Source organism: Tenrec ecaudatus, chromosome 6 (assembly GCF_050624435.1).
Source record: "Tenrec ecaudatus isolate mTenEca1 chromosome 6, mTenEca1.hap1, whole genome shotgun sequence".
Taxonomy (NCBI): domain Eukaryota; kingdom Metazoa; phylum Chordata; class Mammalia; order Afrosoricida; family Tenrecidae; genus Tenrec; species Tenrec ecaudatus.
In genome coordinates, this window is record NC_134535.1 from 7306751 (window position 1) to 7376488 (window position 69738).

Sequence of the window (69738 nt, forward strand, 5' to 3'; positions counted from 1 at the left end):
TCCCTCCGGCACTGCCATCGTCAATTCAGACTCCTAACGCCCCCAGTGGACAGTGTAGAACTGTTCCCGAGGGCTTCCCAGATGGAATCTTTCACAAGTAGAAAGCCTCATTTCTCCTGCAGATGGGCTGGTGGCTTAGAACTGCTGACCTTGGGGTGAACAGCCCAACATGTAGCCCATGACACCACGAGGGTTCTTTTACCATAAAGATCTACAGTTTTGGAAGCTCGACGGGGACAGTTTTTTCGTGTCCCATCCAGTCACCATGAGCAGAAATGTGATTCCACAGCATCAGGTTTGGTTTGAGGTTTTAGCTAGGGCAGGGGTGGCCCACTGGTAAAATGTTCTCGTCTTCCACCTGGGAGGCATCCTTTCCGTTTTGGGCCAGTGTATCTCAGTGCATCTGCCACCACCATGTGTCAGTGAAGGCTTGCATGTTGATGCCATGCAGAATGGGTTTCAGCAGCAGAGCTTCCAGACTACCATAGGCCAGGAAGAACGGCCTGGCTTCTGAAAATCAACGAAACCAGATTAAGGCAGTCTGGCCTATCTGTGCATGCACAGGGTCATGGGGGAGCTGAAGGGACTCCATCAGGGCTGACCATTAGAAATGTGAGCCCAAGGCCAGCACCCATGGGGGTTCACAATCAAGCCTCCTCTGCTGTTCTCCTGGCTCGGCTCTGAGATTCCTTTGCTTCGGCGGAGCCTGCTCTTTCTACAACATTCGATGCAGTCAGCAAACTCTCAAGAAAACCAGTGTTCCCGGGGTTCGGCCAGGGCCACTGAGGTCTGTCGGATGAATAGCGGCCCCGCCTGAAGTGCCATCTGTACAGCCAGCGCTGTCTCAGTGGCAGCAGCTGGTGGATTCGAGCTGGTGATCCCAGGTGAGCGGTCGAGTGTGGGCAGGAAAACAAGGCGGCTAGCGAAAATCCAGACGGTCTGGGTCTGGGCGGCGAGAGGGCCTCAGTTTCCTCCTTCGGCATGTGAAGTGCTGTCCTCGCGGGAAGGACGTGGGACACCTTGGCCACGGAGGCCCTCCGTCGGTGCAAAGCACCCGCTTTCGTGGTTCTCTACTCCGGCCGGGCGCCCAGCGACCGGACTACGAAGCCGGCCAGCGCGCCAAAGCGCGAGCAGGCGCACGAGCCCCGCACGCATGCGCACAGGAGATCGGAGGGGCGGGGCTTCAGAGGGCGGGGCCAGCGGCCCTCAGTGGGCGCGCGCCAGGGAAGAGAGCGGCGCATGCGCCTCCCCTGTGGGCGGGGCCGAGGGCGCGGCTTGCCGGGGGCGGGTCCTGGCCGTCACGCGCAGCCCCGCCCCCGGCCGTCGTCGGTGTCCGGGAGGCGGCAACCGCTCCTCCCCGGCGGTTCTAGGTTGGTAGAGCCCGCTGCGCCTTGGCTCTTTGGTGACCATGGGGGACCCCAGCAAGCAGGACATTCTGACCATCTTCAAGCGCCTCCGCTCAGTGCCCACCAACAAGGTAACGGCCCGCCAGGCGCGTCTTGGCCTGCTAGGCATCCGGGCCGGACCCCGCCGGCCCCCGCGGGGAGGAGGAGCCGCCCGGCTGTGACACGTCGCACTGTGGGGCCGCGGCGGCCTAGCCTCGCCTGCCCCGAACGAGGGGGGCCTGGCGGGGACGCACACCCGTGGGGCTCGGGGGGATTCCGGGGCTCGGGGCAGCCACCTGTGCGGTCCTGCCACCGGGAATGGGGGCTCAGGAGGGCTCGGGGTAGGGGGTACACGTGTGGGTTCTTCAGGGAACTGGAGGAGGTGGACACTGGGGGTGAGCTCGGGGCTCCTGGGAGTGGGGCGGGGACGCTCCCCAGAGAGGGCTGGGGAGGATGTCACAGGACACCTGTCACCCAGCGAGCTCCCCCTACTCCCCATAGCTCTCCCGCTGGTGACCCGAGCCTCAGAAACCCAGATGGTCAGACTGGCAGCTTGATCAGGACAGCTGCCCTTACCTACCCAGCCCCACCCCTACTCCCCGCCCCGCAGGTCCTGAGGAGGGTCCCTGAGACATTTTTCCTAACTGACAAAGCTGCCCAGTGGTCAGGGCCATGGCTGCCGGAGAAAGTTTATCACAAACCCTACCCGCCCCTTTCTCTGATCGGAGGCGTTGGGGCTGTTTCTCCGGACAACTTTCTGCCCCTAGCGGGAGGTGTGAGGTGTGTCGAGGACAGGATGTCGCATCATCTGGAGAGTGACACCGTCATCTGAGTGTCACAGGTCGGAGTGCAAAGGGAGAGTGGACTCTCCCCACCCCTCCAGGCTGTCCCTCTGTCCCGGACTGGCCCTGCCCCCCTCTCCCCTTCCCCAAGTGAACAGCTGTTAGCAAGCATGGCCTGAGCCTGGGAAAACCGGAGTGAACCAAGTTTGGGTGGTTTTGTGTCTTTCTGGTGGCGGTGATGGTGGTGGCTGGGTGCCGTCAGGTCAGCTCACGTGACCTCATGTGTAGCAGGAGTTTCCTCAGTGGTCATCTCCCCGGAAGCTGGTGGCCAGGAGCCATCTCCTTGGAGCCACTGCTGGGCGTCCCAACCACCAGCCTTGGGGGAAGGGGTTCCGTGCTCTTTCTCTGGACTACCAGGGCGACTTGCCGGTGGGGGACACCCATCCTTTCACAGGCTTAGCCGGGCAGTTGGAGACTGTGTCTTGGGGGTGATGCTCGGTGGCCGGAAGCAGAGAAGAGAGCGCTTGGGCACCTGCCTGGTGCTTTCCTTTGGCATCGTCTTGGTTTTCCGATTTCGATTGATCGAGATTAGAGAGTGATGGGCTGTGGAGCTTGCCAGGTTAGGCTCTGCCTTACACTCGGAGGCAGGGAGACTTTGTTCTGCGGTCGTTATCACAGGATCTGATCCCCGTGTGTTGTTTGATTACACTCACCTCAGGAAGGGTGCCCTCTCTAAGTGTGACATCAGTGTCTTCACACCAACTCCTTTTTTCCCCCTCTGGTGTGAACATTTTATTGTGATTTGAGTGGATGTTTACACAGTACATTCGTTTCAGCAGATTGTCTAAATTTTGTTTGGGGACAGTGGTTGTGGTCCCCTCGAGGTAACAGCCCTCTCCCCACTTTGTCTCTGGGTGTCCATCCACCCCTCTCCCTGCCCCTTCCTGGGCCTTGAGCTCAGTTTTTGGACAAGGACTTCCCTCTGGGTCTCGGAGGGGCAACTGTTCTGTGGGGTGCATTCCAGGTGATGTTACTTTATAGGCCTGTCTGCCCCTTCCTGAAAGGTGGCCCCCAGCGGTGGGTTCAGCTTCAGATTTGAAGGGTGTCTACGGGCCATCGTGTTGGGGGCTCCATCAGCCAAGAGAAACACTTTTGAGGGGCATGTGTGGGCTTGCTTGTATGTCCCTCCCACCCACTTTCTAGCCCTGCCCCCCGCGAGCCCCCCTCAAGGGTCACCACTTTGCACCGTATGTCCCTATCTGAAAGTGGGACTCAGCGTTCCTGTGAGCATTCGATGACGTGAGTTCATCTAGGAGTGGCCCTCTACTGGTGCTGACTGCCTCCGAACGGCAGACAGGCTCCTTGGGGTCCAGTGGGGTCAGACGCCCCAAAGAGCTTTCTCCACTGTCATCTTTACGTCAGCAGACAGCCAGGCCTTTCTCCCGTGGTGCCACTGTGGGGTGTGGCCCGCCCTCCTTGAGGTTGGTTACCTGTCAAATGCAGCTGCTATGCCCTCCTGGGGCCTCCCTGTACATTTTAGCCACCAGTAAGCATGAGCTGTGATTTGCATTATGAGGCTTAAAACTCACAAGCCAAACAGTGTCATGGGGTCCCTGGGGACTCACCGCCACCCTCCAGGGCAGGGTAGAACGGCCCCTGTGGGTGTCTGAGACTGCCACTCTTTGCGGGGGCAGAAGGGCATGCTCCTAGGCAGATGAACTTTTACAGTCGAACGAATAGAAGCAGGGCAGGAAGCCCGGCTGCTAATGTTCTACACCGTCTGCTCCACGTCTCGGTAAAAGGTGAGTTCATTTGGTCCTGGGTCGGAGGCTCCTGCCTAGAGAGAGATGAAGGCTCGTTTTAGACCTCGGACAGCCGCCTGATGCGGGATGGTTTGTGGCACCGAGAAGATGGATGAGGGTGGATCACTTTCAGACCACAAGAGCAGCTCCTCCCTCCGGCGGTGCGTCCGTTGTACGCATTGACTCTGGGTCTGGAATCCCCACTCCCACCTGTCAGGCTTTTGCTTGGTGTGGTTTCCATGCGTCCATCTGTTTCTGCACCCCTCTTGTTGCCATAGTGTTTCGCCGATTGCATGGGTTCTTCATCCAGCAAATCCTCCTGGGGGTGGTGCGTGTGCTGGGCACCATGGGAAGCACTGGTGAGGAAAACAATGTGGTTCTCACCTGCAGGGGAGCCGATGGTCTAGAGCTGGGTGTCCCCCAAGTGGGTGAGACCACCCCCTGGAGCTCCCAGAACCAGCCAAACCCAAACCAAACGCATCGCCATTGAGTCAGTTCTGATTCATGGTGAACCTGTAGGACAGGGTAGAACTGCCCCTGTGGGTTTCTGAGACTGGAACACTGTACAGGAGTAGACAGCCCTGTCTTTCTCCCGAGGGGTGGCTGGTGGTTTTGAACTGCTGACCTTAAGGTTAGCAGTTCCATATGTAACTGTTATACCACCAGGGTTCCTTTGGAACCATCCAGGGGCCTGCAGAATCAGATGCCTACACTGTATCCTGGAGGAGGGGCCCTACTTCAAAAGGTTTTAATTTCGAAGGGGGCGCTGAGTTGTTTTTTTTTTTTAATAAGAAAAGTTTGGCAGTAAGGCCTAACGGGTGTGGAAACCTGTGGCCTGGAAGGTGAAGCACACGCAGGTGGCATGTGAGGGGCGGTGTGGTGGGGATAGAGCACTCTGGAGGAACTGCTTAGCTGTGTCACCATGTCCACCATTTCTTCTCTAACATGGGGGTCAGACTGGATGTGCATTTTATGGGGCCCAGTGCAAAATGAAAGCGCGGGGGCCGCTTGTGAACAAACTCTTGAGGCTCGAGTGCCGGCCGCTGTGTGACTGCTTGGGCCCCACACCTGCCCGGGCTGCTGGCCCTGCCAGGGAGAAACACCTGTCGCCAAGACGATAGTGGTGAGTGCGCCTGACTGAAGCCCTGCTCCGTGTCACGTCGTCCTCCTTGGTGCCGTCTGGTCACCAGCCCTTTCTCCTGGAGCTGGTAGGTGACTTCCAAAAACCTACCTTTTAATCACTGCTTAAATGCCCATGTGTTAACCCCAAGGCCAGGAGTTTGAAACCACCAGCTGCTCCGGGGGCGAAAGATGAGGCTTTCTACTCCCCTTGGAAACCCACAGGGGCAACTCGACCCTGTGCACTAGTGTCTCTAGGCGTTGGCATCCACCTGGCAGTGAGTTTGTTGTTGTAATTTCTACAGTACTGTGCTCCCAAGTCGCAAAACAAATAGCCCGGAGGGAGGGAAGGAGGGAGGGAGGGATTTCTGTTCCACCCTGGAGGCTGTTGCCCTGCTCCCTCCTGGGAAGGCAGAGCTGGACTCTGGTCTGGGATCCATCTCAAAGGGAGGTGCCGACCCTGCTCCCACCCGGACAGGACAGTCCAGGCAGGTACGCTGCAAGTGAGACTTCCAGTTCCTGGACCCTGCTGGCTCTCCCACCCTGACCGTCGACCCCACCTGTATTGGCATTTAGTGATAGACTCAGGTGGCCAACCATCAAGCCGTGTGGTGAAAGCCCTCGGCCTAGTCGGTGGTTCGGGAGAGACCCCACTGCTCTGGTCCCACCCGACCTCCACTGTGGCTCCCTCTGTTTCCAGGACCTTTGTCCCTCCAGGCACCCTGCCTCCTAACTCCCTTTGTAGGCTCTGTCCTTAAGGGCTTAGATGCCTCCTAGTGCAGCCTGCTCCCTTAGGAGCTGCCTGTGTGGGAGCCAAGTGACAACAGCAACTGGAAAGATTCGATGGGAGACTGAGGGCTGTGAGTTTATGTTGATGGAGGCGGATGGGATTGGGCGGGGGGAGGAGAGCAGTTGCCCATCTGGAAGTGTGTCCCCGGTGACCGAAGGGTACGTGTAGCAGCTGTTGAATTGGGGTGTGTGTGTGTGTGTGTGCCTGTGTATCTTCTCCATAACAACAACAACAAAAATGAGACGCATGACAAAAAAGGAAATCGCATGAGGTGAATGGAATGGCACCATCGTGCCCTGTCGCCCCAGGGCCCACACCTGCTCGTCCATGCTGCCCTCCAGCCAGCCTGGGGAGAGGGCAGGCTTTCTGAGTCCACCCAGTCTTCTCCCGCCTGCTGCTGCCCTCAGTAGGTTCCAAGCCAGATCTTTCTAGAATGGACAGGTTTCCCCCAGGTGTGTCTGCTGATAAAGGGCTTCCAAAGCATTCTTTTTTGGGGGGTGGGGTGGGGCAGGGAGAAGAAGAAAAACAATTCTTCCATGAGCAGAACTTCACTGCTTTGCGGTTCAGAACTTGATGAAGGGAAATGTTCTTTCCAGGAGAGGCCCCGTGTTATTCAAGGGCCAGTCAGGGGAGGCCGGGGGGCCCTGGGTTTCAATGGGGCAGGAGGGGCCGGGGATCCCCACTGAGCTGGCTGGAGTGGTGGGCACCCTGTGCTGGGTGACTGTGGTGGGAGGGCTTGGCCTTCTAGGCTTGGTGGGGGCTGGAAAAAGACAACAATCCTGTCTGCAAACATTTGCTGCGCTTCCTGACCCTGGGCAGACCCCCAGTACCCCCACCTGGGCAGTGAGCTGTGTGACTAAGCATCTTGAAGTGGCCCCGGGCAGAATGGGGCACCCAGCACCTCTCCAAGGAGCTTTCTTCGTTGTGTGTGTCAGTCACACCACAGCAAGACACCCTGTCTTTGACAACAACTGTTGTCTCAGCCAGAGGGCTGAGGGTCAGGCCTGTGGGGCGGCTCAGTGGGATGGTAACTTTGGGGTCAAGTTGTAAGTCAGGTTGGGGTCTGAGAGCTCACACAGGCCTCGCCTCCTTGCTACTGGGGGCCCCTCCACGAGGAGCGCCACGTGTCCTGGCGACGTGGCCTGTGGCTTGGCCCAGAGCTAGGGAGCCAAGGGGGAGAGAACAAGATAGAGATGATCTCCCCAGTGTCTCTTACAGCTTAATTTCAGGAGGGATGTCCTGGCACAGACGCCCTGGAACAGCCAGGGAGGGGGAAACACAGGGTGGGTTCCCAGGAGGTGGGCCGGGGGGCCTCGTCTTGGAGACCGACTACTCTGCCCTCCTCCTCTGGCTGGGAGAGAAGCACTGGGTTCCCTAGTCTAGAGTGTCTGTCCAAGGTGGGCGGAAGGCCATGCGGGAGCCTTCGGAGCAGGGGAGACCAGGGGGCGGCACGGCTAGTTCATCTGTGTGGCCAGTGGGACCCTGCTGATGCCACAGGAGCCAGCCAGCCTGAGGAGCTCGGTGAGCCCACATGCCCTTCGCTCCACACCTAGTAGGAGCAGTTGACATTTGAGGACTTCTAGCCCCCCTCTCTAGGTGAGATATTTTCTAAGACCCGTAGATAGTTCAAAAGGTCAACTTTAGGTGGCTTTTGAGCAAAGTCGTGTACTGTAATGCACAGGAGGACTCATTGGACTACTAGAAATGACAGGTTCGGGTTATAGTAAACCATACTTAAAGGCCGTACTTTAAAAATGATTTGTGATGATTTTCTAATGCTTTTTTTAAACATATGGAGGTATTTAAGTATATCTGAAAATAGTTTATGTGTAATGCTTCCAACTCCAAAGACAGGTGTAAGGGGCTGCCCAGTGGGGTACCAGCCCCCACGATAGGTGGGTTTAAGGGGCAGTTGTGTGATGGAGGGAGGGGTAAGATTAAAGAGATGTCAGGGAAGATAAAGCTTGCCAGTGCTCACCTCTAGGACGGCCATGCTCCCAACAGCCAACAGGGAGAGAATCTGTTTCCAATCAAGACTTACATACACTTAGGGGGTGTGGAAGGCCCCCTGATTACATCATAACAGGAAGGGGCTGTACAATAGGCAGATGTGCAACAGGAGGGGATGAGCTAGGGGAGGCACTCAGTAGGAAGGGGAGGCACCAGGGCTACACACGTGACAAGATGGGCGGACTTTAAATTCAAGATGACAGCCTATTCTTGGTCGTCCCTGAGTTGGCTTGACCTTGTCTTTGAGCTCTCCTTCAGGGGAACAATCCATATCCTTATCAGCAGGGAATGGGCCCCGTCCAGGATGGGACAGACTACAGGTCTGAGTGCTCTAGATGGCTGATAACCCCCAGGGAGATAGCCTTTAAGCAGCTGACCTCCAAGCGTAGTCCATGGACCATGTGTGAGCAAGCAGCACCTTAGGCTTGGCATATCACATGGGGGGACAGCCTGAGGAATAACTTTTCTGTATCCCACACTGCACAAGTCTGTGGGAAAATAGGCGGAAAAGATGATGGAATGGTTCCCACAAACTTTTTGAAGCCCTCCTTGGTAAAAATCAGATTTATCAAGGCAATGAAAATGAAAACTAAAAGAAAAAAGTTAGGAAACTGTGGAGTCCTTGGGAGCCATCACGGAATTGTTTTTCCTTCAGATATGTTTCGACTGTGGCGCTAAGAACCCCAGCTGGGCCAGCATCACGTATGGGGTGTTTCTCTGCATCGACTGCTCAGGGTCCCATCGATCCCTCGGTGTCCACTTGAGTTTCATCCGGTGAGTGCAGCTCTCTTCATGGTCAGGCATGGGGTGGGGGCAGGGGTAGAGGTGGGAGTTGGTGGTGTTGGTTCCTGGGCCTCTCCCCTCCCTTTTCCCCCTGCAGGTTGTCTTGACATTAAACAGGATGAGAGGTGAATTGTGAGTTATGGAGACAGAATGACATAAGCTGGGCTGAAGGATGATTTTTCTGTTCAGTTACTGACTTATACTGGGTTTTCCAGAGGAGCAAAACCAGCGACATTGCCATGTGCGTAGATACAGAGAAATGGCACACAATTGTAGCAGCCGGCAAATCCCAAGTCCATGGCTCAGATCTCAGGCTGGAGGGTGTTCCTGGCTCCGTAGCTGTGGGCCCATGGACTGAAGACCGGCAGGCAGCGGACTACAGAGGAGGCAGAACCCTAGGTCAGTAGGTCTGATGGAGGCTGCTGATGCCTCCTAGAACCAGCAGGCAATATGTCAGGCCGCTGGTTCAAGTCAACAAGACATAGGTCAGATGACAATCCAGTTGCAGCATCCAGACCCAGCAAGAAGCAAACAAGCTCTTCCACAGTGCCCACATATATTGGAAGCAGGCCACACCCTCAAACTCATGACAGCGCCTGCCAGCAAGAGCCTGGTGATGATTACATTACATTAGATCTCATCATGAGGGATTACAATGCCGTCTTACCTGCCACTGAGAATCCTGGCCCAGCTGAGTTGATATCAACACTTGACTGTTATCTGCTGTGATGTAGAGCTGTGTCTCTGACCGAGGCAGTGATTTTGAAAATCCTATATGGAGTCAGAATGGAGAATTTGAACACGATTCTTTCCCCTTTGGTATTGTGTAATAGTCGACTCCCATAGAGAGTGACAGTCTCAGAAACTCACAGGAGCAGTTCTGCCCTGTCCTACAGCGCCACTATGAGTCCGAACCGACTCAGCGACCGTAGGCTTGAGATGGGTCGGTGGGAGGGGGCGAGGAATCCAAGCAAATAAAGTGAAAAGTGGAAGTCTGCCCTGTAGAACCTGCCCCCCACCCCGACGGACATGTGGCCCCTTTTCTTCCCCAGGAATAAACACTGTTGACAATTTCACATGAATGAGCTGCTTATTTAAATGGAGGGGCTTTTTCTTTTTAAAAAGAATTTCATGTGGAAGATTTTGCAAAGGAAAAATGCATACGGTGCTTTTGCCCTGCCCACAGAGGAAGTCTCTGGAAGTGGCAAACTGCCCTGGGGGCTGACTGCCAGCCTGTACCTCTGCCCAGTGCTCCCCCCCTGCCCTGCCCTGTGGTGTCCGTTTCTCAGGGTTCCTCTCCCTCCGGCTCCGGTTCTTCTCAGGTTTACTGTAAGTATTTCATGAGCTGCTTCAAGGCGGACGAGACCTAGCCCTGCCTTTGTTAGGCCAGGGTGGGGCGTCATCGCCATCGAATCCAAGCTGAGCCTTAGCGCCCCCGTAGGTCAGGGTAGAACTGCCCTGTGGGTTCTGGGACTGGGACTCCTCATGGGCATGAAAAGCCCCGACAGGACGGGCTAACTTTGTGCCCGTGCGAGCGAGGCTGTGAAGGGCTGTTCAGGAGGTGCAGACAGCTCTCTGGGGAGCTCTGCACCGACTTCTGGTTGGGAAGCTCAGTCATGTTTCCAGGACAAGAAGAAATGACTGACCCACGTGATCCCCGCCGTCCTCACAGCTGTCCTTCTGTTTGAGACCCTGTCTCTATGCCGTGCCTGCGGTTACAGGCGCCGATTCCTTCTTCACAGTCTGCTCTTCGTCCCGAAGCTCCAGGAAAGCCTGTTCGCTTTGGGTGACCGTGCTGCCATTTGAAATGCCCACGACATAGCCGCCAGCACCGTGCCAGCCGCCCACAGTAGAACAGACAGACAGGGGTGGGAAGGGAGACTCACAAGTGTGAATGCTGGTGGCCTCGATTCAAGGACATACTTAAACTCAGCTCCTGTCGGCCCCGTGCTAGGCATTTCACAGGAAACTGGCACAGCCCTTGCCCCTCTGCCCTTGCACTTAGTGGAGGACACCAAGGGGAGCGGTGTGCTAGGGACGGTGACAGGTGCAGTGTGTCATGAGCCAGACACTGCCCTAAGTGCTTTCAGGGATTCATTTGCTCATTTTCTTTCCACAAGAGCGAAACTGGTGGTCCCACGCGACCCCTGCTTCACCGACGAGGAGAGAAAACGCAGAGAGATGAAAGGCCTCTCCCAGGATCCCGCCAGACGGAGGAGGTCAAGGGGCAGGGTTGAGATTTGCACTCTCAGCTCTCTCTGGAGCCGCTTGCTAACCTCGGCCCCCTTGCAGGGGATTGGTGGGGCACAGGACTCAGCCTGAGAGCTCATGGGAAGTGGCGCCAGGCCAGTTCTTCCAGAGAAAGAACAATTGAGTAGCTACTCAATGAAGGAGCGTGGGATCAGGATGCCCCAGTCGTCAGAAATTCTAAGTTTCAAAGGAGGAAATTCAAGCTGGATTCAAAATTAGCCATGGAACTAGGGATATCATTGCTGACATGGGATGCATCTGGGCTGAAAGCAGAGAACGCTATCGATGAAGCAAAGGCATTTGACTCCGTGAGTCCTGGTGCCTGATAGCATGGGGAAGGATGGGAGTGCCAAACACTTTCTTTGCTCACACAGAACCTGAACACAGGCCAAGAGGCCGTGGTTTGAACAGAACCAGGGCATGCTGAGTGATTGGAGACGAGGAAAGGCGTGCGGCAGGCCTGTGGGCTTTCACCACCCTCGTTCCACGTATGCTGAACGAGTCAGCCGAGAAGCGAGGCTATAGGGAGAGGCATGTGACATCAGGATTAGACAGAGCTCCAGAGGAAGTGACAGCTGGTGGCCGGAGCAGTGCTTGGCTCCCCCCTCTTGGGTAGCTCCGAGGGCCTGGTCCCCTCTGCATGACTAGTCAGGCCACGCCATGCCACGCCAGCACTCCTGCTGCCCTGACTCCAGCCAGCCATCTTAGCCAGGGCACAGGACGCAGCCCACAGCCCGGTGGGGCTACTGGAGTGGCTGCCTACTCCTCGCCTCTCACTCTCAGTGGCTTACGTGCAACTTGGTGACATTTCTCCACGTGAGATCAGTGTGCTGTTGGGGGTTGCCTCGGTCAATCTGGAGGGAGCCTGGAGGGAACCCACCTGGGGTCCTCGCATCTAGCAGCCTGCATCCCGGTCACACAAACTTGGCATCCTCCAGGGTCCTGCAGACCCAGGAACTCTGAAGGAAGCTGGGGTGTGATCCCTTGCTCCCAGGGAAGCAGCCCACTAACACGTAGCCATCCACTTTCCACTTAGATCGACAGAGCTGGATTCAAACTGGTCTTGGTTTCAGCTGAGGTGCATGCAAGTTGGAGGAAATGCGAACGCGGTAAGTTCTCCTGCACCCATCCTTGTCTCCGTGCCCTGAGACACACACTGCGGTTGGTGGCACTGGTCGAGAAGCCCAGCGCATGTCTGCAACCTTTTGATTGCATTGTGTCCGCAGTTTCTAGCCCAGGAATCTCATCCAGGAGGCCAGGCCTCCAGGCATGTTGGAGGTGGGACAAAAGAGCTTGGTGGGCTTTGAACTGACATACTCAGCTGTTTGGTACTCACCCTGGACAAGTGTGGGCTTGGGGCTGGGTGATAAGCACTTTGAGAAAAAGGAGCAGGCTGTGGTGATGTGGGGGAACCAGGAGCTGCTTTCCAACAACAGACTGTCCCCACAGTGTTGTAAAGATGCGAATCAGTGTGTGACCATCACCACAGTCTGGGACCCATGACTATTCGCTCCCTGCTGCCCACCAGCCCCCCACCCCCTTAACCCTGAAGAGCGATTAATCTAGTTACTGTCCCCGTGGATTACCTGTCTTAGGTTTTATATAAAGAAATCATACAAACACCCCCAGCAATAGCAGCAAAGTAATACACAGAAATATCTTAACCCAAAAAGAAAGCAGAAGATCATAGAACAAATTAAATTAGAACAAATTAAAAATAGGTCATAAGGGAAAATAATAATATGTAAATTTTTTAAAAGTTATTTATTTAAAATGTTAAATTTTAACCTAACTGTATCTGCAGTTATAGTGATCCTCTAAGACAGGGTATAACTGCCTCTGTGTTCCCCAGGGGAACTGGAAATCTTTATATTAGAAAGCCTTGCCTTTCTCTTTCAGAGCAGCTGGTGGTTTCGAACTGCTGACCTTGTGATTAGCAGCCCAGCTTGTAACCACTACCCCACGAGAGCCACCTCTGGGAACACTTTGAGTCGGAAATGGCTTGATGGCAGGGAGTTTGGAGTTTGAGTTGCAGCTACACTAATCCACTTTGCAGAGCACTCCAAGGCAAGCCTATTCACACCCTGGTCAGTGGCCTGAGGGAGTGCAGTGGAGACTGAATCTGCATGGGGACTCTGCAAATGGGGGTTGAACTTTCACTGTCACCCTTAGCCTTCTGCAAACTGGACGCTCAGAGTTTACAACGGACAAAGTTCAAATATAATTCCCACCTCTGATCTTGGATTTTATTATTTACAATCCTTGGATCACCTAGGCTGATGTGCTCCTTCCATGTGGACTTAGATAACACTTGCTCTAGGGTACAAAAGAGACCCCAATCTCGAATATAATTTAAGGAAGGCATTTATTAAGGGACAAAGACAGAGACCTATCACCCAGATGAGGGAGGCCATTAGCATGTGGTCAGAGTGGTGTCTGAGGAGCCACAGGGAGGATGCTAGTTAAATACGTCACGGACTGGAAGGAACTGTCAGCGTGACAGGTGGGACGAGGAAGCAGAATGCACTGTTGGGATGCATACATTGTTAGCTGGAGGAGCTTTCAAGATTGGTCCAAGGTCTCTTGACCAAGGCAGTCAGGGAGCTACTAAGAGGACATGACTCATGACTGTGTGACCTCCTGCCCTGCCCCCAGTGTGGTGATCTCCATCAAGGACACACCCAGGCAAGCCCCTCAGAGAGACTGCCCCTCCCAGGGCGGGCTGGAAAGAGGGGGGGCTGACCCACGGTGCCCTGCTTTCCCTCGGAGGCCAGGATTGTCTGCGCCCTTGCTCAGCGACCAGAGGAAACTCGATGGAGGCTGACTCTGAACATGGATTTTGGGTTGTCACTGTCATCCATAGCCTTCTGCAAACCGGGGTGCTCAGAATTTAAGTTCTGATCCAAGACGGCTGCTTGTTTTAAGACAAGCCTTTAAGACCCTGGAGCTTTTCTTCCCGAAAGCTGGCCCCCATCTGATTTCTCCAGCCCGCTGCTGCGGCGCCCACACCTGCAGCCATCTCCTTATGAGGGCCAGTCGTAAGAACTGATTGTTCTTAGTTTAGGGCTCACGTTCAAGCGCGAACGCAAAGCCCCTTCATGTTGGCGTGTGTCCCTGGCCCACTTCAGGGACGTCATTATCAGCTTGTTAGGAGCACTTGACCTAACTCCACGAGACAGTTGGTCGTGCTGTAGTACTGTCAGCCTGGCCAGTGGTAGAGTTGAAGAGCTGTCGAGCAAAGGGCAGCATGCAGCTACAGGAGAGCTTTTCAGAGTGAGCCATGTGGGGGGTTCACGACGAGAGGCCTCTGAGCCTGCTTTCAGGAAGCAGTGAGGTTAGACACAGGGAACCGCAGGACTCAGACGTCACAAACAGACGCAAAACCCAGGTCCCCTGACTCCCAGACCCGGAGAGCAGGCATCTGCAACAGATTAGGGGTGTTAAAAGTAAAGCCCGCGTCCCTCAAGTGAGGTTTCCAAACCACCCAGTTCTGCTGTGGCCTCTGAAGAATGCCGCGCACCTGCTAAAGACGAAATCTAACCACACAGGTGGCCGGCAGTATGTGGCTAGTCACCGAGGGCTACAAAGAAACTCAGTCCAAAGGCGGGACTCACAAGCTAATACTGGACAGATTCTCCCACTGGGAGTCGATCTGAGTCACGTGCAGTGCTTTCCCCAGGGCGGGCTACTCTCCTTGGTTTGCCCTCCTTCTCGCCGCTCCGGTTACGAACTCCCAACTCCCATTGAAATTCACTGAGCAGCAGTACACGAGTCCTATGGGTGTGGGGTGACCATGGGGCAGTGCTATATGGCAGGACCTCTTTGTTCGTGCCCCTCTCCCCTGAATAAATCAACTGACCTCAGCCGAGGGGAGGCTTCCTCTGAAGAAGTGGTTTAAGACGCACAAATAAGGGCATGCGGAATGGACCGTAAGTTTTAGACAGACACACCACCAGGCTGTTTGGTAGATCACATGACCCGAGAGGGTGACTCTTCTGCGTGGAGATTGGAAGGCTGCCAGCTGCTTGCTTTTGAATCAGTATCTAAATCTGCAAATTAACAACCCCCAACCCCACACCCACCTCTTCTGTAGATCTTCAAATACAGTAACAAACTTGTCAGTGGTCAACTTGGTGATCAGTGTTAAAATTCAGATTTTGAATGTGCAGCTAATTGATCATTTCCAGAGACCAGATGCTCCCAGCCTCATGAGCACTAATGGGGCACTCTCACATGCCGTAGATGGTTGTAAGCAGGTTGTTGAATAAACAGAATGCACAGAGACCAGGAACAGCTTTAAGAGGGTTATGGGGTATCGAGCAGACTCGGCTCTGAAGAGCCACTCCAGGACTGAGTGTGGACCCCGAGCTTCGACCTGGGACAAGCATTTATAGGCACGACACACACAGGTGTCTTTTTCCCAAAAAGGCAAACTTAGCACTATCTTTAGTTTGCAGCTTTCCCCAACAAGCTGCTTGCACCAGCACGTGGTTTTCCTAAAGGCTGCAGGGAACAAAGCGGAGTAGCTGCAAGAGGGCTGACATTTGTGCAGTCAGACCCCAACTCAGTGTAACCCCCGTACCACACAGACGGCTTTCCACACTCACTAGATCTGCGCGCGCCGGGCTGCCAGCTCCATGGGTCTGGCCCAGAGAACCCTCTGGAGAAGTCAGGGTTGCGTGTTGAAAGGAAGCCGATGTCGCCTGGAGAAAAGCTAGCAAGTGTCTGCCGCGTGGGCTGTCAGCACAGCAGCAGAGGACCCACACACACAAGGAGGCAGCACAAGACGATATGACTAGGCCGGAAGCAGAGCAGAGACTTGATAAGCATAGTGCGCATCAGTCACAAAGTGGGTCTCCTCGTGATTTGAAGACGACAATGTCTAGGGCAGCGGTTCTCAGCCTGTGGGTCGTGACCCCTTTGGGGGTCGAACGACACTTTCACAGGGTCGCCTGATTCATCAAAGTAGCAAAATGACAGTGATGAAGTAGCAATAAAAATAATTTTATGGTTCGGGGTCACCACCACATGAACTGTATTAAAGGGCCAGGCATGAGGAAGGTTGAGAACCATTGGTCTAGGGAGATGACATTGGGTTTTTTAGGGGTTGGGTGGCAGGACCCCATTGGGTCACCTCAGCCCCTATTCTGCTTTCCCATTGGCCCTTATCCTTGCATCCTGATAAGGACCACCTTATTCCAGATTGGTTTTGTCAGCCTCAGCTTGTGTATCTCATTATCCTGGGCCATTTGGAACAGATGGTCCGAATTTTCCACGGTTGAAAAGCAGTCTAACTTGTGTTGAGTCCCTCAGAGGAAAGGGCCTGTGGTCCCACGGCCTTCAGATGGCTGGTTCTCAGCCACTTCCTGCTCTTGCTCCTGCGTTGGCCAAATTCAGGAGTGAAATTCTTTGCAGTGTAATTTTCATTTCCCCTAATGAGAGAAGACAAATCCTAAGGAGTAAGGTTTGTCACAGTCCAGCTGCAGCAAGGTCCGGGGGTCCTTCAAGGTGGGCTACGGCGTCAGCAAGTGGGAGACAGAAACCACACGGCTCAAAGGTTGCAGGTGACTGTTCCAATTTTGTTCATGCAAAGCTTCAACTTATATATTCTTTTCCTTGGCTTAAAGCTTATGGTCTGAGGTCATACATCAGGAAATAATTCTCAGGCCACAAGACCATGACAAGTTACATCAATCACATCATGATTCTTGGTTAAAAATTAGTACATCTTGAAACTAAAACTTTCTCAACTACAAGGGTGATAGACATAAACCTTCTAACAATAACTGAGCACACTTCATCCAACTAGAGCGCATTGTTCTAACTACGAAATCAATACAGCATCAATACATTTCATTATCAAACATTACTTGACAGACTTTGGCTGTTCTTTCTTAAGCTGTTCCTCTAGGGCTTTCATTTCTTGTTCTTTCTTTTCCACTTAGTTCCCATAAATTAAACTCCCAGAAGTCTTTCTGTACCAAGTGTGAGTTGCCTCACAATAGGTAGCTTTGCTTCAGTGGATTTCAAACATGACGGAGGCCCTCCTCTTGTTAACCTTTCCATAAAACTTAAACTACTAAAAAGAACTTGTACACCTTCTTTGTTAACCATTCTTATGCCATTTTCATTACAAGCCCCTGTGTAATGTAAATCAGGGCCAGGAACTCTATTTCTCTTTGGGTTATTTCCTGGAGGGGGATGCCATATTCTACCCCCTGTGCAGTAACCAATATAAGGAAAGGGAAAAACCGTGGGAAGAGGATGATAAACTTTTTTAGGGTCTTGCACAAAAGCTTCCAAACGAGCCTCTGAGATTTCCATGGGTTTCGGTTGCAATAGCTCAGCCTGCTCAAGATCTAACATAAATTCCTTAAGGGGGTTTTCTAGTTTTATTATACAATACACTTTGCACACAGTCAGGACATGGATCTTTCAAAACCATAGGAAGGGAAGTAACCTCAACTTGTGGGGAATATTCCTCAGTTGACATCAGTTGTTTCCAACTGTTTCAAAATGATCAGGAACCAGAGAGCAGCTACAATGATCAATAATGATATCAGGCCAATAATTGCAAAGGGTTCATGGGAGAGACTTCCTTGGTGGAGCCTTTGACTGCTCCTCCTCTATGTGCTGACTTTGTCAAGGCCCATGGTTGGAAGTGGTCTCGGCAAAGGTTTGATTGGGCAAGGATGTATTTCAGAGGGCCACAATCAATCAATCAACCGTAATATCTGACTGTGTGCATGTGTCCACATCCCCTCTGTGAAGGGTACACGTCTTAGGTGTCTCAAGCATCCCTCTCCCATTATGGTGGTAGGCATAAACTTGCTCCTAGACCCACTCCTCTGACCCCACAGCTAAGTCTTCCCAGGGTGGGGAGCCCCCTCCCCAACCTGAGAGAGCAGATTTCTCCTCTCAAACCAGTGGAGTGGTTTGCAGGCTAGGCCAGGCCAGTGGCCAGGCGTTTGCTGAGCAGTGGTGGGTGTGAGAATGGGGCCTCTGCTTGGGTGACCCCGGCCCACCCCCACACTCACGCTGTGTCCTTTGGCAAGTGGTTCAGTCTCCCTGTGCTCCGGGTTCTCTGGTGTAAAGTAGGGACAGTGACAGTGACTAAGGACCTGGCAGTGAGGATTTGAGCAGAACTGGCTCTCCAAGAACTTCCTGCTCAGTGCACAGCGCCTGTGGCCGGCCAGTTGGCAAGGATAGCAGAGATTCCGAGCCAGTCGGCTTTAATTCTGTGCCGAGACCCCAATGAGGAGCTTGGGGCCCATCCTTCTCCTGGTTTGACACTTTGCTTCCTTGTCGTCCCTCTGTTGTGGTTAGTCAGGAACAGGGCCAGCGTGAGGGTGTCCAAAATCCCGAGTCCACAGACTCAGTGACAACGAGCCGGTGGTGTCCCTTGCCCCGTCTTAACCAATTACTGTTTTCGCCTCTATGGAGAGAGTCCCCTTTCTGCAAGGAAATGTTGATTTGTTTCCAAGGAGTGAGCCTTCACTTGCTCATCACAACCAAGCTCACTGCTGACTCACAGTGGAGAACTGCCCCGTGGGTTCCTGCGACGGCCTCATCTTTCTCCCACAGAGGGGGCCGTGACTTGGAACTGCTGACCTTGCGGCTAGCAGCCCAACGCTTGCCCGCTGTGCCACCCGGGCTCCTGAGTGCTCCCTGGGTAGTAATTTGCAAATGTCCCCTGAGGTCATGAGGGAGCCGTTCCCGTTGCCCGGTTGGAGTCCACATACCCTTTCTCTCCCTTGGCACTGTCCTTCCAGTCTTCCTTCTTCCACCAACACGGCTGCTCCACCAGCGACACCAATGCCAAGTACAACAGCCGGGCCGCCCAGCTCTACAGGGAGAAAGTCAAGTCTCTGGCCTCGCAGGCCACACGGAAGCATGGCACGGACGTGAGTCTTGGGTGTGGTGGACGGTCTTGTCCAGTTGGGAAAGTGGTGTTTACCTTGAAGCTGCACTTAGTCAGGAAGCCTCGGTCCTCCCTGTACAGCAGCGGTTTGTGGCTCTGGGCTAGCAGACTTTGAGAAGGCTGGGGGCCTCCATTTCCTGGGCGGATACCTGGTTCAGTGTACTCAGAGGCCCTCTGCAGGCATGGGACCGACTCCGGAAGAGTGGAGCTGCCATCCTGGGCTGGCAGATCTCCAGGAGGGGAGTGAGGGACGGGAGAGAAAGCCCCTGGGAGCCAGCTGCCAGGCTAACACTGTTTGTTTTCCTTCCAGCTGTGGCTTGACAGCTGTGTGGTTCCGTCCTTGTCCCCTCCACCAAAAGAGGAGGATTTTTTTGCCTCTCATGTTCTTCCCGAGGTATGTCCTCTGCTTGATGTCCTGTTGAGATGCATTTTCTCTGGCGCGCATGGTGGGTCCGTGCTCTGAATGTGTCAGCTGGGGTCCTGGGGAAGCGGCTGTAACAAACATCCCCCTAATAAGGGTACAAGAACAAGATGGGCATCAATGGATTGTCAGACTGGAGGCGGGCCGCCCAGAGCTGGCTGAGGGCCTTTTCTGCTTCTCCACATGGTGGTCTTCCTCTCGGTTCAGTGGCTGCTCCAGGCCAGGATCGACCCCAGCCAGTAGGACTGGGACAGAGCGCCAGGGAGCAGAGTTCCCAGGAGTTTGCCGAAGAAGTCTCGGGAGAACATGCATCACAGCCACTTGTGTGTCCCGCTGGCCGGCTCCTGGTCACACGCCTCTCCTGAGCCACTGAGGGCTGCTGGGAAGTGGAACCTTCCTCCAGCTTTAGGCATGGCTGTCTGTCCTAGTCCAGGAGCGGACAGACCATGCGGACAGGGCTTCTCAAAGCCACAGTTGGATGGAGATTTGAGCCTCAGGCTGGGCGCCTAGCTGTGCAGGTCAACCACGCGTCAGGGAGAGAGTGAGAAGGTCAGAGGGCAGCCAGTTCAAGGGGCAGCAGTGTCAACGTCACCTCCTGGCAATCCCTGCGCAAGTCTAGTCGGCTGGAGCTCCACAGGGTTTCCAGACTGGGATTTTGGATGTCCCTCTCCAAGGCTCTCCTCCGAGGTGCCTCAGGGTGCCCGTCTCACGTCTCAGTATCATCCCCGGGGCCCAGGAGCCTCTGTGACGGCCATCTGCAGTCTTGCCTGTGTCAGCGAGGGGCGAGTCATGGAAAGCGCGCTGAACAAGGTCGATGTCGGTGGACCTCCCGACATAGCCACTTCCTTTTGTAAATGCGCTGCTGTCACAGCGGCTCCTGCAGCAGGTGGCAGACAGGGAGTCCCGACGGAATGTATGACTCCCAGAGCTGGCAGTGTTTATGGTTGAGCCCTCGAGAAAGTGTGTCCATGGCTGGCAGGAGCCTGGGCTGTCCTGCCAGCTGCCCGCATGCCCCAAAGGCTGCCCCTTCCCCGCAGCTCCTCTGTCTGCCTCACAATTTTCAAGTTAAAATTGCACAAAACGGCTAAACCTGAATTCTTTTTTTCTTACTTGGATAGCTTCACATACATGTTTCCTTGAGCTTCATAACTTGCACCAGAAATAGCCACCCAAAAAGCAAGGGGCAGGAAAGGGTGTGTGGGGCTCATGAGGAAGGGGTGCTTCCTGTCTGCTGCAGCCAGCACTGCCCCCGTGTGGACAGGAATGGTGAGCACAGCAAACAGCCCCTGTCCTGGGAGGCGTGGCCCCCAGGAGGCCGGTGTGTTGGTGGGCTCCATCCAGTTGGTGCTGCCTCCACGGGGCCTGGAGGCAGACAGAGAACAGCAGCCTCTCGGGGAGCAGCACAAACGCAGTTCTTTCCAAAACACCTCTTCAGAGTCGATTCGAGCTATAACAAGCCCCCTCGGGTCAGAGAAGAAGTGGGGTGGGGTGCTGTGTACCCTAGGGCTCTCAGGGACTGGTTTTCAGATGACTCCAGAGCCTGCCTGCCAAGAAGCCTCTGGGTGGTCTCGAACCGCCAGCCTTTAATGAGCCGCCACCTGTGTTAACGGTGGGGACGCCCACTCTGCTGGGAACCGGCAAGGATATCAGCTTTGCTGGTCTGCTTTTTCCAATAAAGAAGCAGCGTAACACAGGTCAGCTCCTGGTGAGAGCTCCAAACCTTAGAGTTTTCTTTTCCAACTATTTGGAACCAGTGAGACCAAATTCCACAAATTCCTTTAGTGCCTCTGCTGTTTAAGCATGCTGCTGCTTCAAACAGCCCCATTCTCTCGCCCTCCCCAGCTCATCTGCATGCCCCCAGGGTGGGGGGCACCAGGGGCTGGTCACCTGCATGGTCAACAAGTCAGCTCCTTGCAGGGTGGAGGGGCAAAGGGGGCCACTGACCCAGATTTTGACTGGAGCTCCCAGGTTTGCGCCCCCAGACCAAGGAGAGAGACCCTGGCTTGTTAAACCCTCAGTGGAAGGGGCTTTATCATGCGATGGTCTGAGTTCTTCCCTTTGGGGTCCAAGCCACAAACTGGAGCCTTGGGCGCCACTGTGGTGCCTGCCCACCCTCTGGGAGCCGCAGCATGGTCCAGTCGGAGCTGCTCCTAGAAGCAGCTGTCAGCACTTACTGAGCTCACTGCTCCTTAGGAGAGACCTCCCCGTAACAGCCTCGGTGGGGTTGGGGTGGAGGTGGAGCAGGCAGAGTTCAGAGCCCAGGTTTCCCCCTCGTTCTGACTCCTTCCACAGTGGGCGCGGGGCCCATTTAGCATCTGCTCCTCAAGTGTTAGGCAGCACCTTCAGGGCAGAGGGACAGGTAGTCGCACTGAGCACGCAGCTGCAGGTGCAGGTACCCAGAGTGGGTTGCCCTCCCTGCTCTACAGGGGTCTTATGGGAAATAGAGAAATAGGAGCGTGGTGGTATGGCTTCGAGTTGCAAATTCCGGTTTGGATTGATGTTTACTTTAGGATATTTACATGTACACAGAACGCATGATAGGTATTTGTGTAGGCACGGTTTTGGCACACCCGCCTGCACACACATGTAAATTTATGTAAGTATAACACTAGCTCGGCCCTCTGAGAGCTGAGACGCAGTGGGGCCCCAGTACAGCAAGCACACACAGCACCCTGACCTTGGTGCCTACATCCCCAGCTCTAGGAAAGACAGACAGGAAACATGGCGGGTTCTCAGGTTGGAGCAGGGGTTGTTGGTGGGGGAGCATTTTCCAGTGCTGTTGTGGAAGGGAGTGCTTTTAAGTGAAGAAGGGGACAGGACGTGGCAAAGGGCCTCCAGGCAGCCTAGAAGAGCAGGAACAACTTGAACCACAAAACAAATCATGTTGGCGTCCGATTGTGACGCCCAGGATGAGATCCGTATTTCCGCATGCGTGCCGATGTCACAGATGGTCGAATGGAGGGCCGGCTTGGGTTGCCATGCCCTTGCGCAGGGAGGGGGCGTGGTGATGCTCACCGAGAGGTGGGAGGTCCAGACCCACCCGTGACTGCAGGAGAAGGAAAGACCCCACGACCTGCTCCCATAACGACCGTAACCGCCCGCTCTTCACGTGGGCCGTGCCAGCCTCCATCACACGGCTGTGCATAGATATCCCCGCCTGCCGCCCACCCGCCCTGCCCTCCCATACAGCCCTGGTAACGGGGACTTAGAACGTAATATTGTCCCTCCTTCCCACTGAGGCAGGTAGTGGGGAGGCAGCTATCCCCACCTCCAGCTCTGACCTGGTCTCTTGCCTTGTTTCAGGGGAGCGACGTGACGAGGCTCCCCACCCAGCCAGCACAGCTGCTTCTGACGCCCAGGCCTGCGGAAGCCCCTCCAGAGGCCCACGAAGGTAGAGTCCTCGGGCCAGCTGGGGGACGCCGGGTGGGACTCCGGGGGTGGATGAGCCGGTAGGGAGGAGGACGTCTGGGCACAGACACCGTCAGAAGCAACCGACTCCCTAAGAAGGAGCGACTCGGAGGTATCGCGCCAGAGTACCGCCTGCAGAATGCGGTGGGAGGGTTTCCGCATGGCAAGCCTGGAGCGGCTGCCTTTTTGTGATGAGTGTGTGCTGCTCCTACACTCAGAAGAGCAAGAGCTCCGTGGCAGACACGCAGGGAAAGCACCCATTCTAGATGACTTGACACCTCGTAATGATTCACAGTGGTACTCGCCTACGTATAAGAAAGAACTTTATTTCAAGAAGTAATAACTTATCAAGAAGGCAGCCCGGCCCAGCGCAGCGCAAGCCCCTAAGTCCAGTACTGGTCCATAAGTCGCTCTCCAGACTCACACAGCCACGTGCAGTGACAGACTGCAGGGAGGTCACGGGCCGGTGGGTGCAGAGGCGTGTGGGTCCAAGGTCCGTGAAGACTTGGCAGGGCTCTGGTGGTTCTCAGAGTCAGTGGCAGAGTCCCAGCAGGCAGGGCGGCAAGGGGGCAGAGAGAGAGGAGGAGGTTACCGGGGTCCTCCTCCTGAGAGGGCCATGCTCTGTAACCTGGGCACTTCCAGACTTCGAGTTGACACAAAATCATCTCACTGCTACAGGGACTTAATTCTCTGTGTTTCATCGACATATATCTGTTGGCAAAGCTTCAGAACTCACCTGTATGATACGCGTAACATGGACCAGGAAGCTAAGGCTTTCTGCCTAAGACTCGAACACCTCTGGTAAGCCAGAGTGAGAATGCGATTGGAAACGGGCAGCAGCAAGGGGACGTTTGACAGGTGTACACCAACCCCCATCATCTCAGTGCACCTCGCTGCCATCGAGTCAGTCCTGACCCTTAGTGACCCAGTGGGACAGAGTAGAACTTCCCCTGTGGCTTCCGAGATGGGCAATGTTTACAGGAGCAGGACGTCTCATCTTCCACCCCAAAAGTGGCTGGTGGGTTTGAACCGCTGACTTTGCAGCGGGCAGCCCATCGTGTAGCCCACCATACCACCAGGGGTTCTGTGACCGATCTAAACTGGGCCCAGAACTCCCTCAAGGAACTTAGAGGAACAGAGAAGGCGAGGTAGTCTCCCAGCCTCGGGACTGTGTGATGTTGAGATAATTCCTCGCAGAGATATTGCCAGCACGTTGGCAGTAAAAGATTCTTAGCAGAGGTTGCCTTTAAGCTCCGTCCGACTGTGGAGTCACAGAGAATGGAGTAAGAAGAGAAGTCGCTTCTTTTGTCTTGGATTGCGGCCACCAGGGTGGGGGTTGAGCCCCAGATTTCCAGGAGGCCTGCTGCTCATGGCTCTGCGCAGGAGCGCCCGCGCCCAGGGGAGCCTCGGGGTGCTTCACATCGTGGGGGATTCAGTCACTGGAGTTGGGACACTGGCTCGCACTGTGGGGAAAGCAGTCGAAAACCAAGCAGGACACACTCCTTACTCCTTGCACCAATTGAGACAGGTACAGGTGGACCAAAGACAGCCCGAGACGGGAAAATCTGATGGTGCCAGCCAGGAGGAGCCACTGTGAAGTTTCCTATTAGTCAAGGCCCTTGTGTCCATTCCGGGGCCTCAGGGAAGGGCCAGAGGACTACGTCTGACTCTCTACCAATGTAGCATTTCTGTTTGCTAACCCTTGACTTCAAAGTCAAGACAAAGGACACACCAGGGCTGCATGCTCCACTCACCCAACAGAAGCCCGGCTCCCTTGATATGCAGCCTCTCCTGACGAGCCTGGTTTTTACTTGTGTATTCTTTGTGATTCGATCACCTTTGGTTTGATACGTGCAGGACCAAGCAGACCCATACAAACCTCTCTAGCTCAGGGGTCCTCAAGCTTTTTAAACAGGGGGCCAGTTCACTGTCCCTTAGACCGTTGGAGGGCCAGACTATAGTTTAAAAAATATATATGAACAAATTCCTATGCACACTGGACAAGTCGGCTGCTAAGCAGGACAGGCAGCAGTGGCAAAAGCACCCAGTAGGCTGGATAAATGTCCTAGGTGGGCCGCATGTGGCCCGCGGGCCATAGTTTGAGGACCCCTGCTCTAGCTGGTCTTTCGCAGTTGGCTTCCCTAGACCCCGACCTGCACTGACAGCAGGAGCTTATGAAAACACAGAGGACGCTTGACTCTTGTCACGGTGACGACGCAGTCGCGTCAGGTCTGTCACCCATGTCACGGGAGAGGCAGGTGACCTTTCAGGGCCAGCTGTCTCCTGCAGCTGGAGTAGCAGAAACCGAAGATAATGGAACCCACAGGATGCTCTTTCCTGCCAAAGTGCGTAGCTGCAGTTTCTTCTCAAAGGCCTTCATCTTGAAAAGCCCCTGTCCCCTCCACTCCCCTCTCCGCACTTGTCTTGTCCCCTTGCCTTTCAGTATGTCCCTTGCACAGCTGCTAGCCAGGGCCACCTTGGGCCTCCAGGCTTGCCCCGGAGCGCCCTGTCAGCACTGGGTGACAAGGAGACTTCACACCCCAGACCCACTGCCACCCAGTTGATGCCGCAGGGCAGAACTGCCCCTCGTGTTTCTGAGACTAACTCTTTAGGGGAGTAGAAAGTTCATCTTCCTCTCACAGAGCGGCTGGTGGTTTCAAACTGCTGACCTTGTAGCTAGTAGCACCTCGTGGAGCCACTATGTGCCTCATCAGTGGAGGTAAATTATGCCTTAAAAGTACAGCGGCCTCATGAGGGAGGGGGAGCGGGGAGGGAGGGGAAAAAAAGAGGACCTGATGCAAAGGGCTTAAGTGGAGAGCAAATGCTTTGAAAATGATGAGGGCAAAGAATGTACGGATGTGCTTTATACAATTGATGTATGTATGGATTGTGATAAGAGTTGTGTGAGCCCCCAATAAAATGTATTAAAAAAAAGTACAGCGGCATTAGAAGTAGCATGATGTTTAATTGGTTTTAAACGAAGGCTAAGTCAAGTCGCTAACCAGCATCATGTTTCAGGTGAACTAGAAAGCACCTGGGTCTCTGTCCTTGCTGTGGCGGAGTGGTCTTACACTGGGCGGCTAACCGCAGGGTCAGCAGCTTGAAACCAACGGCCGCTCCACAAGAGAAGGACGAGGCTTTCCGCTCCCATAAAGCTCTCCCTGTCCTGTCGGCTGGCTGTGAGTTGGATTGACTTGGTGGTGTGGACGCCCAGCTCCTAAGGGAGCACTCCAGGTGATGGCCATGAGAGCGCCCACTAGCGAGTTTACTCTCACTCACTCAATCCACTGCCGTGCGTGGACGCTGACTCAGAGCGACCCTCTCGGATGGGGCAGGACTAACCCTGTGGTGCCCCAGATTGCAACTCTATCTCCCTCGGAGCCACTGGTGGTTTTGAACTGTTGACCTTGCAGATCACAGCCCGACTTGTAACCACTACGCCAGCAGAGGCGCTGTCGTTCTGCGAAGCGAAGCACCTGGATGAAATGGAGATTTGCTTGTGCTTTGCTGAGCGTTTACACGGACGCCGTCTGTTCCGTGTTGCTGAGCGTCCACTCAGCACAGCCCACGCCCGCGGGCCGTCCCTTAGTGTAAGCGGCGGAGCGACGTCCACAACAGTCTCCGAGTTGTCAATGAGTTGAACAGCCTCTCAGATCAGACTTCTAGCAAAGGGCGCTACACAGAAAACGGACCCTCGTCAGAATCGGCCAAGAGATTTGTGCTGCATTTCCCGTCTTCAGAGGCAGCTGGCGCGTCTCTTGGCTTCAGTGACACCGTATGCGTCTCTTGCAGGTGGATCCGAAGGACCAAGTGTGGACGGCCTCAACGCACCGCCAAGGGCAGCTTTAGGTAAGGAAGCCGTGGGGCTGCTTCTCATTCCTAGGCCCCGAGACTTCGGTCAATGAAAGGTGCAGGAGGCAGCCCCCTGCATTCTTTGCTGTGACTGCGGTCCATGTCGGCGCTGGCCTGGCCCGGGCTGTAGGCTGGTCTCTGTGCCCGGCATCAAAGCCCAGACCGGATCCTCCACCCAACTCCCACTGACTCGGGCTGACCTATCAGCAGCGAGCTTCCTCCAGCTGTGCTGTCCCACGTGAGCGGATGACTGACCAGGTTGCATGCAGCTGGAAGCATCTGCTGGTGGAAGACCACCAAGCACGTCGATCGCGTGTCCGGTCTGGAGGCGGGGGTTGCGGTGAGGCCTCCGTGTGAAGGGGAGGCAGGCGCTCGGCCGTCTTGCTTTCCTTTGGGGTGCTAAGGTGCGCCTCCCTCGCGGCCGAAAGAGCCGGTGCTCTTACTAGACAGGGCTTGACGCTGGCTTTCCCCTCAAGACACCTTCTTTTCTTTGTGTAAACAACAAAAAAAAGGTGTACAGCAAGATTTTATTTCTAAGTTTTACAAACAGTTTTAAAATGGACTCCACATTGATTTATTTCAGGATCAAGCGGGTTAGTTAGGGAAGTTAATGCTTCATCCACGTCAGCGTTGGTCAGCAGAGAGGAGGCCGTCTTTGGTCCGCAGCACCCCCTCTCCCCAGATTTGTAAGGTAGAATTGGGGGGGGCCCCCGAGGAAGCATTTAGGAACTAGAGGAAAGTTGTGTTTCATCGGTGCTGCACTGCACCCTGACTGGCTCATCTCCTCCCCGTGACCCTTCTGTAAGGGGATATTCCAGTTGCCTACAGATGGGCGTTGGGTCCCCAATCTGTACTCCCCTCATTCACAATGATTTGATTTTTTGTTCTTTGATGCCTGATACCTGATCCCTTCAACACTCCATGATCACACAGGCTGGTGGGCTTCTTCCATGTGAGCTTTGTTGCTTCTGAGCTAGATGGCCGCTTGTTTACCTGGCTTTTTATTTCTTACTGGTTCATGTGACAGGAGCCCCCTGGGGGCAGAGTGGTTACACATGGGCTGCTAATCACAAGGTCAGCAGTTCAAAACCACCAGCTGTTCCTCAGGAGAAAGATGAGGCTTTGTACTCCCGTGAAGAGTTCCAGGCTTGGAAACCCACAGGGGCAGTTCTACCCCATCCTGTAGGGGAGTCGGTCCCGCTGGAGGGCAGTGAGGATGGGAGAGGATTCCCGTCCCTCCCTGCTCCCCTGCACACACGCTAACATTTCAATGCACCAAACGCTCCTGAGGAAAATGCCAACACAGGAACTCTGGGCCCCTTCCTCTCTCTGGGCTGGGCTGCCCCAAGCTGTCATCCGCACCAGGGCTGGGTACTGCGTGAGGGGCCTGTGCACGCTTATCTTGTCATCTCAGGGGCTCCCCAGAGCCGGTGGGAAAATGGAAAGAAAAAATCAGGGACTTTCCTCATGGATGTTTGGAAAGCTATCCCCAGCCCCCTCCCCTCCCCTGCCCTTGAGTCTTCTGGATCACAACCCAGGTGTGGACAATGTGACCATCCTTCCCTCATAGGGAATGGGGCCGGGGGCAGAATCCTCGTAAGACCATGCTGATGACAGAGCTACTTACTTATGAGTGCTGCCGGCCTGATAGCTGTTCTCCTTTTTATCAGAGGTCTCCTCGATCATGAAGAAGAAGCCAGCTCAAGCGAAGAAAGGCGTGAGTACTGTGCGTCGTGGAAGACCAGCTCTGCGCTGGCTCGGGCTCCGGCAGCCGGGGGCCACCCTCTTTGGACCCAGTTCTCTTTCTGTTTTGCTTTCGTCCCTGAAGCCCTAAGATGACCAGTGTGACCTTGCTTTGTTCCCTGCGGTGACTGTCCTACTTAGTACCTTTTCCAGAAGGGAGACTCCCATTTCCCCTGTCTGGCAAGCCACTAAACAAAACAAGGAGCCGGAGATGAACAAGGGCTTCCTGGGGGGCGGGGTCCATTGCCTGTCAGCACAGTGATGAGGGTTTGAATCCTGGCTTGGCCACTTAGCGGCCGTGTGAGCGTGGCCGAGTCACTTCTCTTGCCCGGACCGTGAGCCAGGGTAAGCTCCAGCACCCCAGAGCTGTGAGGCCCATGCCACACGCTCGCCGCCGTCTGCCTGGCACGCTGCAGTGCACCCCTGTACGTGCCAGCCCTGTTACCGACATTTTCAGAGAGATTCTCCTTGTCTTCCAGCTTGGGGCCAAAAAGGGCAGTTTGGGAGCCCAGAAACTGGCGAATAAAAGCTTTAATGAAATTGAAAAGCAAGCCCAAGCCGTGGATAAGCTGAAGAAGGAGCAGGAGGACCTTCTGGCCCGGGCAGCGCCTAAGGAGGAGCTGAGGTGAGTGTCATGCCGTTGAAGTCGTAGGTTTGCAGTGGCTGCTTCCAGGCACCAAACCCCAGTGGGGCTTGCCTTCCCAGCTCCAGTTGGGTTGCAGTGCGTGTGCAGGCACAGTGGTTTCTGGCTGGGGTGGTGGAGCAGGCCCGGATGATGTCCCTGAGAAGGGAAAGGGAGAGCTCTAGCCTGCGATGTTGGATCAGGACGAGACCTGCCACCCTCGGTCACCTGGGAAGGGCAAGTCAGGGCTCCAAGGAGATGCCACTTGATGCCCCTCCCTGCTGACTGCGATCACCTCTGTCGGGCGCCCCCGGCGGTCATCTTGACCGAGCAGCGGAGTGCGTACGCACTGCTCCACCAGGACTCCTTGGCCAGTGGTCTCGCCTCACATGGAGGGCACGCACGCCGCGACATAGACCGGCCTGCGCCACCGGCATGACTGCCCGGACGCTCGAGCCTACAGGTGCAGCCACCGTGCCAATACAGCTTGCCGAGGGCCTTCCTCTCTCACTGCACTGCTGCTGTGACGAGCAGGATGTCCTTGTCCAGGGACTGGTCCCTCTGACCACATGTCCAAGGTATGTGAGAAGAAGTCTCACCATCCTGCTTCCAAGAAGTGATGCTTCTTCCGAGACCAATCTCTGTCTGTGTGGCCGTCCTGGGTGCTTCCAGAGTTCTTCACCAGCACCCCAATTCAGAGGCACCTGTCTGTCTTCAGTCTCCCCTATTGACCGGAGCAGGTGGTGTCGGGGATGCTACTGTGGGTGAGGATATAAACCGTACGGGACGTCCCTCGAACTGTTAGCCAGGGCACCCCCGTTCGCCCTGCACTTCTGCTCCTAGGGAAGGACGTCCACAGACAGACGTGTGCGTGGGTGTTTACAGCAGCGTGACTCCTTCTAGCTATGCAGTAGCAACAACCCAAACGTCACCCGTAAGCGAAGGTGCTCTGTCCATGTGGGGGAATAGGACTTGGCCATCAGAAGGAGCCCATGTCCCTCTGCTGCACCGTGGAGGACCCCTGAGAACCATGCTGGGCAGAGAAGACAGACCCCCGGTGCAGGCTCCCCGGTGCACAAAAGGCCCAGAAGAGGCCTCCACAGAGAGAGACTGCAGGCCCGAAGTGCTCGGTAGCTAGCTCACAAGGCAGTGGTTCTAGCCCACCCGCCGAGCCATCTGCTGCTGTAAAGATGGCTTTGGAGGGGAAATACGGGACAGAATTTGGAATTCTTAACGATCCCAACCTTTCTGGAGCCGTGGAGGCTAGATGAACCCTTGAAACTACTGCTCTGAGATAATCTTTAGCACTTAAACCCCAAGTCTCCCCTGACGTCTTCTTACGGCCACACAGTACGCCAGCCTTGCTCATCTCAAAATGCCTGCAGGGAGAACTCTCTCTTTAAGAACTGTTATCCCGGGGGAGGCAGACTAGCCTGTCCCTCACAACAATGTAGATGATTTGAGAGCCCTTGTGTATTTTTGCAAACAAATGGGATCAACACCCTCTGAATAATATCCTTAAACGGTCTCAGTTTCACTTCAGTGCCCACCGACAGAGACGCGTATGGCATGTGAGCTGCAGTTTGCTGCCAACCCCTGGTCTCAGCGGGTCAGAGGGACACCAGCAATGGGGGAGGGCCCACGGGAGCAGAGCGGGCATTGGGTGGGGTAGGCAAGGAGAACTCAGAAAAGCAGGCTGAGCAAGGCCTTGCAGCTCAGTGTGATCAACCTCACAGAGTCACGCGTGTAGAAATGGTCTTAAATAAAGGCTTACTGTGTGTGGACACCCTGTGGAGCAGTCCCTGGGCTGGCCTGAGTGGGATCCGACTCAGGGACCTGGGTTTCTAGCGACAGCAGGCGAGGAGAGGTGGCCTTGGGAGGGGTGGGCCACGAGGATGGGGTTTGTGCTTTGGTTGATGAAAGGTACACACCCCAGAACTGTGCGTGGTGAACAGGTACATCGGAGCAGGTGAGCTGTAACTGTTACATGACCCACTGGCCTCGGGGACTAAATTCTCGTGTGGGTTTGGAGTCCACTCCTCACAGGGTCTTGAAGTCTGACTTAGAGATGGGGGCTGGTGGGGACGGGGGAGAGTTGAGGGGAGGGCAGAGGAGGGCCTGCTGGGTTTGCCCTGGGGGCCTTCCCAGATGACGTGTGGAGGTTCATCGAGTCCACCTGGGGGTTCTCCATATTACCAGAGAAGCAGAGGCAGCTCCTTGGGGGGGTCGGGGGATGAGGGGGTGGGGAGGGACACTACGGGATGAAGAAAAGGAGTCTGGGAAGATGTGGGAAGCCAGGGCCCAGGTCAGATCAGAGGCTGGCTCCACACACGGTCAGTTCTCGCTATTCCTGGTAACGCAGACCTGCACTGACCATGGACCAGGTCCCTAGGTGCTCCTGGCCACAGTGTTTCCATGAACCGGCCAGCACCCAGCTTTGATGAGGCCGTGTCTGGAGTCACCTTTTTGTCGCATGCACTGTGGCCCACAGCAGGCCAGCTCGTGCTGGAGGGCAGCTTTGCTGACCCACGGGTGTCCCTGGGAGGCGCCTCACAGCCAGCACCTGCTGAGGGACAGGAGGCCGCACTCTCATGAGCACCATGTCTGGGGGTCATTTTAAGTGTCCCACCCCCAATCCAAAGCACAAACCTGCCCCCGTGTGGCCCTACATAGACCAGCGCGTGGAGGGACACTGTCTGTCCTGGGAGCTGAGACTGCAAGGCAGAGCGTCCCCCTCAGTGGGTGGCGTCAGTTGTCCCTCATCTGCCCTCAGCTGTGCCCAACCCCAGAAGCACCAGGGGGTCGAATTGTGGTGGTGGTTGTTTTTGGTGGTGGTGGTGGGGTCACAAGGAACCTGGGTGGGTGAATGGCAGAGACGCGCAGAAGCTGAGGGTGCTGTTGGGTGCCATCGAATGGGTGCCAACCAGGTGACCGTTGTACAATAGAAGGGGACACTGCAGGTCCCCGGGCCGCCTTTCCCACCCATTGTCCTCATATTGGAGCCCGTCGTTACAGCCACGGTGTCTGTCCATCTTGTCAAGGGCCTTCCTCTCATTCGCTGCCCCTCCACTGGACCAAGCCGGCAATAAGGAGGCTCCACAGGCCCTGCTGAGTCTCTGGAGACACTTTTATGTGTGCTGGGGACGTGGAACCATGGCCCCTGGAGATGGCATGTGCCTGGGTAGAGAGGAGAATGCCACAGGGCTAGACCCGTGCTCCACCTGTGTTTGCTTTGCCCTAGTCCTCCAGCAGTTCTACCAAGTTCAGGTGCATCTTCTCAGAGCTGTACAGCCTGTCAGAAGAGGGGAGCGGTGGGCGTTCTTGTCTGTGGCCCTTCTGAGGATGGATACCTGGGATGCCCTGCCCTCTGCTCCACACCTGTTGACTTGGGGAGCGTCTCCATGGTCGTTCAGGTCACGGCCCATAGGGGGCAGCACAGAGCTGTCTTTAGGGGAAAGGATGCTGGTTGTCAGCTGGCCTTGGCACAGACCTGACCTGACTTCCTCTTGCTGATTAGCTTTTAGGAGCCCTGGAAAGAGGGAACAGCTGGGCAGCTTCTTGAAGCTGGTGGAGGGGAGGGGGTGGGGATTCTCCATGGGGGCTTTTCCAGGCAGCGTGTAAAATCAGCTGCCTGATTGGAACAGAGATAGGCGCTGGGGCACAGGAGCCGTGGATCCTTCCTGCGGGCCGTGTGGGCAGCGGGGGATGGAAACATGCGGGGCCCGCAGATGTGACGCACTATGAGGCAAGGGTGCAGGCTAGGCGTTCGTAGGGAGGGGATGTGGGGCCCAACGTGGTGCCTCCCTCAGCGGACTGGCCTGTCCCTCTGGGGCTGACCCAGCTCACCTCTGGGTCTCAGGCTCTGTCCCCACCTTTCAGGCCACCACACTGGTGCTGGGATGGCTAGCACAAGCTGTCCTTAGATGTGAGATCCTGGCGCTTCCGCACGTCGGTTCTCCCCGGGCCAGGAAGGGAAGCTACTGTCAGTAGCAGGAGACAGGAAGCTGCACTCCCGTTAGGGGGACGGTCTCGGACCCCCAGAGAGCTGTCCACCCGTCCCGTAGGACCACTGGGTGTGGCAGTCAACTTGAGGGCGCTTCACTCTCAGCGACAGCACTGCTTCTTGTGCTTATACCGTCCCGGCAGCACATTCTGCCTGGCCTTCTGCCAGTTCCTCAGAGCAGGAGAACTTTCTGGTAGGAGCACCAATGGGTGGGCTCAGCTCAAGTGCTCTGAGCGCCCTGCAGCCCGCCCTGGGGGCTGCAGGGGGAGGGCTTCTGTGGCCCCAGGCCGGCCATCTGACCACTTCAGGCTGGCCCATCTCTGAGCAGCGTGGAGACACCCCCTGCGTTTACCGAGTGGTCTCAGCTCAGGCATCCTAGAAAGTGAGACTCTTGCCTGTTAGGTCTTTTGAAAGAACTCACCTTCTCCAGGTGTCTGCCATTTTTCCCCCTTCGACTAAGACACCGCTGGCATGCTGACTTTTCTTTTTGAGACTTTGTGTTGTGCTCTGAGTGAACGTGCCCCCTTTGGGTTTCCGCTTGCCAGTTCACGTGCCTCATTCGCTCTTAGGGCCCACAGCGTTCACGTCTTGTGTGTGTTTGGACATTGGGAAGCCAGCGCATACCATCATAACTGGGCGGGGGGGGGGGGGGGGGGGGAGTGGGGAGGGGGAGCATGGCTGATGCTGCTGTCGGGCTGCAGGGGGCGCCGGAGAGCCTGCCACTGTAGCCCAGGTGGCCTGGAGACAGTCTAAGTCCCTCCCTGCCAGCGGCACCGAAGGAGAGCAGCCAGGTTTCCACTTCCCCAGCTGTTTTCAAATATCCAAACAAGTTACGCACTCCAGACTTTGTGGCGGGTCGTGGGGTCAGGCAGTTAACAAGCTTCAAGCAATGGGGCCAGGGGAGCGAGGCTCCCAGGAAACGGTTCACATCCGCCCCGGGGACGGTCAGACCATCAGTGAGATCGTCATTGGTTTGAGGCCCCACTGCTTTTCTAGACGGTCCTGCTTCCCCTTCCCCTTCCGGAAATAGGAGCATCCTGAATAGTTAAACAGGGGTTTCAACAGGCCCAGACCTCGGATGCATAGGTTTAAAAGGCATTTACTCTAGGGTTGGGAGCTGTTCCATCCTGGGTCCCGCTCAACAAGCTACAACTCAGCGCACTGAGTTACATTTCCAGTTGTTAACAGCAGGCGAACTCTGGTGGCCAGTGTTATGTAGGAGGCTGTTCACTGCAGAGTCAGCGGTTTGAAACCGCCAGCTGCTCCTTGGGAGAAAGAAAGACGGGGCTCTCAGGGCCAATTCTGCCCTGCCCTGTAGGGGTCACTAAGAGTCGGTGTGGGCTGGCTGGCAGTGAGTTGGGTTTGGTGTAACACACAGACACGTGTTTGGGGTTGGGGTGGGCAGCCTGGCGCCCTAGAGAGCCCCTGTGGGCAGCCTTTTGTAAGCAGAAGAGCCCTTTGCCAACCAAGTAGCCTCTCCTTGCCTGGAGCTCCCGTTGATCTACAACTGTGCAAAGTCGATGTAAAAGTGTGCATTATCTGAAAGTTCACTTGAAGCAAGTCAGGCCCAGGAGGCCCACCTCGCTTCCTTGGCGTGTCACGTGGCAGGGAAGGGTAGGGGTCAGGGCGGTTTGGGAATGGCGCACCCAGAAACAGGCTAGGTAGGTGTGACACTGTGATCGAGGGGGAGGTGATTCACAGAGTCGACTCACTGAAAGTGACCCTCAATGCGGGCGCGCCAGCAGCAGCAACCCCCAAGTGGCCAAAAGCCCGTCCCAGTTGTCAGAGTGGGTGCTAGGGCCTCGCCCGCCAGCCTCCGTCGTCGGTCTTTACCACAGAGCCAGAGGCAGGTTTAATTTCCCACCGCATTATCACTTAAGAACCCCCGGGAGGCAAGGATGGCAAGACTTCATCTCACGCAATTTAGACGTGTGGTCAGGAGAGCCCTGTCCCTGGAGGAGGACATCACGCTTGGTAAAGCGGAGGGGCAGCGACAAAGAGGAAGGTCCTCGACCAGGTGGAGGACACAGGCTGCATCCAGGGGCTCAGGCAGAGGAACAGTGGCGAGGATGGGGCAGGACTGGGCACAGGGCCGCCCTGGGCCGGAACCGTGACCACAACCAAGGCACCTTTGGTGTGCCCCGCAGCATGTCCTCATTACGACTGGCCTATAAGGACCTGGACATTGAGATGAAGAAGGATGCAAAGGTGGACAGCAGCGGCAAAAGGAAAGTGGAGTCTGAGAGGCTGGGCATGGGGTTCGGGAGCTGCAGGAGGTATGTACGTGCGTGCACGCGCACCCCCCACCGCCCTCGGGGAATAGGTTTATTTTCTTCCCATCCCGGCCGGCCTTCTCACTGCCTCTTTTTACTTTCCACTTGACCCTGGACAGAGTGAGACACAATCCAAACTCAGCTCTGGGGAGCAGAGACACCCCCCCAAATCTGACTCCGCCTGTGCCTGAGGAGGCAGGGCTGTCAGCATCCCTGTACCCCTGCCTTGTCTTATCTAATCCATTCACACGACTCAAGGGGTTTTGTGCTTTAAAAAAGCTATCATTAATCATTTTCTTGGGAGCTCTTACAGATATTATAACAATCCAACATTCAGTCAGATCAAGCATAATTTTACAATTACTACCACAATCAGTTTCCAAACATTCTCTTTCTTTAACTCTTTGATCTCAGCTCCCCTGTACCCCGCCCTCCCCACCCTGCTCCCCAGGAGCCCTTATTAGTATGTGTCATGATTATTTGCCACGTTGAACACCACCCAGTGTGTGCGTTCACCTGCAGCTCTGCCACTCACTCCCCTCGGTGGCGTCGTACACCCACCACTGCTGTCGCTCCGCTGCCTGTCTCCGCGTCCCCGCACGGAGTCATCACGCCCATGACTCTCTGTGCAGGGCTACCTGTCTTGCCTCTCATGCGTCAAACAAACACGGCAGGTCTAACAAGATTAATGAGTTGAAACAAAGACCATAATAGTTTGGTGCTTTTAAGGACATCCACTCTCCTCCCCAGATGATGCTTTGGTCGTTTGTGTTTGAAGCTCCTCGCTGGGCTCTGTCTGGGGTCTAGGTTGTAAGCCGCCTTGTTCTTGGGTGAGGGCAGGGTCTGACTCGAGCTGTGTTCTCTTCCGGCTCTCCCCAGCGGCATTTCACACTCTGTGACCTCGGACCTGCAGACCATCGAGCAGGAAACGCCTGTCCTGGCAAAGCCGAGGAAGAAGTACTCGGAGGACCATGAGGACCGCTATTTCATGGCCAGCCCCAGGTACTCTGTCCCCATCACCTTGTGGGTCCAGGAGGACTGCTACTTCACGGCCAGCCCCAGGTACTCTGTCCCCATCACCTTGTGGGCCTGGGAGGAGCCCGCACAGCCATTTGACTTCACTGCCCTGCCAAGCTTGGGCAGGAGCTCCGGCTGTGCTGGAGTAGAATGAAAGTGGGGACGGGGACAGGGACTGCATTCAGCAGGAAAGGTTTGGGGAGACAATGAGTTGAAAGAGGTAGAAGGAGAGCTGCTTGTCTGGCTTGTGAAATGGCTGTGTGAGCCAGAAGCCCAAGCAGTCTGGTTTGGACAGCGGCCGGCCTCCCACTAGAATGTGCCACAGCTGTGCCGCGGGGCTTCTGTAGCTCCTTCAGGTCAGCATCCCAGCTCCAGGGATGCCTAGTCGGCAGTGGGGAGATTGTGTGTGTGTGTGTGTGTGTGCGCGCGCGTGCGTGCGTGTGCAGGGTGATAGTGCACTTTGAGTGGTTCGAGGATGAAGCCTGGGCTTCCGTGTGGGTTTTGTGTTGTGTTTACTTTCTACTCAAATAGGATGAAGTGCAAGTCCGTTTTCCATCCAGCAATTCATACCCATTTAGTTTCACGTCACTGATTGCAGCCCCCGGAATGAACCCCCTGCTTCACTCACCCCTGGCCACTCTGCTCCCTGCTTCCCACCCGCCTCCCTCCCTGACCCTGAGGAACTTGAGCGGCCCAGCGGCCCTTTTGATGTGGGTGTTTGGAGTGTGGGGTGTGCACCTCCCTCAGGTGTCTGTTCACATCACAGACAGTCTGCTGTGCGCCTGGGCATCCTGTTCTTCCCACTCCCTGGAGAGCGCCTTGAAACGGCGCACACAGCCTCAGGGCCCGGCCAGCGTCAGCTCGGCTCAGGGCTCCTGTTTAGCGCCAGGGAACTCCGGGGCTTGACTGGAGATGGAGGGCAGCTGAGAGCGGAAGGAGGCTCAGGGATGGGGAGGCCTGGATTCGAATCCCAGCTCTGCCACTTCCTGGCTGTCTGGCCTCAGAGGAGTGGCTTAGCCTCCCTGGGCTGCACAGGTGGCTGCCGGCAGTCGTGGGAAGGGAGCAAGGGGCCACTGTGTAGGTCAGGACTGGAGCAGGCGTGGGCAGGGTGTTTCCCTGCACCTGGTTTATTAAACTGGTGACACCCAGACATAAGGGGAACAGACATCCTCAACGGGAATGACAGGCACCATCCTGGTAAATGGAGGGAAAAACGAGGCCTTCCGGGATCTCGGCCTACCTGAATCAGCAGTTAGCACCTGTGAGCAGCCTTCAGACACACGTTGGGGGACAAAGAGCCTCTTTTAAGCAATAAAAGGCAAGGACGTCACTTTGATGGCTAAGGTGTGCCCGACCCAAGCCATGGTTTGTTCGCTTGTCTCATGAGAATGCTGGACAACGAAGAAAAGAAGGGGGAAGAGTTGGTGCATTTGTACGTTGCTCTTGGACGAGCATGTTGAATAGACCTGGGACCATCAGAAGGCTCCGAGCCTTGGTTGGTGAAATGGGTTCCGTGTCGGGGTTGCTAACTGGCAGGTCAGCAGTTCAAAACTACCAGCTGCTTCAAGGGTGAAAGAGGAGACTTTCTCCAGGTGTGCCGAGTTAGCAGCTTACGGACCCACGGGGGCAGCTCTCCCGTCCTGTGGGCTCAGAACGGCCTGGATGGTAGGGAATTGAGTCAGAAGAAGGCGAGTCGGTGTCTTGCTTACTGTCAACATGTCTTCAGGGAGGACCCTGAGCTGGAAAAGAACATCATGGTGGGTGCCACGGAGCATCCGTGAAGAAGAGGGGAACCTTCAGGGAAGTGGGACACAGTGGCCTCACCAGTGGGTCCAACACGAAGGTATCTTAAAGGTGGCCTGGGCCATGCCGCACTCCTTCTCTTCAGAAGGGGGGGGCGAGAGACAGGCCAGCAGCACCCCACTGTTCTGTCCTATTAGCTGCTGTCGTAGGAGCTTGGCTCAAGGGACCCCGTGTCACTGGAGTGACCACCCCGGGCCTGCCTCCTGGTATGGCCTGTGGGGAAGGAGAGGGCGCTGGAGCTGGCTGGCAGCTACTCAGGCGCCAAGCTTTTTCTTGTCAAAGGGAAATACTTGCTGACAATGATCTGAAGCTGAAACTACACAGGTGCCTCTCTTACAGGGCTCAGTTTCAGTTCCTCCAGGGACTTGGTGATCTAGTGGTCCACCCTGTGTAACCGTTGTCTTGGACCAGGTTTAACTTCACTTAGAGGTTTTACCTAACTTGATCTTTGTAGACTATAAAAAATCTATTTTATTGAGGATAACAAAGTTACACTTTGATTCAAAATCTGCGTACATGTCAAATTATCTCAACCCGGCATTTGAACTTCAAGCCCGAGGGCACTCTGGGAGATGTTGGCTCTGCGTGCATGAGCCTGGTCTGCTCCACAGCACTGCACCAGGCTAGCTCCTCTGTCAGGATCAGCTCCTGCCCACGACGGGGAGGGGAGGGGAGGGGGAAGCTGCAGCTCCAGTGGAGTCAGTGGTACTGCTTGCAGTGGGACTGGTCCAGAGAGCTGGTAAAGACAGCACTGACCCCAGGACAGAGGTCAGAGGGTGAGGACCGAAGGGACAATGGAAACTGGAAACACAGGGAGGAGAAGGGACAGGCTGTGCAACGGATGAGTGGGGACAAAAGGTGGGTGGGCTGTTGAATGTGAACCCACAGTCTGCTCTGTCAGCCTCCGTCCACTTTGTGATAACAGGGTGGAAATCAAAGGGAAGGGCTCTCCCCGTAGCCTTCCAGGAGGGCTCCCTGCTCTATCTGCTCGCACCATTGCAGGGGCCCTGGGGGCTGCTGCACCCAAGGGTCAGTTCACAGTTGGCCTCAGGCTCTGTTCCTAAGCAACGGGTCCTTATGGTGGGGGACCTGGGAGCAGACGGTGTTGTCATCGCTACAACTCTCTGGGTTCTCACCAGAGACACCTTGCAGAGATGCTTTTCCCGACCTGCAGGCTGACCAGCAGGACCTCGGCCGCCTTCCTGGTCCTCGGTGAGCAGCACCTGGGCTCATCGGGTACTTTGGCCACGGAGGTAAAATACACCAGCGTGCTCTGCAAGCACGGACCTCAGACCACGAGCACTTACTGCCCCCAAATTATTCATGAGCCGCTGAGAACTGGGATCTCATAAATTATGAAGGAACCGCGGCCGTTTCTGTCAACAACAAGACCCACCCAGTCTTGGGGGATTTGCCATTTTCTATCAAGTTCCATGATTTCCAGGCTGTAAACGATGCGAACAGACATTGCGCACAAACGTGGGAGAGCAGAGCAGTGGGCTCAGCCATCGGAAGCGGGTGGGGCCTGAGACTGGAGCGCTAAGGCAGAGACTGACGTTGTGAGGTGCCTCTGGGTCAGTTCTGACTCATGGCGACCCTATGTGCCACAGGACAAAACACTGCCTGGCCATGTGCTGTCTCCCTTTGCATTCGCAAAGTCTCCAGGGACCGGCCCTTCCTGATGACACGTCCGTCCGACGTAAGCAAGACAAAGCCTCGCCATCCTGACTTCTAAGGAGCATTCTGTTCATCCTCCTCCCGAGCCGGAGCTGCTGATTCTTCTGCCGCTGTGGCACGCTCAGTGTTCTCTGCCAACATGGTAATTCACGTGCATGACTCATGTATGCCCAGCTGTTGCATGCCACGAGGTGACGGGAAGCATCAGTGGCTCAGGGCAGGCAATCCGTCGTCTTCCAAGTGACATCGTGCGCGTCTCCTGTCCGCTTGAAGGGTCTGGTGCGGCGATTTGCCCAATGCAAAGCCTTTCTTGGTGGCTGCTTTCGCGAGCACCGACTGTGGATCCAATAAATGGGCATTTTTGACAACTGCCGCTCTTCCTCCCCGTTTCTATGACGATGCCTCTTGGTCCGAATGTGAGATTCCTCGTCTCCTTCCTGCTGAGGGCTGATCCACTGAAAGCCTCTGATCTTGAGCAGCAGCAGGCCGCGTGCTCTGTGCATCCCACGGGACTCTTCCTGTACGGGCTCCTGATGCAAGCCTGGCCTGCGCGTAGTCCAGTTTCTCGGACTCTGCGCTCAGCCCGCACATGCACCGAGTGTGGCGAACGGATGCCACCCCGGCACACTCGTCCGGATTTCAAACCAAGCATCGTCCCCTCACTCGGTTTGAACAACTGCCTCTTGGTCTGGGTACAGGCTTTGCATGAGCGGTTAAGTGCTATGGAATTCCAATTCTTTCCAGTGTTACCATAGTTATGTGTGTTTGTTTATTTTTAACCCACAGTTCATTGCTTTTGCATGGTCAAAAAAAACCCACAAGTAAACATCTTTCTGATATTTTCTACTTTCACCCCAAATCCATCTGATATCGGCAACGACATCCTTTGTTCCACACTTCTTTCTGAATCTGGCCTGAGTTTCTGGCAGTTTAATTATCTTAAAAATTGTACTCGCGTGTGATGTTAATGACATTGTTTGATAATTTCCTCATTCTGTGGGGGCATCTTTCTTCGGAAGGGGCTCGAATACAAATGCCGTCTGGTCAGTTTGCCGGAGAGCTGGCCTCCACGTGCCCTGGCAAAGGCTAACACGTGTGTGCAGTGTTGCAGCAGTTTGTCCAGGATTTCTACTGGATCCCACCCACGCGCGGCCGTGTTTCTCCCGGTGCCTTCGGTGCCGCTTGGACTGCTGGTCAATGTCTCTTGATCACAGACAACGGCCTCGTGAAATGGTAGGACAGCAGCCGTGCCTCTGCGGATTCCTCCATCTTCTCTGGATGCTTCCTGCATCATTCGGGTATTTTGCCCAAAGATTCCTTCAATATCGAAGTCAAGGCCTGGTTCTTTCTCCAGTTCTTTCTTTTTTTCCATGAGAGAATGCATCAAACGTGTTTGCATTTTTAATTTTTAAGCAAATGTCAAAGACCCATTTTACTACTTCTGCTTTTAAACCTAAGCTCAATATTCCACATCTAAACAACTTCCAAGACTTGCTAAGTTTCTAACATTCGAGCACAACTAGAAGACACCCTTCATTCAGACGAAGCCAGAAATCTACTGCCAGTGAAGTTTTGATATCTTCCACTACTCAATATTGAAGAGGGAAAAAGGAAATTCTGTTTTCCAGAGATTCCCTCCTGCAGTGTTCACTTCACAACAGACTGATGCCACTTGGCTGGCACTTCACACACAACGGAGCCACAGCCCCTCGCTGGAGCTCGCACGCGGCGTCTCCCGGCTCTTCCAAAGAGTAGTTCGCCTGGGATTAAGCTGAATGGAAACAAAACAAACAAGGTGCGTGCATAGGTTCGCAATAATTTTTAAAGCGCTCTTGTCCTTCATGGAGTCCCAAGAATAAACTCAAAGTCTGTGGCGAATAAGTGCTCCACCGAGCTGCTTGTCGGGTTGGGAGCGTGTGACTGGAGGGAGCTTGCTCAAAACCTTCAGGAACGGACCTTCCGATGGTGCTGGTGAGAGCTCAGCGCCCTGTGCCGTGTGCGTGGAGAGTTACTGGGTTCCCCTCCTTAGTGTTCATTCAAGGCTTCAGCTGCCCGGCCTCTTCCGATGGAGCAGACTGCAAGTCGCCGCCGCCGCCACCACCGCCGCCACCACCACCGCCGCCACCACCACCACCACCACGCAATGTGGAGGAGATGAAGACGCCCATGACGCAATGAGCCAAATAAAACAAATCCTGGACCAGAAGTAGAACACCCCACCTCCCCAAGGCGGGGACCCACTGAGGGCAGGGAAACAGGACCGTGTGCCCCTCCCCAGACTCCACAAGAGCCTCTGCCCCTCCCTCCCCCCAAATTCTCAGATGGGTCTTCAGAGAGGTCAAATGAAAATTGGGTCCCTTCCACCAAACACTCCCTGAGGACCTCATCTGGATCACGGAACCGGAAGCCATGCTCACCTGGTCTGTCCACGTGACTTTTGCCCCACCTTTGCCAGATCTGCCATAGATCGCCCATTGTTCAGCATCTGAGGGCGCCTCACGGGCCCCGCTACTTGTCCGAATTGCCTCCTTCCTCTCAGGGTTTTGCTCAGGATGCTGCTTCGGTGCCAACTTAGCCTATGTTGGCTTTTCAATAATGGCCTCGGGCGCGGCTTGCCTCTGCACAGCGAGACCTGCTGGTGCACCAGGTCTTACCCCGGGAGGTTGGCAGCGTGCTGCAGGGACAAGGGGTTTGAGGGTGGGCCGGGGCCGGGGCCCGTCTCAGGTGCGGCACGGTGGTGCCGCAGACGCAGCGGTGTGGACGCCCGTACCTCCTCTCTCCCTTCCTCCAGCCACTGACAACACCTCCCTTCTCGCCCGGAGAAATGCTGCGCGCATTCTTCCTGGCTGGCTTCCCATCTTCAGGTGTTCGCACGTTGCGTTGTCAGACTTGCTCTGCCTTCGTGAGCAGCCCCTTGAGCTGGTCTTCTCAGCTCCTGTTCCTCATTCTCTCAGTCGTGTAGCCACTCTGTGTCAGGAGCAAGTTTCAGAGCCGCGTCTGCCGTCCACGGTGGGTCTTTTCTGCCCTGTCTTCCTCGTGATGTTTGCTCTCGTCATGTGTCACGGCCTTGGTGCCAGCCCACCGCTTGCCTGGCCTTTGGTCATCAGCGTGCCCACCCTGTCCTTGAGATGGCCTCTCAGTTCCGCTGAGCTCGGCTTATGGTCCCATGTGGACTCTCGTGGATTGGTTGGAGTTCTCGTCAGCTTCGGCCTGAGTTGGGACCTGTTCCACAGCCGGCCGAGGCCTGGTTTGGACCGCCGATGCTGGGCTTCCCCGTCACCTCTCTCCTTAGACATGCAGTCTGTCGGACGACCTCGGTGTGCTCCATCTGGTGAGCGCCACGTGTAGACTTGCCTTTGGTGTTGTTAAATAATGTGTATTTGCCATGAAGGCGTTGGTTTAAACACTGCTGCCATGTTGTATCCAGCTGTATTTCTACCACTGGGATTGTATTTTCCCGCTCTGGAGACAGACTCTTGCATAGCAATGACCAGTGACTATCAGTGCACCTCGATTGCACGTTTGATCCTTGGCTTTAGTGGGTGGTGCATAAATTTGAACTAGAGTTGGATTATCAAGTCTTGCTTGTAGACACGTGGACAGGATCCGGTCACACAGAGTTCTAACTTTTAAAAAATAATTTTATCGGGATATCATTCACAAAGCGTGCAGTTTAATAACTCAGCTATCCAAGAAGAGTTGTGCAGTTCTCACCACAACCCATCCTAGAACCTTCCCTTCCTGAGCTCATTGTTAGCTGCCCATTCCTCCCCACCCTCCCCTGCGCGGGACCTTGGTAGTTATCAATCAGTGTGTGTCTCTGTAGATTCACCCGAACTGGATTGCAGAGCAAATGCTGCAAGACACAGGCAAACAAAGCAAAACAAGAGAACAGTCGGGGAGGGGTAATGCTCTAAACGTGGTGTGTGTGTGTGTGTGTGTGTGTGTGTATTGTATAATTCCTCATGATTTGACTGAATGGCTGAACTATTGAATTACACGCTATATAAATTACTTGCCAATAAAACTGTTGTGGGGGGAAGGATGACAGAGTAAACAACCTACATTAAAAATATTAATTCAGAAAAAAAGAAAAGTCAATAGCAATGACAAAACAGAAAAATCTCAATTGCAAAGAAAGCAGAAAGTATTAAAAACATAAACAACGTTTAAATGGGTCGGAAGAGAGATCACAGGATAGGGTGTTACATTTGACCCTAACTACCTACCTCTTCCATAATCAGTTCTAATAATAATCTGCTCTGAGAGCAAGACTGGCCACCCCCCTGCACTGTGGTCAGAGGGGATTCACCCTAGGGCTCCGACATGCGGGGACCCTGCACATGGATTGTGGGCTTCCGTGGTCGCCCATTTGTTGTTGTTCTTAGAGTTGGCCTCGGACCCCTAGCACTCCTGTGCACAGCAGAAGGAAACCCTGCCCAGTCCGGAGCCAGGCTCACAACTGTTCCCCTGCTGAGCCCTGTCGTGGCCTCACTGAGGGCCGCCTTCTTGGTCACCGACCCTTTATTTCACTAAGCTTGGTGTCTCCCACCTAGAGACTGGTCTCTCCTGATGACGTGTCCGAAGTCTCGCTGTACTTGCCTCAAAGGAGCAGATAGATCTATTTGTCTTTAGGCAGACCCCAGCACCACAATTCTTCTCCAGGCTTCCCTACGCAGGGCCCTGCCTTTACATGTGCAGGGGCCATTGGAACTGCTGTGGCTTGGGTCAGGCACCCCTTAGTCTGCAAAGTGACCTCCCTGCTTTTCAGCATGTTAAAGAGGGCTTGTGCCGTAAGCAGTCCACGGACAGAAAGCGGTGGACTGTCGGCCACAGACTTCTGCAAACTGGGTGCTCAGAATTTAAGTTCTGATCCTGTTCCCTCTTTTGGATCTGGATTTTATTATTGACAGTCCTTGGATCACCCAGGCTGTTGTGCTTTTTCTGTGTGGACTTAGTTGATGCCTCGCTTAGACAGGTGCTTGTTTTAAGACACGCTTGTAAGACCCCAGACACTGTCCTTGCTTCTTCCCGAAGAACTGTCTGGTTTCTTCATCACTTTCCACAGCTCCCGTATCTTCTGTGCTCTCTGCAGGAGCGCAGACATCAAGGGGGGCCTTGTCACGAGAACGACCTGCTCTTAGATTGGGGCTAGAATTAGGGTGATCTCAAAATCTGGTCGTGTATTTTTGGCTCATATGTGCCTCTGGTTCCTTTTAGACATGTTGCTATCGTTTTATGATAGAGAACATGATCAGTCATACCTCTGGGTAAACCTAAAACTTTTTCTGTTGTTAGTGTTATTAATTTAGCCGCTGGTCTGGGATCTTAAGCCCTGCTGAGAAAAGGAAATCACACATATGGAGGCTGCCTTTCAGACAGCAGTATGTGACTCGGTGACGCGTACAGGCCAGACGCTGAAGTGCCCAGACACTGCTTACACCAACAGTGGGGCCAGCTTCATTCACAGGGCAGACGCATGCCTGCCAGACTAGGACATGTCAGGGGAAAGCAAGGAGAGTGTTGCCATGATAACGTACCGCCCTCTTGAATTTGTCATCCCGATAGAGCGCAGCCAAGTGATTGTCTGATTCAAAGTGGCCAGTGCCGGTCTGTTCCCGCTCACTGCTGCCAAGGAGGTTACTGATCTCGATGCATTCCACTTTGTTTTCGATGACGTCCGCCTTTCCTATTTGGTACATTCCATGTTTCTATTCTTAATGGGCATTGGCAGCTGTTTCTGGTCACTCTGGGGGCCTGTCCCACCAGCCATCAAAGGTTCTGAATGCTTGGCTCCGTCCCGTCATTGTGTCCACTCAGCTCCGAGGCGGCAGCTGGTCCCCGGTCGAACTTGCTGTCGAAGGGCCTCCTCTTCTGGCTCTCTGCCTGCTGCTTTCCAAGTGAGGTTTTCCATGGCCAGCCTCTGCCTTCTTTCTCGTCTTTTGTTAGTCTGGAAGCTCTGCTGAAACCTGTCCCCCCTGAGCCAACCGGCTGGCATATGGCGCCCCAGTGGCATAGCCGCTGCATCTCAACCACATGCAAGTCACCACAGCGGGACACAGGGCAGGCGAGGGGTGGTGATCTGACATTGAAGCTCTCTACCAAGGGATCTTAAGGGGTGTTTCCAGGCCCGGAGAAGGAGAGTGAGTGAGGGGCAACAACAGTGTATCTGGTTCCACGGGAGGTTATTCAGCATCACCTGCATTAAGTGGTACTTCACCTCCAGGCGCTCCTCGGGAGAAAGACGAAGCAGCCTGCTCCTGTAAAGAGCTTTAGTCTCAGAAACCCAGAGGGAGGGGTGCCTTCCTGTCCTGTAGCGTTGCCATCAGTCAAAATCAACCTGGTGGCAGTCTGAATTTGAGTTGACTCTTGGGATGGCTCCTTACGCCATGCTTCACAGGGGATCGACGGGAGCTCAGCCCTCCAAGCTCAGTAGCATTTGTCGTAACCCCCGATGAGGAGCAGGGCAGCCATATTGGCCAAATGTTGGACTGCTAACTTGAGATCAGCAGTTCACACCTACCACTCGCTCCTCGGGAGAAAGACGCGACTGTCTGCTCCCGTAAAGATTCACAACGCTTTGGAGATCCGCTGTGAGGTAGGCATTGGCTCGATGGCCGGGGCTTTGGTTTGGGGTTTTTCGAACGCTCTCATGCAGAGTCACTACAGGTCAGAAGCAACTGCACGGCACACAACAATAACAATTGGGCAGACAATGGACTATGTCGATCTAGGATGGCTGCCACCTGCAGACAGTGGGGTATGTCCATCCAGGAGGGACAGCACTTGAAGCTGCCCCATACTGCCCGAGTAGCTAGGTTGTGCTGCAGTAAAAACACCCCCCAAATCTCCAGGGTTTGTCACAAGAGTGGTTGATCTCTTGCTCGTGTGGTGTCCACTGTGGGGACAGGTGACTAGCCAGAGCACGTGTCCCCCGAGTGGCACCGCAGTCGTCCAGGCTGGTGGACACCTCGAGGACACCACCTGCTCTGTGCTGTGCATGTGCCTGGGGGCTGTGGTCACAACATGCCTGCACCTGCCTGTTTCACTGGCCACATGGAGTCCCGTGGTCACTCCTAACCTCAGGAAGCAGAGGCGATCCCAACGCAGCGGCTTCCTCTGATCCATGCAGGTACTTCGACGAAGCGGCGGAGTTACGGAGCTGGGAGGACGGTGCCGACTCCTTTTGGAAACAAGAGGCCACCAAGGACACGGATTCCATTCTGAAAACCGCGGGGTCTTCAGACAGGTATGGATGGAGAGGTGCTCAGTGTCACCTCTCTTGTCTCTGCGGAAACCAGTGACCCGCAGGGGACATGCAAACCTTTCTCAGACTAGGGACTGGTTTTGAGTACCCTTTTCATGGGACGCACGTATTTCTGAATCAGAGGAGGCACGTCAGAGTCGTCTTCAGCGTGGGAGAGTCCGGCGTGCCTGGTCTTGTCCCTGGCGAGACTGACGCCACACGCAGGTCCAGGGGCCACGTATGAACTAGCCACGCACTGTCTTGTCTTTTCCGTGAAGGTCTCCATCTGACTGTTTCTGCACAAATTGCACCGTGAGCTGAGTTACCTTTCCCACGACGTGTCAGCCTTCCCTTTGACTGTGCGCGATGGGCTCTGCCTCCGGGGTCCGGTCTGCCCCGGGTTCTTCTCTTTGCTGCACAGTGTTGGCCTTTTGATCTCTCGAGATGGCTTATTACTGGAGCCCGCCAGCTCTGCTCACGGGGGACGGTCTGATTTCGGGTCGTGATGGGTCATTTCGCTCTGAGGTGGGCACGGGATATTTTGGGTTCAACGTCTGCTTCGAGAGTACCTCAGAGCAATAAGCTCAGGGTGTCCGTGGTCTCAAGTGCCCCAGTTGGTCTGGGCTTTTTTTTAAAGGCGTCTGTGTTCTGTTCAGGTATTGTGTGCAGAGCAAATTCATTTTCCATGCAACGATGTATCCATGGTGTGTTGTCTCATAAGGTTCGTTGTGGTTTCCTCGTGTGACGGCATTCACTTCTTCCCTGGACTTCCTTTTTCCTTTCCTTCTTTCCTGCTCTACCTGCCTGCTGTCTGAGCTGGGTCCCGGACCAAAGGCTGCCCTTCGGTCCAGAGTGATCCGTGGCCCCGAGGAGCCCAGTCCTCTCCGGCATTGTGCTCACTCTCTAGGCCCGGCTGCTGGGTGGCCAGAGGGGGATCTAGGGGTGGGTTCCAAGAGCATCTAAGGGCCAGTCTTTGGGGTCCCACGTGTCTCTATCTGAGGAACAAACCTGGTCGTTTTTATGATGGTAAATTTTGTTTGGCATTTCTCCCACTCTGTCCAGGCCTTCCCAAGCTGATCGTAGGCCAAGCCCTTGGGCGTGGTAGCCGGGCACCGTCTAGTTATTCCGGTCTTGGCAAGGGGAGGTGTGCTCCACTGCCCATCGATCCTGTGGACTCACGGCCTCCTTGCGGCTCTGCTTTCCTTCAGACAGGGAGACATCACCTTAAGTTATTGTTCACATGGGTTACAGTCGCGCAGGTTTCCACCGTGTCCATGATCCCGTCACTGCCACCAGAATCAATCAAACTACAGAACCTTTCTGTCAGCCCCAAACTCCCCGAGACCCCATTGTAGCAGCCGTGGCACCCCAGCCTGCCCACCGTCCCCACTCTGGCAGCCACGGCTCCACTCGCTGACCTTCCCTGTGGCCTGTTCCCGCCTGTCCTGTGGGCGGAATTCTATGTGAGGTGGGCCCGGAGCCTAGGGCTCCCTCGCTCCTCCTGGTGCGTGTGTGTCCGTGCCCTCGTGACTGCTGAGCTCGTCGTTTTCCCGCGGAAGGACGGCAGGCGGCCCCGGGCTAGGGGGATGATGATTAAAGTCAGCGTCAGTTTTCATTTACACGGTTTTGTGTCAACGCAGACACAAACATGGGATGGGGTTCTGGGCTGTGTGTGGTTCACCTTCTCCCAGCCCCTTGCCCTGTCAGTGGAGGCCTTCCTGGTCCCCGGCAGCACTGGGAGAGCTGGCCGGGAGGGTGGTGTCTCCTCACACTTGGCCCTTGCGCTGGATTCTTCCCATCTGTTCCGGGAAGCGGGTGTGCTGTCTGTCTGTCCTTGGCAGCGCTTGTGACAGCAGTTGCTGTGGCCGTGGTTTTGCAGATTTTAGGGGCTGTTTTCCCTGTTGATGTGAAACAACTCTCCTGTCTACACTCCAAGCAAGAAGGCCGAGTGGGGGATCCGCTCAGTCTGACGGGGCCCCGGGAGCAGGGCCACGCACGCACACTTGTGCAGCCCTCTGAGGGCCCCCGGGGGCTGAAACAGAGACGTTCCTGCCACCGTCCCGTCTTTGGAAGTGTCCTTTCCTTATTAGACTAGTCAGGCTTTGAAAGCGCCCCGAATCCCTCGGCCACACGGCAGCTGCGGGCTGTGCAGTGTGTGTGCACATGTCGCGCTTACTGGCACATGTATGTGACCCATGTGCAAGGCCGGGATCCATGTCGCTTCTTTCCTTGCAGACCCACAGCCCGCCGCAAGCCAGACCACGAGCCCGCCGAGAGCACAGAGGAGGCGCAGAGGAAGTTTGGCAACGCCAAGGCCATCTCTTCAGATATGTACTTTGGAAGACAAGCGCAGGCTGACGTGAGAGCCCCGTGCAGGCCCCACCAAGAGAGATGTGGGGGGAGGGGAGGGTCCCCTGAGGAGGTGACTGAGACTGAGAAAGAGGCGCACTGGGGAGGACGGGGGGTGGGCGGGGGCTGGATTCAAAGTGTGTCGTGTCGGCCAACTGGCTGGAAGGCAGGTCTTGTGCCTGCACCCACCACGTCTGGACAGCTGTTCCCAGGCTCCCGAGGGAGTGTCAGGTGACGTTGTCTGCAGCTGGATTTTCCTGTTGGGGACGGCAGTGTGAGCCTGTTTGGGGGAGTAGGTGGGATCATCTTCAGGGGCCGAGGACGACAACGATGACCTAGGGACAGGCCAGGCGGCTTCTAGTGCCCACTAGCACCCCCACTGCTGTGGACAGGCCCTGGGGGAAGCCCTGCTGTCCCCCGTGTGCAGATGAGATGATGGGCTCACAATGACCATGCCCCTCGGACGCACCCCTTCTCAAGCCGACAGTGCCCAGGTTCAGGCTGGCTAGGTGGGGGCTCCAAGCTCGATAGGGCCTCCCTGCCCGCTGAGATCCAGCTCTCCTGCCCTCTGGTTTCCCCCCAGGTGCTGTGCTGTGTATCCGCTTGTCTGTCCTGAGACAGGCATGAGCTTCCTGAGGCTGGGGCCTCAGTGTGTGAGGCTCCCAGGCTGCTCATTCTAGGTGGGGATGGCCTCCAGCCACTGTTGGAGAGGGGTCTGGGGAACACGTGTCTGTCTCATGCCGTGGCCTCTTTTCTCCTAGTACGAAACCCGAGCTCGGCTGGAACGGCTGTCGGCCAGTTCCTCCATCAGCTCCGCTGACCTGTTTGATGAGCAGAGGAAGCAGACGGCAGGTAACTCGGGGAGGGGGACACGTCTGAGGATGGCCACCCTCATGTCCCCAGCAGGAAGGCATTTCTCCAGCTGGGGCCTTCCCCACTTCCCAGCTGCCCTCCCCACAGGGCCTCTGCTGCCCCCATCACCTTGCCAGCCTGGGAGAGCAGGGGTCCTGTGCAGGCCTGCCGTGAGGTGACCAGGCCAGGAAGCGGGTCACCTGCTAAGTCCCCTGCAGGGCCTCTTCCTGGATCAGGGAGTGAGCTGGTGCAGCAGCCAATAGCTGGGCCAGGGCCTAAGAGGCATGCCAAGGGGCTGGGACAAGGCCAGAGAGGGAAGGTCCCATGGACCTACTTCACTGAGGTGGTGGTGTGCTGGTGTCCAGTCTGCTGGGGCGGGCTGAGGGTCCACTCTCTGACTGGGGAAGGGCCTGCTGCCCCTGACTGGGTGGGTGTCTGCTGGGGGCCTTGTAGCATGTATTCACAGGGGCAGGTTTCTAGGCTCACAGGCTGCGTTCTCATCTCTGAACTTGGCTGTCCTAGCCTCTTGGTGAGCACCGTTCTGTTGTAACCACCCCTTTGGCCAATCTCAGCTCTTGCCTCCCCCACCCCCACCCCCACCCCCAGCCATGTCAGTCAGACCCAGAGGCCAATATCATTGACAGTCACCCACCGACCCCTGGGGTTCTGTGGTCAGGCTCCAGGGAATCTCACTCTCAAACACTGCTGTTTGGTTGTGAGGCACTCGCCGTGTGTTGGAGGGAAACTGAGGCTCCGGATGTTGAGCTTCCTGCCTTTCTTCGGGGATGAGTCTGTGTGGGTGCTGGACAAATGCTGGCTGTAATGGGAGTGCATGCTGGGGGCTGAGCCGCCCAGACACCTGCAGCCCAACTCCTGCAGCTCCCCTGCTGCCAAGCGGACCCACACTACGTTCCCTCTGCCAGAAATATGCCTAATGACCCCGCAGCGTCCACCCCAGAGCAATGCTGATTAAATATTTACTTTTTCTGCAAAGTGCATTTCAGGGAAGAGCGGGAGCTGGCATTCATTCACTGGTCTGCGCCTCTTCTGGCCGGCTCCCGCCTGGGGGCCAGCTTCACCATAACTCGGGTGACGCCCCAATGACGTGATGGGGGTGCCTCTCAGTGGGGTGCAGTGTGCTCGGGGCTGTGGACTCAGGCCTGTGACTGAGAGCCCCAGTGCTGTGGCCGTCTGCAGACGAGTGCAGAGCAGAGCAGAGCTGTCTGTCGAGAACACGCATGCAGGACGAGCCTGTCATATGGATGGTGGGAATCGTCGCTCCTGTCTCCTCGGAGCTGGGGGCCTTCGATCCGAGTTCTTCCCTGGTCCCTACCCCACCCCAGCCCATCCGCTCGTGCCGCTGACACACATTGGGAAGAGAAGGGCAGAGCCAGTCCCTAGCTGCGCCGCATCTCTGAGATGGCCAAGACCACCGGTGGGACAGTGGGAGTCCTGCTTTTCTTCCCGATTACGGAGGGACCCACCCAAGAGGGCAGAGTCACAGACAGTGACTGGGTCGTGTGCGTGGTGAAAAGGTGAATGAGGCTCGAGTCGGACAGTATCTCCACGGATCATTCGAGGACTTTCATGATGTCTTTCCCAATGGGTCAGCTTGCTCCATGTCCTGTCCCTAGTTTCCCTGTCAACCCCCCCACCCTCCCCCACCTCTCCCCCACCCCTCCCCCCGCCCCAGTCGTCTCGTCTTTCCCGAGCTGGGCTGTTGGCCTTGTGGTGCCTGTCCTATGAGGGACTTCAAAAAGTTCCTGGGAAGATTCCATTCTTTCACTTTCTGTCCCCTTATTGCAGCCCCTGCTCAGGCCTAACCATCTTTAATCCCCCCCCCCCTTTCCTGGGACATCGCTCTCATACTCATGGGCAAAGCCTTTCTTTGTGGGCCGCTCTGTCATCTTGCTAAAAAGTGACATCAGGGAGTCATGGAGGGCCCACGTTCACAAAGCATCTCTGGGCAGTGGTCTCAGGACCTGGTGGCCTCACCTGGCCCAGGAAGCCTGCGCTTCTTAAGAATTCGGCCTCTGGTCGGTCTATGTTTCCCTCCCTTTCGTCGGGGCGTCGACAGAGGCCCTCATCAAAGTGGTCGGGAGTCGGGGCTGGGCACCATCTAGCCCCTCTGGCCTCAGAGAAGCGTCAGATGAGGCCCTAGCTCAAGGAGGGACAGCCCCGGGGCACGCAGGCCAGTGTCTTCTGTGAGACGTGGTGTCCTTCTGAGTCTTTTGCTCTCTGGACAGCTTCCAGGACACTGGCTGTGACTCGTGTCACTGGGATGAAGAACAGGAGCTGTGTGGACAGCGCTGTGCCCACCGACCGAATTGCCCTATGAGACTCAAGGTCCCACGCCTTCAAAACTGAGAAAACCAGTGTTTCACGGTGTTTGGTTCTACCTGAGAACTTTCCCTGGTGATGTACGTGGCTACACATCTGGACTTCAGTGTCGCTTCTCTCTGCGCACACAGACAAGCTCACCTCCACCAACCTACTTGTATGTCTGTCCATAATGCCCAGGATACCGATCTTTGTGAACCCCATTTCATGGTTGACAACTTCCAATTTTCCTAGATTCGTACATTGTCTAGTCCAAGTTCCAATGCCGAATAGCTGTTCATGGTGGTCTCTCCTCTTGGTGACTCTTGCCCGCCAGCAAATGGAGGTCCCGGAAGCTCTTGCTCGGTCCACATCACTGAGGGCGGCTCCCGCTTTGGGACGGCAGCTCTCCTCAGTCGCACGGTGTGCGCCGTCCCACCTAGGGCTCCTCTCCCGGTGCTGGATCGGACAGTGCTCGGCTGCTGGTCATCAGTGGCTGGCAGTAACTAGCTAGCGAGGCTCAGTGGCTAACCCCTCAGCAGTGGGCGGCCTGTGCAGAACACTCATCGGAACCTGTACATGGACCGAGAGGAAGTAGCTCAGAGAGAGCCGGGAATGCTGTGTGGTCCACAATCAGGAAAGGCGTGCCTCCGGGCTGTCTCCTCTCACTAGACCTGTTCAACCTGCATGCAAAGCGGGTGCTTTGGGGAGCTGGACCATGTGAGGAAGAGTGGCATCACGGTGGGAGGAAGGCCTGTGTACAGCCCGTGATATACCCTGGCTGGCTCACTCTGAGTAGCACTTGAAGCCCTTGCTGACGGAGCTGAAAGATGGCAGCCTTCAGGATGGACCACAGCTCAAGGTCAAGAAGACCAACATCCGCACCACTGGACCAACAGGGAGCAGCATGCCAGACGGAGGACAGGCTGAAGTTGTGCTCGGATCTGCAGTCAGCACTCCTGGGAGCAGCAGTCAGAGCTCGAACGGCGCGTTGCCCTGGGTAAATCTGCTGCACGAGACCCCTTTGGAGTGCTGGAGAGCAAAGAGGTTACTTTAAGAACTGAAGTGCGCCTCACCCCAGCCATAGTTTCTCCAGTCCCCTCGGATGCTTATGAGCATTAGATATTGAAGAAGGAAGATCCGGGAAGAATCCATGCATCTGCATTCTGGTGCTATTGATGAGTACTGGACATACAGGGACTGCCAGAGAACAAAGTCTGGCGTGGAAGAAGTGCAGTCAGGTGCGCCTCAGAAGAGAGAATGGCAAGTCCTCCTCACCTCACAGACTGTGGGCACCTGGTCAGGAGAGGCCAGTGGCATCCTGCTGGGTAAAGTCGAGGAGCAGATGGCCATCATGGCTGCAGCGACGGGCTCACTCTGTCATCCTCAGTCTGTAATGCTCCACACAGTGTGTCCACCAGGAGGGTGGAGAATGCTGAGGTCAAAGGCCTAATAAGTCTTGGGATCCGCAGGCCAAAGGCAATTGGGCAACAAAGGGCATTGTGGGAAAGATTCAGAAATGAAGTCCAGGAGGCCAGTGGAAGCCCCGACCTGTGGGAGGGAGCAAGACTGCTCCTGCTCAGGAGGGAGGGAGGGTGTGTGAGAGCCCAGCCACCCATGGAGTTAAAGGATGTCAGAGAGAGGCTGCGGGGGCAGGGGCAGGGGGGGGGGTGTCTCCAAGGCTCTTCAGAAGATAAATGTTTACTCGAACACCATGTGCCAATTTCCCTGGAATGGAGACAAAGCAAGAGACACGGGGCCGCCAGGATGACCAGAACCAGGACTTAACGACAGGAAAGCACGCTCCCTCGGGAGCCTGCAGGAGCCTGCACCCTGGAGGTAGATGAGCGAGACCCTGCTCTGTGGAGCAAGTGCCCAACAGACACAGCCTGACCAGGCCCTCCAGCCCCAGCGAGCAGTGCACCTGCTGGACACAGGGCTCTGGGGCACCAGGTCGACTGGACCCTCCACTCTCCTCACTGCTGACCCTCAGCCCCCCCCCCCGTCTGCCTGGACCCTGCAGCGCTTTCTGATAGCCCACTTACGTCATGACTGTGGGCACACCCCCTGCGGCCCCACCCCCACCCCAGCCTGCTCTCGGCACCCAGCAAGCTGTGCACACCACTGCCGTCACCGCCTCTCTGCTGTCCTAGCGGGCCGTGCCCTCTTTTCTGGGAATGGCCTGGTGACCCAGCCAAGCGAGGGCAGGGGTCAGGAGGCTCTTCCTGAGGACGGACCATGTGCCGTCATTTCCTCACACCCATGATCATACCCGCACAGGAGGCTCTTGTGACCGCTGCCCCAGCCGCCCTGGGGCTGAGTGTGGATGTGGCTGACAGCCAGCTGCCAGCAGGGCGGGGGCCACCACCAAGGGCGGCTCGGATACCAGAGCTGGAGCCTGTCCGAGCCGGGTGCCAGGCCTGCTGGGGGTGGTGGGGGTCCCAGGGAGGGACTGCCTCTGCTGCCCAAGCTGCCACACTCCGTTAGGTGGCCTGGGAGTGAGGGCGTCGAGATGAAGTGCGGACTGGAGTTGCGTAAGCACTGAGCCACGGGAACACGCCCACTTGTGGTTCTCACGTGGCTTCTCTTGACCCGGGAAACTGCGTGTATGTGCGCGTGCGTGTTCCTGGGGGGACAGAGCTCAGGCTCTGCCATCTTGTTGCCCCCTTGACCTCCACATGCTCACAGCGGTAGGCGGGAAGGACACAGGAGGGGCCACGTGGCACCGAGGGCAGTGAGTGGGTGGTCAGCTCTGAGGGGGTGGCAGACCCCATGGTGCAGACATGCCCTGCCCCAGCGCGGCTGGACGGGCCTCCGTGATGCGCTCTACTCGGAAGCTCTCAAGCAGAGCAGGAACTGCGGGCCGAGCTCTGGTCCAGCTGACCAGCCCCCTGGCTCTGTGGTGCCCATCGCTCCGGATCGTGTGGCTGCCCAGCACGCCCAGCGCTGCGGTGTGGAGCAGGGAAATGTCCCCACGGTGGCCAGGGTCCCGGGCTCTGAGTGTAGTGACTGACCTGCAGGACAAGGCCATCCTCTCTAACTCATGGGAAGGCATGAGGCTAAGGTTTCTGTGGCTTCAGAGACAGCAGGTGTGGCCGGGGCACAGTCGCTGAGGCCCCGGGGCCCCAGAGGAGTTGTGAAACCAAGGTTTGGGCCTGTGCTAGCTCCACATGCTGTCCCTCGTGTGTCTGAGCAGGCGGGGGCCTCAGGACCGTCAGAATGGAAACCGGAGAGGCCTGAACAGACAGACAGCACGCTGCCTTCTGCACCTGACAAAACCGAGTCACCGGACTCTCTCCATTTCTGGCTTGTTCTCTTGTGCACTGACAGACAGACTCCCTCGGTCTGTCCCTCCTGGAGGAAGGAGTGGGAGCAGGAGTCTCATCTTAGTTCGCTCCAGTAAAGGACTCCCAGAGGAGGCTCTGATTGGCCAGGCCGGATCACGTGCCCACTGTGGCTGGGACGGAGGGTGGCTGAGTACAGGGCCCAGAGAGGGTGAGGGACTTGTCCAAAAGCACCCAGCTTGGAAGTGGCAGGGCCAAGGATTTGAAGACCCCGGTGCTGTGTCTTCTCTCAGCTGGTCGGTCCATGGTGGGGCCGCCCAGTCCTTTTCTGTGACCACAGCTGCCAGGTGTGGAGGGGCAGGAGGGCGTGGGGCGTGCTCGGGGGCCTCCTGGTGTGGAGCCTAATGACGCTGCGTGTCGTGTGCGCAGGGAACTACAACCTGAGCAGCGTGCTGCCTGCGGCGCCTGACATGGCGCAGTTCAAGCAGGGCGTGAGGTCCGTGGCCGGGAAGCTCTCCGTCTTTGCCAATGGCGTCATGACGTCCATCCAGGTCAGTGTGGCGGGGTGCGGATGTGAGGTCACTGGGGGGGAGGGAGCACATGGAGGGCGCTGGGGAAGTGAGAGTTGGACCACTCCCAGGCTTCTGGGAAGCTCGGGTTAAGTCTCTTTGTTACATCACTTGTGTGTTTGCTACAATATAACCCAAGATGTTGGCAACGCCAGAAATTCTCAGTTAGACTTGTTTAACCCAGTCTAGTGTCCAACTTGGGGGGTGGTGTGGTGACAGGAATCCTCATGCTCATTATTGGGCCCCTGTACCCCACTGGAAAAGACAGGTGCTGAACAAGAAGCACCATTAAGAAGGAAATGAAACTGACCGGGAATCCCGCCTCCCACGGCAGCCTCTGCACCCTGCCCTGTTGGCTGCACGGAGCAGAGGACATGGCATTTGCCATAGCCCGACCCTCGTGGGGGAATTCCACCCACAGGACTGCGGAACCATCACCAATGCCCATTTCCCAAACGTCGCCCTCACCCCGACGGAAGCTCAGTGCCCATCTATCAGGAAGCCCCCAGCCCTACCACCCCTGGTCTGCTTCCTGTGTGTCAGCTTCTGCCTGTTCTAAATGTTTCCTGTCTGCGGAGTCACCCAGTAAGTGTCCTGTGCTGCTGTCTGACTTCCGCCAGCACCCGGCCCTCGAGGCTCCGCCAGTGGGACGCCAGGCTCAGCTGCTTGCCGCCTTGAGGCCCAGTAGATGTCCGTGCTGTGTCCGGGGCTAGCGTGTTGCTGTATTTGATTTTAGTCCTGGATTTCCCTGCCTATCTTTTGAAAGTTAAAAGGAGGGTCCTTGGCTAAATGAGGAATGGTGGCGTAGTGGTTAGGTGTTGGGATGCTCACCACCAGGTCAGTAGTTTGAAACCACCAGCCTCTCCATGGGAGGGAGATGAGGCTCTCTACTGCCCACCCTGGGCTCGCGGGCAGTGAGTTGTTTGTTTGTTTGTTTGTTTGTTTGTTAGTGGTCAACAGGGTTGCATATGCTGCTCTGGTGTGATGAGCATTTCCATCGAATTATTCAGAGAAACCACCTTCTTTGGCGGGTTAATATGTATCACAGCAGGCACAAACAAGTTCCTGCAGGGTCGCCAGACCCGGGCCCTGCTGCCATGCCCACTGCCCTCCGTCGGCCTCCTTGGGGCTCAGTGTTTGTGGCGGACGCTGGCTCTTGTCCTCGTATCGTGTTGAAGGCACGGGACGTTGAGCTCTGGTGGCTTTATTGTGTCCCCTCTCTCTAGGATCGCTACGGCTCTTAATGCCGGCAGCGTGTTCCGGAGAAGCCGGCTGCCAGGGCACCAGGGACCACGGCTCAGCCCGCAGGGAAGACCAGACGGCTCTGCGCAGGGTCTCGGTCCTTTCCACATGGTCTACAGCGTTTCGGTTTTTCCTATTGCCTGGAGAAGCCCTCCTGTCTGATGTAGCAGCTCTCTGTTCCGTTTCGCCCACCTCCCCACCCGTGTCCAAGTATCATTCCACTCTTGTGGACTCCCTGGTTCCAGCCACCACTGGTGGTCTGCAGACAATGGCCTTCCCAAGGGGCCACCTGGGAACCTTCAGTCCTGGAGCTTGGCAAGTCGCACCGCCTTCAAAAGGAGCAAAGAGTAGAAACCACCCCTCCACCCCACCCCCACCCCTGCAGTGGCCGGCGGCAGCCTGATTTGGCACGCCCCCTCCTCTGTGTCCACAGTGCGGTGACTTCAAAGTAACACTTCATGCTGTCGCCCCGCCGTAGGAGGCTTCTTTAGGTGACCGCTGCGTTTAGCAGTGGCTTCCGGTATGGTCTCAAGAAGCCGATGCGCTCGCACTGCCAGGGATCCGGGTCTGGCCTGCCAGGCCGACAGCTCACACAGAGCCGGCACCCACCGCTGGGACCAAGCCACTGGCAGCCCGGAACCGTGCTGGGGCAGGAGCCTTGCAATTGGCTAGTTCTGCTCCTATTTTTTATCTTGATCTTGGCTTTCCTAAAATGCCAGAGTGTATAATGAATAAAGAAATCTAATTTGGCTGTGTTTTAGACAGCATGGATGAAATAGATCGTGCTACACTATAAACGGTATCAGAAATGGAATGAATCGAGAGTGTGATTTCATGGACTATTTTATTAATTTTTCTTAAAAGCTCAAATTTGTAGACCTGGAAACAGAATAAAGAGCTGCAGCAGACTGTGTGGCTGGTGTTTGTTATGAGAAACGTGGGGGGCTGGGGGGGCGCTCAGGTGGGAGCAGGGCTTGGTGGAGGTCATGCATTTGAATGAAGACCGACTCACAAATGGAAGGTTTGTTTGTCACAAGAGTATTTTCTTATAGAAAATATGGGGGAGTGAGGAGCCACTGCCCAAGGCCACCCCTTCCCCCCACCCCCACTAGCTCTACTCTTTCCCCTAGAGGCCTGGGCCCCAGTACTTTACCTGTGCCAGGTGACCTCCACCACAGGGCAGGCACTGGCATGCCCCCAGGGGCGGTGTCATCCTCCAGAGCCTGCATAGAAAAGGGGGGTGGGGGTGGGGTGGTATGTGTGTGTGACTCAGCAGGCGTGGGGGCGGAGTGGAGGAGAGGTAGGGAGGATGCAGGAGAGAGACAGACAAGTTGCGTGTGGCTGAGCCAGAAACCGCTCAGAAGGCAAGGAGGAGAATCCCGAGGCATGGGCTCCAGGCCAGGTAGGGGATGCTCCAAATGATTCCAGACAGTAAGTGATTTTACAGTCTGAACCTACCTCTCCACAAGGTCCAAGCCAAATGGCACCGTTGCTGCTGTGTGGCAAAGGACTTTCTCTTGGTCACACACGGAGCGGGGTCCGTTAAGATTGGCACTCAGCTTCTGGTAACAGATGCCATTTGGCTTGGGTCTACGATGCAGCAGCCCGCCAATCAAACGTATGGATGGATGGATGGCATCGGGCAACTCTGCCCACCAAGGTCTGTTTACAGCGCAAAGATAATGTTTTGAAGATTAAGTTGTGCCTGGCCAGCACATACTATTTCCAGCCCTTCAAGGGCGGGTGCAAGATGATGGACCAGAAGGATCTCGCAGGAGAATGGATGCATCCGAATTACTTATGGTGCCGGCAAGCAGCATGACAACACCGCCGGCGGCCGAGAGACCAAACACATCCAGCCCAGCCCAAGTACAAGCAGAGGGCTCCCGAGAAGCCCGGGTGGCAAGACTTGGTCTCAAGTACTTTGGACGCATGAGAGGAGGGAGCAGCCCCCGGAGAAGGACATCCTGCTTGGCAAAGCAGAGGGACAGAGAGGAACCCGTCAGCCAGATGGACTCGAACACAGGAAGCATGGTGAGGATGCCCAGGACCGGGCAGTGTTTGCTTCTGTTGTGTGTAAGGTTGCTATGGTCAGAGCCGACTAGCGGCACCTCCTGGCCACAATAACACTGGTAGCAGAGCCCCCGCCATGGCCACAGAGGGATTTGCTCTTCTTTCGCATCGAAGCACTCGGGAGGTAAGCCCCCTGGGGCTGGTGGAATAGCAGCATCTCATCACCTGGGGCCAGGCTTGCTCTCCATCTCTGTCAGCCTCACAGTCTGACCTGCATGCACATGCTCTCTAGACGGCTGCCTGACTCCAGCCATCCAGTGTACTTTCCAGGTAGGAGGAAGGGGAGGGCCAGAGGACATTGCTTCTTAAATACCCGGGGGCGATGAGGACCCCCCTCCCCTCCTTTCTCTTCTTAGGGGCTCGAACTCTGACCCAGGTCCACTCTGAGTTATTGCTAGGGAGACGGGGGAAGGTGGTTCAAGTTCTTGCTCCAGTAGAAGCAAGCTTCCGTGTGGAAAGGACAAGGGAACAGGTGGGAGACATGAGACTCACGACTGCTTTCCATACAGTAAAGGTCGTCCTCACAGTCATTCTGGGAGAGAAACGAGTGGTCAGGTGGCCATTTCTAGATGGAGAGCTGAGGGTCAGAGACAAAGGCACTTGATAGTGGTCACACTGCTAAATCCGATACCAAGTCCGACTTCCATTCTGTCCCGTACCACTTCCTTCTCCCCCTACCGCCCCCAGTAGCTTCCCAGAGGCAAACTGATCCTCTCGGGCTGTGCGGGGATGGGGCGCTGAGCTGCGCTGGCTCAGGGGCTGGCCATCGTCTCCCGAGCCTGCAGCCAGTCCTCCCAGCAGCATCCCTGTGTTTTGAGGGGGTAATAGAAAAGAACCCCCAAATACTCGCCCACCTGACCTAGTCAAAGGTTTGCAGGGCTGGCTGGGCACCCGTGAGATGAGGTCAGTATCATCGTGAACTGCTTTTATAAACAGGGAAACTGAGGCACAGAGGCACCCAGGGGCAGGGAACCCTGTTCCTCACCTCCCTGCCCTGGGCCTGTGTGATAGGTAGGTTTGTTGTGTCAACATGGCCAATGAACACGTGAGATTAATTGAAAGGCGGAGAGAGAAACAGTTCAGGGAGCCTAGCCGCTTTCGCTCTTGCTCTTTGATCGCCGGACCAGTGTGCAGCTGCCTTGCTTGTTCTGTGCCTCTATTTGTAAGCCACACTCTTGTGGGACACCTAACCCGTGGACCGTGTCACTGTAGCTTGAGGTTCCTTCAAGTCTTGCTTCACCACACTACTGGAAGGTACATCTCTTGAGCTGGGGACTGTCGGACCCTGTCATCTGGCTGACTGTTGGTGCCCTGCCTTGCTGTTTGCTGTCTGTGGCCGGAGAGCCTGAATTGCTCCACGGAGGACTCAGCTGTCTGCTTCCTTGACTTGCACCCGGCAGCCCTCAAGACTTGAAGGACTGTCAGTGTATTAGCTGTCTCATGGAAGTGAGTTGCACTGAGCCATTTGTACTGCTTTATAGATTAACTTTATTTCTTGTGTTATCTATCTATTTATAAAATTATTAGTGTCCTGGTTTTGTTTCTCTAGAGAACCCTGTCTAACAGCCTGTCTCCCAGGTGGGGACTAGGCGTGCTGAGTCAGGGCCAACTTGATGACACTTCATGACAGAAGGTGACGAGTCTGGCATCATCGGATGTCACACAGAGACGCAAAGCCCACATGGTCCCCATTCCAGGGCCCAGAGAAGAGGAGGGACACGGAGGCAGAGACTTCCTCTCAGGCCAGAGGAACAGTTGCGGTGAGTGCCACAGCCCAAGGCTGTGCCTAAGGCACTAGGAGGATAGGCCTGGCAGCTGGGCAGCGGGTGGGATTTAGAGACGGGGTAAGGTCGCCTCCTACCTGGAAGGTTGGCACGTTGAATGCAGCCGGAAGTGCGGAGGAAGAGCGTGCTGGAGATGAGGCTTGGTAAGGATGATAGCGAGACAGCAGCACAGTGGTCCCGCTCGTCACACGTGGGTCATGGGAGGCAGGACCCCCGTGACAGCAGCTGGCTTGTTTTTGTGTTTGGTCCCCCAGATGCGGTAGCTTTCTCTTGAGACGGGGTACCTGAGGGGGATGGGAAAGTAGGAGTGGAGGGGAGGGCCTGACGCCCTTAATCTATCAGTGAAGAAAGGAAGAGAGGCAGTCCATGGGAAGAAGGCCCCGTTGCAGGTTGGGACTGAGGCGCCTGGGTGGCATTGAAGCAAACAGGTGAGGCCCTGGCAGTCCCCACCCCAGCAGTCACCTCAAAGACGGCCACACCCATGTCTCAATCAGCACCCCCTCTCGGTCTTTTCCCATGGAGCAGGTGTGCACCAGCACAAAGGACCACCTGCCATCACCTGGCAACCCCTCCCAGGCCCTGTGTGTAAAGACAGGGCAGGCCAATCAGCGTGGTTCTGTGTGGAGGGCCGGACAGAGCCTTCTGGGCCGGACAGAGCCTCACCCCTGCAGACAAAGGCCTTTTCTGAGGCAGAGGGCAGGCCGAGGGGCCCAGATGTGGGGTTTCTGACCCAGTGGACCCCAATGGAGACCAAGACCCCAGCTCCTCCAGGTTTCCTGGGGACCCCATTGGCAGACCCCACTCTCTAGAGACCCCTTGGTCCTCAGACCCCACTGTCCTGCCTTCTGCTGTCTCCGGCAAGCCCAGCACAAAAGATCCAGGGAAGAGCCCTGCCCCCACCCTGGGCTGGAAATGGTGGCCAGAACCTAGGAAGGCTCAGGTAGGGGGTCAGTAAGCAGAGACCCCAGGCACTTGTTTACAGAGCACCAGGGGGTCTGTGGAGCGTGATTTGGTGGTTTTCTGTAGCACTTGAAACAGGAGCCTTTGGAGAGGCTGAGGGGAGAGGAAAGGGGACACACCTCGCGGGTGCGGGGACAAGGCGAGGAGGGAGGAGGGCAAGTGAGAGAAGGGGTGCAGGTTCCCCCCAGGAACACCCCACCCCACAGACCACTCCCCCAAGCTTGCAACGTGTTTATGAGGCTGCAGGGTGGGGTTGGGGGGCCTGTGGCCAACGCAAGCCAGTCGGGGGTGGCTGGATGAGAGCAGAGCGTCTGGCACTGTTGCTGGACCTTGAGGGGGGCTTGGGAGTGCGAGCAGAAGGGGAGGCGCCGCAGGGCAGCACAGGTGTCCTGGAATAGCCTCGAAACAGGAAGGCCAGACCAGCAGGGATCCTCACCCCTGGTCCCCCCCCACCGGCTGCCTCCATTCCCTGCCATGCTCCGCGACTTTTTTCAACTGGTGGGACAGGGCGGCTCCCTCCACGTGACAGACACTGGCTGCTCTGGGTCTTTCGAAGCGATGTGGTCAAGCCTTAACATCCCCCCAGCCCACCCGTACCCCTGGACCTGTGAATGTGCGTTAAGTGCTCCACTGCTCACCAGGGGGTTGGCTGTTCGAAGCCACCAGCCGCTCCAGGGGCGCAAGAGGTGGCAGCCTGCTTCTGGGAAGATGTCAGTGTTGGCAACGGTGGGGAGCAGTCCTCCGCGGTAGGGGGTTGCCGCGGGTCAGGCTTGACTGTGAACCGAGGGTCCCTATGGCGGGGGTCTTCCTAGAAATGGAGTCCCTGCCGATGCCGTTAGCGTAATGTCGGAGTGGAGGAATGCGGGTCCCCACCGCATGGGACTGGAGTTGTTATCAGAGGGCAGGGGGCTCAGCAGTTGCTGCCTGCGGAGCCGATGGGAAGGGTTATGGAACAATGATGACAGGACAGCCTGACTTCCGGGGCTGCCATTGGGGGGCAGAAAATCATTCAGGGGAGAGGCCCAGGGGAGGCCTTTGTATAGGCTGCTTCCAGGGAGGGAGCAGAGAAGGCTCCGGGGAAACACATGGAGCGTGGGGCACAGGGCTGTTGCCAATGTTAGAGGCAGCAGGAGCGAAGTCAAATGATGTGGTGACCCACTGAGAAGAGTGCTGGCACCCGAGGAGGGACCAGTAGGAGGAAGCGGGCGCTGATCTTGAGCTGGGCGGGCATGTCGTGGAGGTTTGATGGCCATGGTGGCTGTGCTAACGACAGGCATGACGGCTCTGATGGCAGGAGGAGAGATGGAAGAGATGGTGCCGGGGAGCTGGTGACAGACACACGGTCAAGTTTTCATGGTGGTCGCTTTGTCTGTATGAAAGGGTCGCCTGGTCGGGTGACTGGAGGCGACAGTGCTAATTTCTCCTCCCACTAAACCCAGTGGGGGTGCGATTGCTGTTGGACTGGGGGCAGAGCAGCAGCAGAAGCAGGTGGCAAGTGTGTGACTTGTGAAGATGCAGCAGCTGTCGAGTCTAAAGGGAGAAGTAATTCGCAGAGTCAATGCATGGAGCCCCTCCTGAAGTCGGTCCACTCCTGGAGGCGGCTCTGGAATGGGAGGCCACAGCAGAGATGGGCTGGATTACCAGGGAGGAGAGGGATGTCAGACGAATGGGAATGGGGAACAATGACAGGGGAGGAGATGGTGGGTGCTCCTGGTGGCTTGGGTGGTCGTGGCCGTGGTGGTGGTGGCGGTGGTGGCAGTGGAGGGTACGACAGGCAAGGCGGCATGAGTGGAGCTGGGTGGTGTGAAATGAACTGAGTCATAATCAACAACCCAGAAGTCCTGACGAGACCGTCTGGTCTACCAGCCCTCCTTACAGATTCTCTTTCTCTCCTATGTCAAGAACTTTATAACGACAGAACGAAGATGTTTTCAAAGATATTATTTGGTAAGGCAACAGATTATGATGAGAAAATAGGTTTTCTTTGTTGTGGTCTTCAACTTAAATAGACCTTTATAGTCAGCTCCCTCCCCACAACAAAGAGAGAGAGAGAGAGAGAGAGAGAGAGAGAGAGAGAGAGAGAGAGAGAGAGAGAGAGAGAATGTATCGAGAAGCTGTCATGGTTAGAATTTACATCAACTAGACTCTCCTGGGAGAAGGTAGAGGTGGATCCCAGCCTGTCCATCAGGTGACAGCCTGATGACATCTCCTGGGGGGGAGGGGCGGGGCTTTTGGTATGAGAGAGCCCCTGAGCAGATCTTCACCGTCTGCTGGATCTGGATCCCACGTCAGGGTTATCTGTCTCCTCTTGGGTTGCCCGCTGGTCCCAGGAGCTGTCAGAGAGCTGCCGACTTTGGATTGATTCGGCTGACCTTGGATTCACTTACCTCTGCCTCCACCAGCCTGGGGCCCTCCAGCATCGTCCTCTCACTTCCTGTTCATCTGCTTCCACAGCTGCAGAGTCAAGAGAAGCCCAAGGCTTACGTCTGACCTGCAGATTTGAACCAGACTGGACTGACCTATTTCTACCACTGCGTGAGCCGTTTCCTGATAGAAATCTCTTTCTGTCGCTGGATTTGCTTCTCCAGAGAACCCAGCCCAACATGGAAGCACGCGGAGGGAAGACAGCCAGGTGACCATGGAGGCAGGGATTAGAGTCCAGTCGCCATCGACCAGGAAACACCTGGTGCTCCCAGAAGTTAGAAGAGGCACGAAAAGGTCTTTCTCTGGAGCTGTGGGGGAGAGTGCAGCCCAGTTGACACCCGGAATCTGCACTTTGACCACCAGGGAAAGATCAATGATGCAGTGCATTGCATCAGACCTACTTTCATCGGACCTTGAAGTATTGAAAAGCAGGGATGTTACTTTGAGAACTGAAGTTTCCCCGACCCGAGCCACAAGTTTCCATGGCCTCCAACGCATGTGAAAGTTGGGCATTGGATCCGAAGGATGGAAGAAGAATCGATGCCTTTGAATCCTGGTGCCGGCAAGGAAAATTGCAAGCACACTGGAGTGCCAACCAGGAAGTCCGTCCAGGGAGCTGCTGAGAGGCCAGGGTGGCGAGACTCTGTCTCACGTACTTCGGACGTGTTGTCAGGAGGGACCAGTCCCTGGAGGAGGGCTCCCTGCTTGCAGCAGTAACAGGGCCACGGAAAAGAGGAAGACCTTCCACAGATGGATTGACACCATGGCTGCACCAATGGGCTCAAACCCAAGAGCAAGTGCAGGGAAGACACAGGACCAGGTGGGGTTCAGTTTTATTGGACTTAGGGTTGCTATGAGTCAGAATGGACTCAGGGCACCTAGCAACCCCCCACCAGCTGCCCCCACCCCACCCTCGGAACCACAGCAAAACAATATGTTTCCCTTGTTTGAAGCAACTCTGTTTATGGTCAGTGCTAATAGCAGCCTCAGGAAACCAACACACTTGACTCCAGGGCAAACAGAATTCCAGGGAAGGATTCCAATTGCCTCTGTTCTAGTGAGGGCTCACTTCCTGGCCCAACAAGAGTGTTGTTAGAGAAGAGCTGGTGTACCTGTGGGAACCACAATGGGAGGAAGTGGGTGGAGCAGGTGACCAGGATGTCATTCAGGACAGGCAGAGTCACGTGGGGTTTCTTAAGGAAGAGGGACACATCACCACCAGGGCATCTACTCGGGACTTTGCACACATCATCTCTGAGCCCATGTAAGACAGGCTTCTCCTCGGTGCTTAGATGAGAAGCCGCGGTTCTGAGAGGCTGTGTCAGGCCACGGTGACTAGAGACAACAAAGATACAAATCCAGTGGCATTCATATATGTGTAAGAGAGAGCTTTATATCAAGAAGTAATGATAGAGCAAGCAAACAACCCAGCCCAGTCAAGATCAAGTCCATAAGTCCCATACTAGTGCACAAATTCCTCTCCAGACTCACACAGCCGCGCGCAATGATGCAGAATGCGGGAACATCACCAGGTGGAGTGTGCAAAGTCCTGTGGATCCAATGGCGGTGTCTCTGGTAGGTCTCAGGCCTGCCAGCAGGAAGGTGAAGGCAGGGAGAGAGAGTGGAGGTTCCCAGGACCCTCCTTAGGAGAAGACCACGTCCACAAGGAGTCACCATCAGGCTGTGACCTGATTGACAGGTTGGAGGCCACGCCCACACTTCTAAATATCTTCCATGATATTTAGGCATGAAATTAGGTCACTACCACAGAGGCTGAGTGCTGGGCCTGACTGTGCCGAGGCCGCGTTTAGGACCCAGATCCCGGGGCGCCAGCGCTGGACTCTACTGCCTCATTGTAGCTCCTTTACAATGGCGACCATCTTCTTGCTAGTCTGTAAGGGCTTCCAGCCCAAGATCACACGGAATCGCATCACAGCCCCAGAGCTGAGGCTCCTGCAAGCTGGTTCCGGGTGGTCCATGCTTACCCACCAGGGGCTGCCCTGGTCAGTATGAATTTACAGAGAACAAAGACCCACATGTCCACCTCATGTTCACAAATGTCCCAGGTTGCAGGAAGGGACAAAGGCAGACAAATTCTCTCTATGTTCATATTTTAAGGAGTCCGGAGGCCAGGATGCTGGTGGAGGGAGGCCTTCACGCTTGTGACTTGGAGAGGAATCCCGGTGACATTCTCTTAACGGAACGTTATCCCCCCAATGTCCCCTGTAATCATGCCCGTTTTAAGACGCTGATTGCAAGCATGTGGTCGCTACTGTGCTTGAAGGTGGGCTGCCTGAAGGCTGTCTGGCAAGGAGAACAGTCTTACTGCCCCACCCTCAGTGCCTCCCACTCCCTTTGGAGAAGGATCTTAGATCGCTCCGGAGAAGAGCTCAGGGAGACATAATCTCTAAGGTCAAGTCAGCGCAGAGATGGCCAAGGTTAAGCCGCTGTCTTAACTCTAGAAGCCGCCCGTCTTGTGACATGTGTACCTTCCTGTGATGTGTGTGTGGCTTGCGTGTTTCGAGATTATATAAGCCTGTGAGAGAACACATCCTCCCGCCCTCCCTCTCTGGCTCTGGTCTCCATGGAAGAGGTGAGCCCTCGCGTGCCTTGTCTGATGTGTCTTGAGTTTACCCTTCAACGACACAATTGCCCCTAGGACCCATTCGCTTGCGCAGGCTGGTCCCTCACACAGGCCAATGAGCTACGATCCGTCACAGAAATCGCCGGTTTGAAGTGGTCGAGCACCCTGACACGTTGGGCATGAGCTGCAAGGCGGCCACTTCTCAGTCAGAGCTTATTTCCATACCATTTGCCTGTGCTACTTGCCACGCATCACATTCGCATTCTCTTTGTTACTGTGGTATTACATGAGCGCCTCGGAGCTCCGACACACGGCTCCAGGCCCGGGGGCGGTCACTGGAAGACGGGCTGGTGTCGGTCCTGTGACTCGGGCAACGTGGTAAGCTCCATGATGGAACCGGGTGGCATGTAAATTGGGAGATGGCTCTGCATGGGGGCTCCACAGGTGCGAGGCTCTCATGCAGCACCTGGAGAAGGAGGGAGCGGCAGGGAGGAGGCGAGACTGGCTTCACTGGACCCAGGTAGCGCCGGTCTCCGCTGTCAGCCGGCCGGACTGGCAGCCTGGTCTCTCCAGGTGAATCCACTGGGACTTCTATAGAGTCAACCAAAAATAGCTCTTTCCAGCACAAAATGGGTTCCCTTCGGCACTGAAAGGAGCTCCCGGAGTAGAGAGAGGCCATTTCCGTGTGCCTTCTGCCCAAGGGGCCCTGATGGAGCCGAGGGCTGTGCGTTGGGCTGCTGACTGCAGGGTGAGCAGTTCAAAGCCCCCGAGCTGCTCCTTGGGAGAAAGAGGAGGCGTTCTGCTCCATGAAGATTGACAGCCTGGGAAGCCCCAGGGGCAGCTCTGTCGGGCAGTTGCGCGAGGCTGCGTTGTCGAGGGAAACAAATCCAGTGACTCAGGCGCGTGTATGAAAGGACTTTATGTCCACACGCAATCTTCTTCCTTTAGAAAACCATTTAATTGGGGCTCGTACAACTCTTATCACAATCCATCCATCCATCCATTGTGTTGAGCACATTTGTACATTTGTTGCCCTCGTTGTTCTCAAAACATTTGCTTTCTGCTTGAGCCCTTGGCATCAGCTCCTCATTTTCCCCTCCCTCTCCGCTCCGCACTCCCTCATAAGCCCTTGATAGTTTATAACTTATTATTACTTTGTCTTATCTTACACTGTCCGATGTCTCCCCTCACCCACTTTTCTGTCGTCCGTCCCCCAGGGAGGAGGTTTATGTAGATCCCTGTGATCGGTTCCCCCTGCACAAGTAATCCTCTGTCAAATGAAGGTATCCTAGCCCAGCTCAACTCCAATGCCAGCCGGGGCCTCAGAGATGCACTCAGCTGCAGGCTGATGATGCAGAAGGATGCTGCAGGACACAGGAAGACACGGGCCGAGGACGCAGGGCTGAGTGGGTTCAAGGTCCGTGGGAACAGTGCAGCTCTCAGGGTTGGCTGCGAGCAGGAAGATGAAGGCGCAGAGAGAGGGGGAGGTTCCCGTCCTGTAGGGAACTGCGTGTCCCCCCACCCTGGATTTAAGCCATGTACGACCTTTATGAATTTACTCTCAGTTTCCTGCCATACAAAGTGCCCTGAGATTTTACTGCCCTTTGTCTCAATTCCCGCCAGAGGGTGGCTGCCTTGACCCTTGCTAGGATTGGTGCTCTTTCACTAGCAGCTGCTATGCTCATTGGTCAATACATGACTGATGATGGCATCTCCCCCCAGGCGCCAGGTATGCTTCGTTAGCATACTTACCTGTTTGCCTTATTTGGAGATGCACGACTATTGGCTACCTCAGTTGTACCTTATTGTACATGTGACGTAATGGTGCCCGCCCCTCGCTGGCTATTTAAACCTCTGCTCTCAACTCAATAAACGAGGCTTGATCAGATTCCTGTCTTGCCTCCATTTCTCATGCCCTTGCCCATCTTCATTCCCAGTCCCTCTTTCAGGTATCCACGTTGTTGATGTCCCGCGGGACGGGACACAGTCTCCCCTTGATAAGAAGGCCACACCCCAGGGAGCCATCATCAGACTGGTGGACAGGCTGGGCTTCCTAAAAGGATCAGGAAAGAAGGAGGCAGGGAGAGCAGAAAGACGAGGAGGAGGTGAGGCGGGCAAGGGACCACCGAGGGAGGGGATTGCATTGAAGGAGGTGAGGGAATGCAGGTGAATGATTGAAGGTCAAGCTGATGGTCTGCTCTGTCGACCTTGGCCTCATTCACAAGCAAAGGTCAGATAAACGCATGTCTGCCTGAGCAATGTGCTCTTGTGAGAACTATCTACGTGGGATCGGGAGTCTTAACGGCAAGGTGAAAGGTTAGGTGGAAGCTAGGGGCCAGAAGAGGGTGACTATGGCGGCACAACCCCCCCCCCCAAGAGCGTTTCCACATC

At 55.7% G+C, this 69738-nt stretch overlaps 1 protein-coding gene across 2 annotated transcripts; it reads left to right on the plus strand.

The window, feature by feature from the left end:
* The first annotated feature begins 1300 nt into the window (after window positions 1–1300).
* ARFGAP3 (ARF GTPase activating protein 3) lies at window positions 1301–58430 on the plus strand. Of its 2 annotated transcripts, none has more exons than XM_075553532.1 (16): window positions 1301–1477; window positions 8544–8662; window positions 11958–12030; window positions 18694–18825; window positions 19153–19236; window positions 22567–22654; window positions 26464–26520; window positions 28194–28240; window positions 28746–28891; window positions 35039–35167; window positions 36044–36226; window positions 46794–46910; window positions 49143–49266; window positions 50018–50108; window positions 56141–56262; window positions 57507–58430. In XM_075553532.1, exons 1-16 carry the CDS (start codon window positions 1409–1411, stop codon window positions 57522–57524), a joined length of 1599 nt encoding a protein of 532 aa, XP_075409647.1. In that variant the 5' UTR covers window positions 1301–1408; the 3' UTR covers window positions 57525–58430. The 2 variants fall into 2 exon arrangements, with proteins under 2 accessions (XP_075409647.1, XP_075409648.1); XM_075553533.1 differs by having other exon boundaries at window positions 1302–1477; window positions 36044–36166.
* The last annotated feature ends 11308 nt before the right edge of the window (window positions 58431–69738 follow it).

Bases quoted from the DNA above. Each gene is read 5' to 3' on its own strand.
- ARFGAP3 (XM_075553532.1), top strand. From the start codon at position 1,409: ATGGGGGACCCCAGCAAGCAGGACATTCTGACCATCTTCAAGCGCCTC. The intron at 8,663-11,957 runs GTGAGTGCAGCT...CTTTCCACTTAG, and splicing joins GTCCACTTGAGTTTCATCCG to ATCGACAGAGCTGGATTCAA. The intron at 35,168-36,043 runs GTATGTACGTGC...GGCTCTCCCCAG, and splicing joins GGGTTCGGGAGCTGCAGGAG to CGGCATTTCACACTCTGTGA.